This window comes from Anastrepha obliqua, chromosome 4 (assembly GCF_027943255.1).
Source record: "Anastrepha obliqua isolate idAnaObli1 chromosome 4, idAnaObli1_1.0, whole genome shotgun sequence".
Lineage (NCBI taxonomy): Eukaryota > Metazoa > Arthropoda > Insecta > Diptera > Tephritidae > Anastrepha > Anastrepha obliqua.
The window spans coordinates 61,784,800-61,854,671 of record NC_072895.1 but is presented as its reverse complement, the minus strand read 5'-3'; the positions used below and the strand labels follow the sequence as shown (position 1 = coordinate 61,854,671).

The following is a 69,872-nucleotide window of genomic DNA, read 5'->3' as shown; positions in this document are numbered from 1 at the left end:
AAAAAATTAATTTAAGTGAGTTATAGAAAAGAAACTAAAAAGTTCGACCCAAATTGGGGGACATCATAATTCGTTTTAGAGGTATGGTTCCTTCGGCAAAATTTCTTATTTTGATCCCTAGAATATGATTTTCACAGAGCAATGACCGATTTTTTTGCCTCCCCACAAATCGGCCCGGCCTAATATATATATAATGCATTAACTATATTATTCTAGTAACTTTTCCTATAACGCCTTGAGAGAATTAAATATGGACGAGTGAGTTGGACCTAACTTTTTTACACTAAACAAATTTTGTTTTTTGGTTTACTATTATTTTTTTAGCACTGAAGGATGTTTTTATAACCTTTTACGTGCACATATGTAGTTATGTATCTAAAAATATATTTTTATTTAGTAGTATATAGTATCTTTTACTTTCTATAAAGGAACTATTGTAAGAAAACCTATAAATATTTACTTATTTTATGCATGCTTTTTTATTTACGAGAGGATTAGCTACTCTAATTGATTATTTCTAGTAGTGCATGTACCTATAACACTTTTTTTACAGTGCTAGCTCACTACAAGCAATAGTTATAGGTATGCGTAAAGAAATAATATGTATGAAAGTAGACTAATAGCGCAAAAAATTTGTTTAAGGTAACGTATATTCCCACATACAAAATTTCCCTGCTTATCATGCATGGATTTTGTGAAAACACCTTCGTGAGTCCCCTACACTGAGTATATATAAAATGTAAATATGTGCTTTCGTACAATTATGTATGTACGTTGGGAAATCCAGATTTATAAGCGCGCGCTATCAGTTCTATGGCGAAAATATTGAGTATAAAAGACAAATGAACACCGAATTTAGCATCAGTGCACAACAACCGCAACTGAAAACAAAGTCACCTTCAAATTAACAGCAAATCTCATCCGAAAAATTCAAACCAATATGAAGACAATTGTACTTTTTGCTGGACTGATCTACGCTTTTTGCCTATTCACGGCCGCCAGTACCAAGCCTGCGGCGGAAGGAGCTGCTCTGGAAGCAATAGACGTGAATCCTCTATTGGAACAGTTGGCCGTGGAAAACTCGGAGCCTGTGGTGCATTTGAATCGCCAAAAGCGTTTCACTTGTGACGTGCTCAAAAGCCCTCCAGCGTGTTCCGCCCATTGCGTTGCACTGGGCAAATGGCGTGGCGGTTTTTGCCGTCGGGGTACATGCATTTGTCGGCAGTGAAAACTTGCAGCTTAATGAAAACCATTTTTATTATTATACATTTTTTTTAAACTATTCGCAAATTTATTTCTTTAAAATATTAATATTCCTTTTTTTCAAAAATAAACTGTATTATTGCATATACCTATGTATGTGTGTATGTATTAATTTTGCATTTGATTTACTTAGGTTTTATTATAAAAAAGAAAAGCAAAGTTTTTCAAAGCTATGGAACATGCCTTTAGTTATGATGGACTGCCTCAAGGACGCAGATACCTGTTGTGTCAGCAGACAAACACGTGGCTCCACTCTGATGAAAAGCTGAAACGAAAAATATATTGCTCTTGTTGTTTTTGCTCTACTGCTGCTACCTGTTTAATGTGCTCTAGACTGCCTTCTGAAAATAAGGCTACGGCGAGGCATTAAAATTACGTACTACATATACCTACATATATTGTTGTTTTTTAGGCTTGAGGTTTCACATATAGATTTTTTCAGATGAAAAGTTAACTAAAACAAATTTGAGCAATTCGAAGTGTAGTGAAACTGACGCTGTTATAGAAGTGCGCATGAGTTACATATAATATATACAAATGTATATAAATATGTGGATAATGATCCCGCTCTATCCTCCAATAATGGCAATTTTTGTGTTCTGGGTGACTGCAATCTTAGTAATGCAGGCGATAGTACTGCATTATGTCCAAATAATATTAATGGTATACCATGTGTGAAAATTTCTCAAATGATCTTTCTCGAATTCTAGATCTTATTTTCGTTAATGGTGTTCTAATTTTTCTTCACTTGAATGCCTATATAGTACTCTATGTTTACTCCTCTACACCCTATACAACTTATCCTTCCTATAAATTTTATGAATGTCATGACTTTTATCTTTACAATAAGACTACTAGTTCTTGTTTTACAAATTTTGATTTTAATACACAATAAGATATTGAAATATAAAGATATCTATATATATAAAAAGAAGTTACATTTCCTTGGTAATCTTATAACTCAAGAACGGGCTCACCTATCCAAACCAAATTTTTAGGCTTTGTTTGGACTATTCAGTAGATGGTTTGTGTTTTGAAATTTTAAGAATCGGATACCAGGGTCTCGAGAAATAGGCCAAAACGTGAACCCGGGTAACCCCAGGATGTGTTTGTACAATATGGGTAGCAAATGGAAGCTGCTGATGATTCTATAGTATAGAGTATTTTTGATGCCGCTCCGTGACTAGGGTCTCGAGATATCGGCCAAAATGTGGACCTGGATAACCCTAGGATGTGTTTGAACCACATGAGTATCCATTGTAAGTTGTTGATTAATGCTAATGAAAAGAAGACTTTTCTTTTCGCTGGGTAACTAAGGACTCCAGATATAGACCAATTGGGAACTCGCCTTCAGGTTAAGAGATTGCATTCTTATGTACTACAACCAGTTAAAATGTTTTTAAAAATTCAGATCCGTTATCTACATATATTTCTCGAACTTTACAGATTCAAGGTCAAATATACCATAGAGCTGGGTCTTTGCTACCATTCCCAGATGGTGACCATCAATTTTTGCAAATATATTTTATTGGTGATGAGAATCGTGAATTAGATCAGCGCTGTGCAATTTCGACGAATACGAGAAGATCAATCGTGTATGAATTGCAAACAATGTTCCATCAAAACAATGAATTGGTGAAATTGTTCAAAGTGGCACTCGATCTGATGCCCACCGATGGCCACAAAATCATAATAAAAGCGGATACAACACCAATTGGGAGCACGCCAGACGATTCAATGTACCACCGATTGATGAAGTAGCTATTGTTGTGGTTGGTGAACAGTTTCAGCCACGAGATATTGTTTTGTATCGTAGAAATGAGCAATTACAACGTATTTCAGAACTCCATCGCTGTTATGATGCATTGCAATACCCCATTTTGTTTTGGAGAGGGGACGATGGCTATCATATCAACATACCAATGATAAAGCCAACAACTGGTACATACACATTTTATTTTTGTTTAAATATGATTTTTAAATAATTTTCATACGCTAATTAATTTTTGCATCGCAGGTCAAAAATCAACGAAAACCGTCAGTGCGATGAATTTTTATTCGTATCGATTGATGATTCGCCCTCAAGAAAACAATTTTATTTTGCGATGCAATCAACTTTCGCATCAATTTTTTATCGAACTGCAAGTCATTTTGGACGCAAATATAATAAAAAATTGAATGCTCCAGGAGGAACTGGAAAAACATTTTTAACTTTATTTATTTCAGCAGAATTTATTTAGCGTAAAAAATTGAAATGGAAATTAAAGAATCAAAGTTTAATTATAAGTTTTTATCGGCTCTTTTACCTTACCTGTATATGTATATGTAGGTAACCACCACAATCAAATTTTAAAAAAGTACAGAAAACGCTATTGTGACTAATTCAACTGTTTAAACATTTTACGAGTTCTATAAAGAAAACTTAATATGAAAAATTTCTTGCGATATAAAAAAACATTTTATGTATGGTGGTGCGAAGCCCACTGGGTAATACTAGTATATTTATAAAAAATATTGAAATTTTTGAAAATATGTAAAATAAAAAGTGGGTAACAAAAACAAATTTGTAAAAAAACAAACAAATTAAATAAAAAAAAATTGCAAAATATCACAAATTGAAGGGATCACAATTCAATTATCTCCTTCTCCTGACTTGGAAAGTTGAAAACTCATTGTCCCTGACATTTACTCAAAACCAAATATTTAACACAGTAATACAATATAAATATTTTATTGGCTCTAAACACCTTGCACTAATAAATATAATTAATATAATAATAAATAATATTTACTTTTTAACATTAAAAGGCATAATAACTACCTACCAAAAAATACAGAAATCAAATCTATACAACTAAGTACCAAATCGTCTAAGTTGCATATAAATCCTAACTTAAATTTTTAAAATATTTGCTTCTCAAGTTTTTAGGTTTTCTCAGTTCCCTCGTATGCTAAGATACTCTATAACTAGTCATTTTTATCACAGGTATATTTTTTACTGATATCATTTATTCTAAACTTGAAAATATCATAACAACTGGCAAGTTCCACCCCAGTAAATAAGGAATCCCAATCTAGAATATCACCTTCTAAATTAATTACAATATTTTTATAGTAGGTTTATATACATAAAGGGTGAGTTTTTAAGAGTTATAGAAAAAATTTTCTAAAAAACACACGTAAAATTCAGAAAAATTCATGAAATTTTTATTTAAGTCTATAGTACAGTCCATATAATTTAAAGTTTGAAGATTATTTCATGCAAATGTTGACCGCGACTGCGCTTCAAATGGTCCATCCGCTTAGTCCAATTTTGGCATACTCTTTCCAATGTTTCGGCCGGTATCTCACATATGCGTTAATTGAAGCAGGATTGTCTGAATAGACATGAGCTTTAACATAGCTCCACAAAAAATAATCTAAAGGCGTTATATCGCACGATTGGCAACCCAATTGACAGGCCTCGAACGTGAAATAAAATGTTCACCGAACTCGCCTCTCAATAAGTCCATTGTTACGCGTGCTGTGTGGCATGTGGCACCGTCTTGCTGAAACCACATGTCATGCAAGTCAAGCTCTTGCATTTTGGACAAAAAAAGGTTGGATATCATTTCACGGTAGCACTCGCCATTCACAGTTACGTTACGATTTGCAGCATCTTTGAAGAAGTACGGTCCAATGATACCTCCAGCCCATAAACCGCACCAAACTCTGATCTTTTCTGAATACATTAGTAGCTCTTGCAATTCTTCTGGCTGATCTTCACTACAAAATCGACAATTCTGCTTATTTACGTACCCATTGATCCAAAAATGAGCTTCGTCGCTGAACACAATTTTTCGATAAAAAAGTGGATTTTAAACTTTCTTAACAAAACACGTATTTTTATAATAAAATTCAATGATTTGCTAGCGTTGTTCGTTTGTAAGACGATTCATGGTTAAATTATAGATCAAACTGAAGATGTTTGGCAGTGAAACAAAACACGAAACGTGCGTCAGCTGTTTAAACCAACTGTTTAAAAAGATAATAGCTAAAAAATCACCCGTTACATATGTATATGTATGGTGTGGTCATGTGAAAACTGTAAAATTCCTAATTTTTGTTTAAAAAATTCCCAAGTAATGTTTCTTCCAGTGTTACATCACTGGCTAAAGTTACAAACAATTCACATTTTGGCAGCGCTCTCAAAAACTCTGATTGGTCTAAACAACGACTGATTCAAAGAGCGTAATAATACGTGTGAAATGAGCGGACGCAATTCTACTACCGAATCCTCTATGACAATATTTTTTACTGTCAGAATTTTGCTGCGAATGGCCAAACCTTGAATGCGTGATAATGCTTGGTTGTGTCGATAGTTTGACCCCAATACTTGTGGCTTAGAAAAGTTAGTGCTATTTGAATTGTTTATTCTTCTTGGGAGATATTATTTATATCATTATAAACTGAGAGCGGATATTAAAAATTCATGGTTGAGATGGCAAAAAAACATAAACAAAACACTCGCGATTTTCTCCAACAATACTCTATATACGAGCACCCCAAACTGTCGGGGAAAAGGTTTAAGTACCTTGATTTGGTCTTGATTTAAGTATGCAAAGCGTAATATGCTTCAGAGTATAAGTACGTGACTTTTGCACTGTTTACTAACACTTCACACAGCTAAATGTTTGAATGAAATTCGCAGTGCAAACACAGGACTACACTCTTACAACTCAACCCACAAAAAATACAATAAGGGTATTCATCTAAACGCTGAAAAACCTCGTGCCCCACATAAACCTGGTAAACTTACGAACTCGTAAAACAGCTGTCAAAATTATTATGAGGATAGGTTTATATAAAATGTGTACATGAGTTTAATCCACGATTTCAGTGCGTAAATTTAAGCGAATCCACAAAGAAACCTTGGAATTGCACAAATACTTCGCGAGGTGCGTTCATGTAACAGTGTGTGTAAATGCTTGAATATCAGCGTTTTGTAAGTTTGTAAGTTTCAAGGAATACCCTTTATATACATACGTATGCATATATGTACAAGCAATCAATATATTTGTTCACAAATGCTTTATTGTGCATACTCGTACATCCAATTACACCGGGAATCACAAAATCGAAGAGATGCGTTATCGCTACGAAAATAAGGCGACTGTTCTCCAGGCCTCGAGTGGCGTATAAAACTCAGATGGGCAACGATACAGAGAATCAGAACACAATTGATTTCGTAGCGACAGCCACTCAATATGAAGATCATCGCACTTTTGGCTTTCCTCATCTGTTCTTTCTGTATTCTCGGTACAATCGCCGCACTTGCTGACGAAACCGCCTTTACAGCGGCTGATGGTATAAGCTTACCCGCACAGTTAGCTACGGAAAGGGAGATGGCTGTTGAAAATTTGGTTCGTCAGAAACGTTTCACTTGCAATAGTTACGCCTGTTCAGCCCATTGCATAATACTTGGCAAGCGTCAAGGAGGTTATTGTAACCGTCAAAATGCCTGCGTTTGCCGCAAGTAAAAGTATTTCGTCGATGGAGGAAACGAAGACGAGCAACCACATTTAACAAAATGTGTACCAATTTTTTATTATGTGATATGGTTTGAAATCAAAATATATATATTAAAATGCAAATCTAATGCGTTTATGTGTCATATTTATTTTCGTTTTCAAGCGTATTTTCCAAAACTACAAAAAACATATACAAACTTCAACTCATTCTTACATAGAAAATACAATCATAAAAACTTATCAAAAAACAATGCATGACAAAAAAGAACTCGCGCATTTATATCAAGTAGAGTTAGGCAAATAATATTTAAGAAAAAAACAAAATAATTAATATTTAGTCGGCAAGCCTTTATTTTTTCTCGCAGCTTTCAGTCTTCTTGGCATGGATTCGACCAGCTTCTTGTATGTTAAAGGATCTATTTTCCCCCACCCTTCTTTAATAGAATCTTCTAGGTCTTTCTTGTTTCTTAACTACGTTGTTCAGTTGGTTTGCAAATGAGCTCACAGTTATCCAATTACATTGATATCTGGAGATTGTGGAGGTGTTTCAAGTAAGATACTTTAAACCAGTTGTACATAAGCCATAGGCGAACATCAAGTGAGTTATGCTTGGGATCGTTGTCATAATAGTACTGGAAATTGTCCTTAATTCCCAACTAGGCAGCACTTTGAACTAAATTTTCTGTAATAATTGTTAGCTACTTCCAGTACCAGCAGCGGACATACAACCTCATACCATTACCGACCCCATGTTTAACTGTCGGACGTAAATTTTTTCCAGCAACTGTCAATTAGGTCTTCTACACACATAAGATTGTCCATCTGACCTAAATATGTTAAACTTGCTTTCATCTGCAAATAAGACTTTTGCTTCCAGAACTCGATATCCTTATCCCCATGACGCTTTGCGAATTTTATTCTCTTGTGTCGGTTAATCTCGTTGATTAAAGGTTTTTTCGTGCAACTGTTCCATTATTATTGGGCGACTTCTGTTGCGAGCTTAGGGGCGCTCAAATTTGGATTTTTCTTAATTTGTTGTACTCTCTACCGTTCATCTGCATCCACAAACAGTTTTGGTCGTCCCAATTTCTTCTTATTTTTCACTGATTTTCTTTCTTTGAAACGTTTTGTCACGTCGTATACAGTCGAACGGGATCTATGCACTATTTCTGTGATTTCCCGAACGGTTTGACCCTTATCATGCAGACTAATAACACAGGCCTGCGAAATTTAACTTTTTTCAGTTTCTAGAATGGCTGTACTTGTTTCTTGTAGTTTTTTATGCGCTGAAAACGAATCTGACCTTCAAAATGCTCCATCACGTCAGGATTTTTGGTAAATGAAGCCTAAAAGGTCAAAAAATGGCCATTTTAGCCATTTTTGATAATTTTTTTTGGGATAGAAATTTTTTTTTTTCAATTTTCGACGAAAAGGTCGCATAGTACAACTCTTTAGCTTTAAAACCCATTTTTTTAAATTATTGTACGATTTTTTAAAAAAAAAGTTATGACATTTTGAAATTAACAGTTTCAGTTACGTATACGTTGGGTAAACGTCTATTGGCGTAACTGAAACTGTTAATTTCAAAATGTCATAACTTCTGACTTCAATTGAGCTTTGTCCCTGGTGTCTGCCCATGTTTATAATTTGGAATTTTATTCAATAAAATACGACTGAAATTTTACTTTCATTTATTACATGTGGTTCTTTCTTTGCACTGTTCTACCGAGAGAAAATTAATTGTGGGATTCCCCGTTTTAAAGTGCCAACTAATCGCAATATTGCCAGATGTCCGACTTCTTTTTTGACACCAATATTGAGAATACTGCGTGATAAATTTTTTATATCAAGGAGATAATACAATAGATTTGTAAATTATTATTACTATTTTTAGAATCCTATTTGAATACCATATAGAGAAATATAAAACTAAAAATATTTAACTTGCATTTCTTACAAAAGTTTTGAATTTGAAGCTGAATGAAGAACTCGGACATACAGAGTTCTTTATTGAGGCACTGTATATACATACATATTATCATCGGATATAAATGTAAATTTTTTTTTTCATACAAATGTATGATATATATTTCATGATACATATTTTATCGCTTTCGGTTTTAATCTTCCATTAAACAAATTTTAAATTGTTATTTTTGAAATCATCTGCAATTGTTTAACGAAGCCGTTAAAGTGGGCTTGTAATGTTATGGCTAGAGAACCATCGAATTTCGGCATCGGTTTCGGCCATCTTCGACTACAAAAGTTCAGTTCGGTTTCGATTCGGTACCAGCAAGAAACAAACCGAACTTCGTTTTTTGTTCAAAAATTGTATAAATAAAAACATTTTTTTGTAATTCAAAACAGTATTTGGGATTTATATGATAACGATATAATTTGCAAGATTATATATTAAAAAAACTATTTTTTTATTAAATTTTGTATTAACTACTTCTTTTCATAAACATCTGCAGCCAATACTAGAACTATTTTTCGTAAAAGATTGCTTTGAAATATCTACATATCTACCCCTCTATCGAGTACGGCTAGTGAGCAATTGCCGACTCCGTGCGGCAAATATTTTTTATGAGGAGCTTTTTCATGGCAGAAATAGGTACACTCGGAGTTTTGCCACTGCCCGCCGAGGGGCGACCGAGAGAAGAAATAGAAATAGAAAAAACCTTTTTTTCATTTTGGTGTCTAACGGAGATCGAAACCTACGTTCTCCGACTCGTAGTCCCGCACCAACCCATTCGGCTACGGCGGTTGCCCGATAAAATAATTACTGCATGAAAAATAAGTTCTTTTTTTTTTAACAAACATATGTAAGACTACATATGTGAAGAGCTGAAATAACTGTGATTTAAACTTACATATTTATATACCTTTTCGCTTTTTTATTAACACAAATCTGGATTTTTAAATAATCATTCCTTGTTTATTACTTGGGCGCTATTCGGTTGGGTTTGGCTTTGAAAATGAATGTTCGGTCAATCTCTAGTTATGCCCATTTGTGTAGCTGACTACGCATACAAATGCAGCTTTCTTAGAATTTCACTGGCGCAAATAAAGTGTAGCTTATATAGTGGTTTAATTTATATATCATATAGGGTTTTCCACACAAAGGTGTTATTTTGATATTCAAAGAAAAATACTATTTTTTTATATAAATGATTGGATGTTTATTTCATTATAAAGAGGAAGGTATGCTGTTAATACTGGAATAATAACATCAGGCAAATGACCACCACGACCACGCTTACAGATCAATATCCTTTTCATGAAATTTTCCATAACCAAATTGCAAAGTGGCTGCCCTATAACCTCGGTAGCCTCACGAGTTCCATCTTTGAGGTATTGAATCGACCGTGGGCTGTTGGCGTAGACCTTTTCTTTCACGTGGTCTCAAAGAAAAATGTCACAAGGTGTTAAATCACAAGATCTCGGTGATCACCTCTTGGAGAGATAACACGGTCCGGAAACTTTTCCTGTAAAAGATCAATGATTTCGTTGCTTGTGTGGCACGTAGCGCCGTCTTGTTGAAAATAAACGTTGCCCAGATCAATACCATCCAACTCCGGCCATAAAAAATCGTTAATCATCTCTCGCTAGCGCAATCCATTCACCAATAACACTTGTTATTGGAAAACCCTATATCCTAATATGTAATTGATTCGTTTTAAATAAAAAAAGCATTGTCGGAATTTATGGGGCATGATTTCATTCATTATTTTATTGAAGCATGTACACTTTATTAAAAACTAGGATCGAATTCCTTATTACTTTAAATGTAATAACAAATAATAAGGTTATGTTTTTGAAAAAATATGGCAGTATTTTAGTCTATTCAGGGGAAAATATCTTATAATAGATAGTCCCCGATGTACTTGACTGAAATTTGCTTTCCAGTTTATATAGCGTCTTTATCAGAATATTTTACTAGAAGAAATTTTCCTTGTATTTTATATCAGACCAAGCTTATCAGCTGTAGCTTATATAAATAGAGGTGGGATACAATAAATTTGCTTAAATTTTAAACTTTTATGGATTCGATGACAAAATTTAAAAGATTATATTGTACATTTCATTTTAGCTCCAAGATATGAACATATCACCCGTCGCTCTATCTTACGAATATCTTACTCGATAAGAGCTTGAATCGTCAACGAATTATTTGCAAACATTAAGCCTTCACACAAAAAAAGTCTATCGGCGTCAAATCGCAGCTTCAAAATAGCCAATTGGCATCGCCGATACGGCTAGCTACACGATTACTGAACTTGGCGCGCAAAAGATCGATTGTGGCATGCCTTCAATTTGCGGCCACAAAATCTCGTTTATCATGCGTCTGTAGTACTCACCGTTGACCGAAATGGCGTTCCCAGCAGCATTTTGAAAGAAAAATAGTACAATTATGCCCACATTTCAAAATTGGCACCAGACTATCAATCGTTGAGGAGACATTAGCTTATTAATGTTATTTTGACTTATTTTCAATAAACGCATTGTTCGGGCCAGTGTTGCCAATTTAGCGACTTTGTCGCTAGAATTGACGACTTTTGCTTGAGTCTTGGCGACAAAAAAAAGTTTTGACGACCAAAATTATTTAGCGACTTATCTGGCGACTTTTGGAGAGCAAATCAAAACCATTTTAGGCAACAGATACTTTTCTGTCAACTTGATTACCCGTGAATGCTCTTTACCTTCCATACTCTAGACTCTAGAGTAACAATTTACTGACTATAGATAAAATAACGCAATCCTTCGCCATTTTTTTTCATATGAAAATTTTCGAAATTCCGTACATACAACGATAACTACATTTATACAAATTAACAAGCAGTTTCAATTTTTAATTCCAGATGATCCGTTTTTGAGTAATCGATGCGACCATGGAGGAGGAAATACCCACGAGATTGTTTATAATTTTTGTTAGAAATTAATATTTTTCCATAAAAATTTAGAATGACAGTCTTTAATGGACATTTAATAAAATAAAAAAAATCCGATCAACAAATTCCTTCATTTTCCCCCTAAAAAAAAATCACTTATTTCTTTGGTTGTCACAGTGGTGTTCCCCCTTAAAGCGTAGCTTTTTTATGCCACTTTTTCTTTACTATGCTTAAGTATATTTTATAAATCCATTCAAGGCTTTAATTAATAATAATATAGTAAATTGTTATATGATTTGCCTGGTTTTATTATAAAAGCGTAATAGTTAATATTATTAATTTTATAAATTTTCAAATTTCCATTTGAATCCAGTACTGGATCAACTTCGTAAATAACTTTTTCAACATTGCTTGAATCACTCATGCTTTCCACTGATATTTTAAAGATACGAATGTTTTTCAGACACAAATTATATTAACAAAGCGTTAGAAAATTTAGTAGATTTATCGAATCATAATAAAAAAAACAGTATTTCACGAGATTGAAACTAACTTCCGTTGATCTCAAATTTCAGTAGAGTTGGTATTACTGGTTTAATTATTATTCATCTAAAAATTTTAAGTCCGCAGCTGGCCTTTTGTGCACCTCTCAGAATGAAATTTAGGATCCGCCCCTGATGGAGTTAGCGACTTTCTAGCGACTTTTGATATTGGCCCTAGCGACTCAGATTTATTGGCGTTGGCAACACTGGTTCGGGCTACACAACATTGACTTTGCAATATTTCAACGTTGTTATTCGATTCGCAACGTTGTTCAAACTTAAAGCAATTCTTTTCGTTTCTCAAAAATACGTTATTGACTTTCTATTCAGATTTCAAGTGGAAAAGAGCAGTCACTGTCGAATTAGCATATAATTAAAAAAAACCACTGTGTGGTTCACCCTGTGTAAATAATGAATAATATATGGTACATACAAGAAAATGTGAATAATTTTGAAAATTCAAAACAATTTTTTTTATATTAATTTTTATTTTATAATTTGAATTTTATGACCGTGCAATTTTCATGTTGTGTTTAAGATTTTAATAAGTTGAGCGCAATGCCGCCACCAGCTGCTCCAATCAACTGACTCGACGCCATAACTTGCTGACGTTCTTAACAAGTGGCCATATGAATATGTGTACATATGTACGAGTATATTAGGGTGACCGAGTGGAAAAACAAATAAATCGGCCTGTTTTCAAAAATGTTGTATTGTGGCTCAAAAACACCAAGGTTGAAAATCGTCTATGTAGACCTGTATAATTGGCGCGTACACCCTTTTTGGGCGTTTGGCCGAGCTCCTATTTGTGGTGTGCGTCTTGATGTTGTTCCACAAATGGAAGTACCTACAGTTTCAAGCCGGCTCCGAACGGCAGATACTTTTATCAGGACCTTTTTCAAGGCAGACATACACTCGGAGGTTTGCCATTGCCTGCCGAGGGGCAACCGCTATTAGAAAAATGTTTTTCTTAATTTTGGTATTTCACCGAGATTCGTACCGACGTTCTCTCTGTGAATTCCGAATGGTAGTCACGCACCAACCTTTTCGGCTACGGCGGCCGCCGGTATTTTGTCTTGCATAACATGAAATAGACAGAAAATCAAGTACCGACGATTAAATTTCTCAGTTAAATAGTTTGGTTTTCACCGGGAAAATGATTCACAGTGCCACCGCAACACCCGATTCTGTGATAGAGTGCATAACAGTGAGCTTACCCAAAAGAGAGTAACATCGCATTTTTCGTGCACCATAATTTTGAAAGCCCGGTCACCCTAATGTACAAATATTCATGTTAATGGCAAACAAACAAAATAGTTTCACTAAAGCAATATTTATCAAATACTTCTCCATTTATTATTAATGTTAATAGTCCACACAACTGGACGCCATTCGAGCGCTCTCGGATTTTTTAAAGAGGGCTATGCAATTCGAGTTCTAATAACACGCAAATAATTGTTTTTATTAATCATTTCAGTTTCTAATGTGAAATATTATATTAGGCATTACGATTAGGATAGGTCAGGTTAAGCAGTCGTACTCAATTTGTACTGAAACTAAATTTTGTAGGTAGCTGTTATTCGTAGAAAAAAAACCTAAAGTATCTTAAAGAGGCGTCTAACGAGTTTTGAATCCTTCACTTATATAGTGCCGGACAGTGGCAGAGAAGATGGTGTATAGTGACCTCTTTGTCTAAACCTAAAGGTCTACCGCACCACTTCTACAAAAATCGTTCCAAGCCAGCGTGCAAATAAATCAAGCTCTGAGCGTAGAGATTTGGTGTGTTGCTCCGCTGATTACCAGTTTACAGGTTGTAAGGCGATATCTGGATGCATGTAGTGCCTTGGCACCCATAAATTGCGCGTACGAAATAACTCAGCCAACTCATCAATATTTCAGCGTGAAATCAGCAATGTGTATTCCAAAGAATCGATAGCCGATCTGTCTATTGAAATGTAGACTCCATATCACGGAATATCAAATATCTCAATGGACTATTAAAAGAAATTGTTTTGATCAAGCGAAAAAAAAGTATTTACATACCGAGGTATTCGGAAATGATGTTTATGGTGTCATTCCTTTCTTCTCATCGAGGTTAGACAATCTATGAACATATCTATATATAAATGGATCCGCTCTCCCCAATCGCGTCGTAAGACAATGGCGGGAAAGTCTTAGCGATAACTTCTTCGTTCATAAATACTTTACTTTGATAAAGTTCAAACCAAATACCGAAAGTGTTCGATAATTAAAATATTAGTTTTTGCCAAAAAACACGTGCTACAAATGGCAACTTCCTTCTGTATAAGCATTTTGGGCATAAAAAATTCAATTTTTGATGTTTGGTTTGCTCAAAACCATCTGCTAAAATTTACTTACTTTGACTATTTTTGAAGAAAGACCCAATTTTTTTTTATTTTTAAACAAAATAACTATTTATTGCAATTAGTTTACTTTAAAATTTTAAGTAAATATATAAAAAACAGTATTTGATAATAAAAAAATTAGCAGTAAGAGGTTCAAAACCTTCTATACGATTAAAAACGCATTGGCTACTGCGTATTCTACATTTTAGTGAGCTACCATTTTCGTCATCTACTTATACTTTTATATGATGCATTAGGAAAATCAAAAAAAAAGTGGGGCACGGACCCAATTGGCGAATGTTGTAACTTATGATTGCTTTCACAAGGAGTAAAATAAACATAAAAAATTAATTTCTCGTACCCAAAAATTTCATACATACAAATTCTTCCAAAAATGTATATTAACATTACAAAAAAAAGGTACTGAGGACTAATAACTCAAATTAAAAATAAAGGCACTCGAAATATATTTTAGAGCTATGCTTCTGTAGACTTTTGTGTTCAACATTGTCAGTGGAATACTTCCGTCGACGAAGCAAAGTAGAGAAATAATTTAACTCGAACTAGTGTACATACTTGATAAAGTAGATTAAGATATGTTGAAAAAAGATCATTAAGAAAAGGTTTCAAAAGTAAACAAATGCATTTTGTGGTTAAAAGAAGTTCATTTAATTTTCAATCTCGTACAATTTAAACGGAATAAGCGGAAAGTAGTTGGTTTTAATACTACTTACTTATTTATGTTAAAATAAAAAAATCGAGTAAGTCCATGTAAGTTCTTATAACAGAGGCATGCATTTGTATGTCTGTATTGTTTTTTTATTAAGGGGGCAGATACCTGTAAACAGCCATATTTTCCCTGATTATCATTAAAATTATTTAAAATGAAGAAGTCAATATATTTTTTTCAAAATTGGCATACAGTTTATTTATACATTAAAATAATATAATTTTTTTTAATCATTTAAAATGGCAGATGTACATTCAATTCTTCCAGGAAGGTCGCAGCGGAGCTTCTCAATCGGCGGGTATTGTAGGATCGACGTCAGTGACCTAAATACAAAACACCAACAATTGTTTTGTTTATTAGTGTCATAATTTCTATATGAATTAAACAAAAATAGAAAAAAAAAAAAATCACGGAATAAAATGCTTAAAAAAATGGTTTTTGAAGCGAATTTTCCTACTATTTTTGCTTCGAAAAAATTATTTTTTCGAAACATTTTCGAAAACTTGTAAATTCACATAAAAAGTAATATCATAAAAAAGATGTGTGCAAAATTTCAGGCAGATCGTTCAATAACTTTTCGAGGTACCGTGTACGGCAATTCGAAAAATATAGCTTTGAGAAAAACGCGTCTAAAGTCGGCAACGTAACTATGCCTCTCCCAGCGCTCGAACGCAAAGAATAGAGTCGCCACGGTTGACGATCTATAATATAAGAAATACTTAAATTTACGTTCTAAATTTTTTTTGACACATTCTTAAAGGATTATATTAACATTTTGTGAAAAAAAAAATTTTTTTTTCGAAATTTTACAAAAAGAAAAAAACCAAAAATGTTCAAATATACCTATGTTTTCTATTTTTGCAAAATGGAAATTTTTCAGTCCTCATTTCATATGCTTCGTAAGAAATTACTAATCCCGAAAATCACAGGCTTTTGGGAACATTAAAAAGACTGCCAATCCCGGCATTCTTCTTGGATCTTTTTATTGACTTTTCAAAATAACCTAAAATGGAATAATCTTACATGGGCACTACTCCAAACTATTTGTAGCAAGGGTGCCCTTTGGAAATTTCTGAATTCATAAGTATGTAACATAAGCATATGACGTGTTGCTGTTTTTTGTTTGTTCCATTCAGTTGTTAGTTACAGGGTGTTAACAATGAAAGTCAAAAAAGAGAAAATTCGGTACATTTTACAGGTTTTCGTTGATAAGGGCGAAAATGCAACCCAGGCCGCTGAAATTGTGAGTGGTATTTATAGTGCCGATACTGTAACAGTTAATTACGTGCAATTTTGGTTTCGTCGATTCCGTTTAGGCATTTTTATTGTTAAACAAAATGTCGAAAATGTCGATAAAATCACAGAAATAATCGAAGCTTAGCGGCATGTTAGTAGTCGTAGCATCGCTCAGGAGCTAAAGATCGACCATAAAACAGTTCTAAACGATTTGCGCAAAAATAATAGATTTATTTTCCCCCAAACTAATATATTGTAGATTCTCAGCTGAATAACTTCAACTGAGCTTGAATCAAAAACAAGCTCATCATGAGGCACTTGACTTTGTCCTAAAAATTATGTATAATTAACTATTCCAAAAATATTTAATTTTATTTGTCCTTTTACCGAATTTTAAAGTTGAGCTTTTCGAATCTGACTAATCTTTTCTTGCTGGGTATTCAATTTTTATGTATGAGTCCAAGTATTACCATAGTACGAGTTTATGCTAGAGATGAATGCCATGACAGCACCCCAAAATAAAGAATTCAACAAATATTTTTAAGCCTAATAATAGTGTCTGGTATTTTTTTGAAAATTTTTCTAGATTTATTTTTTCTTATTTTCTTATTTCTCAATAATGTGAAACAATTTTGAATACCATTTAATGAAATCTAATTGGTGCACAGCCCAGCTATTTGATATCCACGTATTTTTCGAGACGGTTGACAAACCGTTGGCCTGCGGCATATCTTTGTTATGTATGTACATATCTGTGAGTTTTATGGTTGTTTACAAAAAAAAAAGAAAATTTGGCATTTGCCAATGAAAAATAATTATGGCAAACTAATGCAGTGAAATAATCAAAGCAACAAGCCACGTCGAACAGCAAAACAATGTATAAAAATAATAAAATGGATTTTCACAATTTCCTCATGACAGCCGGTGGTGGCAGCGACGGCAGAAATAGCATTACAATAAGAACACCTGCTGCACAAATATTTTTTCATTTCGAAATCTCTGTAAACTATTATCCGCGAGGGAGTGGAAAATGCAAAATAAAAGTGTAGTAAATTATATTTACTTAATCTTCATTTGTTGCTTGCCTAGAAAACTAAGCATAAGTATTTTGAGCATTGTCGTCAATTGTTCTGAAATTGGCTTATTTGTAGACTTGATTATAAAGTGAAGAAAACTGGAAAATTTTTCAAAGAAAATTAATCATTTTGAGAGTTATTCAATGTTGAAAATGTTGGAATAATTTTTGCACGCCATTTTTTTTAATTTTTTGTTTTGGGTTTCAGTCTCAAATATATTTAAAAAAACAAAACCTTTTCTGAATTTTTTTTTTGTGGATAATAATTTGAAAAAATTATTTTGTGGAAAATAATTTGAAAAAATTATTTTGTGGAAAATAATTTGAAAAAAAATTTTTTGTGAAAAAATGTATATTTTTTAACAATTTTTTTTTTTTGTCCTAATTTTTTCTTATTTTTTTTCATTCACAGCTGAGGCTATACTCAGTAATTCCTGAAAGATTCATAGTGTGGTTCCATTAACTTTACCAGTTATATTTTTTGTTTGTTTATTCTTTGAGAAGAACAAAAGAGTTACTAAAAAAACATCTCTCTGCACATATTATCGACCCTAATAGGAGCATTGGGCGATTTCTGTAGTTATATTCAAATTCAGCGAGGCCGTGCAAAAAAGTACTCCAGCGAAGCTCTCTTTCATCGTTCACATCCATCACACCTATAACCAAGGCTGGTAATAAAAATGATCTTACGTATTACAGGCCTAATATCTTGGATATCAAATTTGTTAAAACTTATTATCAAATAAAAGTTGTATTCTGCCAGAACAGTTGTATTCTCAGACAAATCCAATAACCAGAATTGTTTCATGGCTGGGTAGTCAACTGTCACTAGTCTTACTGTTTTCACAGAATTTTATATGTCTGGTGCCCCTAAGGGCAGTATTCTGGGTCCATTACTATTCATATATCTGAATATTTTAAATTTGTAAATTAATTTCAAGCTTCATGTAAGCTCCAGTCAGATCTCAATAACGGCGCGGCTTGGTGTGGTAAATATCGCCTTCATCTAAATTTTTTCAGATATCGTCTAGGCAGTTATTTGCTACCTCATATTTAATTTAGTATTCGCCCCGTTGTGAATAAATTTTCGCTGTATTCATATGGAGGCCGCATCACCTTTGCCAACAGAGTATCATTTCACTCTGCTTAATCTTCGATAACATCAATGGTGTGGTTGACTTTCCTCTTCTTTTAAAAACTGCGGAATAATAATTTATTCTTCCTTTGACGGGTTTAGACAGTTTATGCCTCTTATGCTATGCTTATACCTGTAAAATTTCGAAAAAAAATTTTTGTTTACATAAAATGTTAATATAATCCTTTAAGAATATGTCAAAAACATTTTAGAACGTAAATTTAAGTGAGTCTTATATTATAGATCGTCAACCATGACGACTCTATTAGAGCACTGGGAAAGGTATAGTTATGTATTCAAACTTTAGACGCGTTTTTCTCAAAACTATATTTTTTAAATTGGCGTACACGATAACTCAAAAAGTTATTGACCGATCTCCCTGCACACATCTTGTTTATGATATTACTTTCAATGTGAATTTACAAATTTTCGAAAATTTTTCGAAGCAAAATTTGCCTCAAAATTATTATTATTTTTTTTTTTAAGCATTTTATTCCGCGATTTTTTTTTCATTTTTGTTTAATTCATATAGAAATTATGACATTAATGAAAAACATTTTTTGGTTTTTTCTATTCAGGTCACTGACGCCGATGCTACAATATCCGCCAATTGAGAAACACCGCTGCGACCTTCCTGGAAAAATTGAGTGTATGTACATCTGTCATTTTAAATGATTAAAAAAAGTTATATTGTATTATTTTATTGTATAAATAAACTGTATGCCAATTTTGAAAAAATTATATTAACTTCTTCATTTTAAATAATTTTAATGAAAATCAGGGAAAATATGGCCGTTTACAGGTATCTGTCCTCTTGAATGAATTTAATAAAATTTAAAATTCTCTGCCTTTTGAATTTTCATCTGCTAAACAAACTTTCAAATTGTGACTGAATAGTCCGTAAGAAATCATGTATTCCTAGATTTACTCACAATAAATAAACAAATGAATCAGACAATGGGTAATTTGACGAAGAATAGCAATTCGGAGTACCCTTAATAAATAAAACCCAAGCAAACTCGCTAACACCACATATATAAGCTGAGTAAAAATATTCTTCATTGATTCATTTTCTTTTCTCCTCTTTTATCTACAACAAAACCTTAAATTAATGTATCCATTTCAAAAGCAACGATTAATTTCCCTCTACATTAATATACCAGCGTTTTGATAGTCAGCCAATTTCCGATTTGATTAATACCAATTGGCATGTAAATTAGTTTATTGCTTCCTCTCAATTCTTCAGTCACTTTCCGCTCTCAATTTATACAATTATATACAATCACATTAATATAAATGCAAATACCTACACAAATGCAAATAAAAGTGCTTGTCACCACCAACGCCTCCTTGTTGGCGTTTTAGTGTAAGGTGGCCGAGTACTCGATGCAGCCATTCATTTTAACACATACATATGTATGTATGCATGTGTGGATGCATCTAATACAGGTAGATATTTTCATTTATTTATTTTCTCATGCGAAAAAAGCGAAAATATTTTGACAAAATAAGTCGGCACCGTGCAATGTTAATGTACAAGTAGAATGAGATTTGTGGGTCATTTAATAAAATTAGCAAAACTGTCCACATGCCATGCAATAATGTGTAGCATTAATAAATGTATGCATACATACATATTTGTGTATAAGTGTCAATAACAACACATCTTTCTTAATGTTGAGAAACGTATTGTTTTTCGCCTAGCTGCCGTTCGTCGCGGATGCGTCGGTGTTCCCACTGCCAAAATTAAATCGCAGGTACGATTACATGTAAACATGCACACATTTATTTATGTACTAATCGATCCGGGTAGCACGAGGCTTCGCCAAGAACAGTAAAGAGAGTTGAATAAGTTAAGCAAAGTTAAGCAAGACCAAATGATATATTTTCAAATACTTTGCATTCATATTTAATTTTTTAATTGATTTTGAAATTAAACTCAATAGAGAGGAAATTAACTGACTACGTTTCATTTAATTCACATGTTAATTGATTTTATTTATTAATACATTTTAAATTCTTGCTGACTGTATTGGGTATTTTCCTCCATATAAAAAAATTTCGAGCATTTGGATACAATCGCATGGATGGCAGCAAAAAAACAATTTAAAAAATCCATCGGCCTGTCCAATATATCCAATATTTTTTTAAATTCCTGTTAATTTTGTATATAAACTTGTTTGTATAATTTATATTTTACATAAAGTTTTAAGCTACTTGAAATTTACACTACACCAAAATTCAGTGAGCTATAAAACTGCGCAAACAATGATTAAAAAGTTTGAATTTTTGAAGGATATTTTTTTAAAATAATTTACACAAAAAGTTGAAACTTGCAACTACATATATACATATATATATGTATGTATATACAGTGATGAACAAAAGTATTGGCACAGCAAGATACTTTCACTTTAACATTACTTTTCGTCCACTTGTGAAGTGATTTTTAATAGCAAAAAAAACGGGCTAGACAGAAGAACATATTACCAATCATATTTCCTTCAACTCATTTTATTATCTTTTATATTTAATTAACACTAATTATAATATTAAAAAAAGTACTTATTATAACGAAACAAAATTATTGGCACACTTCATTAAAATATAAAAAAACAATAACAAAATAGTAAAATATATAGTAAACAAGTTAATATTTTGTAGCCAAGCCCTTTTGCTGGATGACTGCCTCCAGCCGTCTTGGCATCGATGAAACCAATTTTTGGGTGGTTTCTGCCCCAATATTCTGCCATTCCTCCACCAGTGCCACCTTCAACTCTGCTTTTGTTGAAATAGCACGCTTCTTAACGCGCCTATCTAGCTCTTCCCACAAATGTTCAATTGGATTTAGATCAGGCGACTGAGGCGGATGCGGCAATGTATGTTTGATGTGGTGCGCAAGCCACATACGCACATCATGAGCAGTATGCTTGGGGTCATTGTCGTGTTGAAATGAAAATGAACCGGACAATTTCAGCTTTTCGGCACTTTTTTTCACGTTCCTCTTCAGGATTTCCATATAATACTTTTTATCCATTATGCCGTCAATGAATTCCAGCTCACCAACCCCTGCAGCGGACATGCAGCCCCACACAATGACTCCTCCACCACCATGTTTTACAGTCGCAGCAAGGTTCTGTTTTTGCAGTTCGGTGTTAGGCTTTCTCCACACAGTTTGGCGGCCATCCGATTGAAAGATATTGAATTTGCTTTCATCCGAGAAGAGTACATTGTCCCAAAAGTCACTTGGCTTGCTTAAGTACTCCTTCGCATAGGCTAAACGCTTCTTTTGGTTCACTTTAGAAATGAGAGGTTTGCGTCTAGCCACGCGCGAATTGTAGTTCTCCTCATGCAATACCCTCCGGACCGTTATTGGATGAATATCCTTTCCCATCTCTTCCTTAACTTCTGCTGCGATTTGTGTGGAGGATATTCTTGGGTTTTTTTTTACCTTCTTGACTATTTGGCAGCGTTCGCGGTCGTTTAAAGCCTTAGGCCTGCCCGTACGTTTCACGCTTTTCAAAGATGAAGCGCTCTTGAAACGTTGAACAATGCTTCGTATGGTGTAGCGACTTCTGTCCATCATTTCACCAATCTCAGAGTATGATTTGCCCTGATTATGCAAATATAATATTATTTTGCGCTGAGATTCGGTGGTTTCACTTTTTTTGCTGCTCATTTTACAAAAATTTAAGCAAAGTTTGCTGTAATTGAAGGCACTATGATGTTTGTAGTTTGAATTTTGACAAAAACTTAATTGCTTGTGTGAACATAACGGGACTTTTGAAAGAGGGTTGCTAGATCAATAAAATTTAGACGAAAAAGCCTGATAAAACTTAAGTGTGCCAATAATTTTGTTTCGTTATAATAAGTACTTTTTTTAATATTATAATTAGTGTTAATTAAATATAAAAGATAATAAAATGAGTTCAAGGAAATATGATTGGTAATATGTTCTTCTATCAAGCCCGTTTTTTTTGCGATTAAAAATCACTTCATAAGTGGACAAAAAGTAATGTTAAAGTGAAAGTAGCTTGCTGTGCCAATACTTTTGTTCATCATTGTATATATTTATATATTTCTATATACGCGGATTTTTAATGCCCCAAACACGTAGATTTCGCTTATTGTCGCGACTGCTTAATTGGAAATGAGTCTCCTCGCTCATAATGGCTTTCGATGCAAAATCGTCCTCTTAGTTGTTGAGATTGAGGATGACTTGACAGTAATTCACATGCCACTAACAGCCCGCAGGCATTAACTGATGCACTGCTGGTACTTTGTAGGGGAACGCGATGTTCTCGATCGATCGACTAGTCTGGTAGCGGTCTCGCCCTACATAGTCTCGCATGGTTCTAGTAAGTTCGAGTCGAGCAGCTAAGCGCTGGAATGTTAGCCAAGATACTGAGACACGATTAAGAAATGACGTCGATATTCACGCTGCGCTAGTATCAGCGACCGATTATTTGTAATCGGCAAAATTACTCTACGCTCTTGCACACTCTAGCGTACTGCTGCTGTCTGATTCACAAGTGTCAAATATGAATGACGTACGATGCCATTCGCACCCTTTTTGTGTGTTTGGCCGAGCTCCTCTTCCTATTTGTGTCGTGCATCTTGATATTTGCCCACCAATGGAGGGACCTACAGTTTTAAGCCGACTCCAAATTCCAAATATTTTTTATGAGAAGTTTTTCATGGCAGAAATGCACTCGGAGGTTTGTGAGTGCCTGCTGCGGGGCGGCCGTTATTAGAAAAAACTGTTTCTGGATTTTGGCGTTTCAACGAAAATTCGAGATTCGAGATCTCATCTCATCAGTGTTTTTCCATATACCATCCCCTGCATGCTGTACTCGACTTCTACCGCAAAAAATTCAAAAGTTTATACTAAACGATAATCGAACAGAACCATGCAATTTTTATTTGTAAGTATGTATGGATATATTTACATATGGACACATGTATGTTTGTATACCTGTTGCGGATATTTTTATAAAAATTTCATTTTCATTTATACATATGTATGTAAGTAGAAGCGTCTAAAAGTTGATAGAATTGTGGTGCAGCCAAGTTGGCGATAGATGGGGAAAAACGTGAGCTGTTTACATTATTGCCAATCGCACAAGGAAAAACTTATTCTCTGTACATTGACTGCTACACGCTGTGATGCTTCACCCTTGTATTTTAATGCTTTATATTTTTTACGATATAGCGATACATACGTGCCACATTTGTTGTAGCCTTAATGATGGCGGAGTTGACGGTGTGGTTGGTATTATTAAAGTATACAAACAACGACTGGGGCACTGACATATTCAATGGGGGCGCATTCATTGATGACGTCGAAAGCAAGCAAATACAATTTTTTCATACAATCAATGAAGGAAGCAGGGCACTGCTCTGAATCACAAGTACTTGTGCATAAGTATTAATATAAAATATACATATGTGCATACATACGTACAAAAAACATTACTTAAAGTGGCAGCAAAAAGCTGCAGACATAAATACTCAGAAGCGGAGAAGGAAAAGTACAATATAAACAAATTTGAAATGAGTGCTAAGTTGAGTTTGCCTGAGGCGAGTAACCACTGAAGCTGGCGCAGCGTTTGAGGGATACATGTGGCCATACATATGTATGCACGTGTAGGACAAAGAGCGCAGAAACATACCGCGCAGGGATGAGTGGTGCAAGCAAATGAGTAGCGGCAACATACTTGTCTTTCTGTTAACTGTTTGTTTGCCTGTTGAGTGGTGCCTACAGTTAGTTGTTTGTTGGCACGCTCGAAGAGCAGCCGAGTGAGGTGAGCTGACCTGTTGGCCATGCTGTTGCTCATGTACTCGCCAACATACGTTGCTTTTGAGCGCGTAAACACGAATGAAAAGGAACACAATTTTAGCGAAGAGAAATTAGAATATTAGCATATTCGACAGTTAGAGTACAAAGTCCTAATAACTCAGTTGATGGCTTCTCACTTCACCTAGCACTTCAGCAACTCATTTTAAAGAATACTCGTTTAATTAGAATTTTTGTTGTGCAAAAAGGGAGTCACATCCGAAGAGTGTTAACGATGGACCCGCAAACAAAGAAACAACAGCCAAATAATGCGGTGGCACAGACTAGCACAATCAAAACATGTAAATAAGACTGATTACTTGTCGCCTGCTCTGATCAGCGCGCCGCAACCAGGCAGCCAAACCACACACGCATACACACACAGGCGCGGCACACAGGGGCAAGCGAGCCAGCAAGTAGGCAGAAAAGGCAGCCAGGCAGCAGGCAACTAGGCAGCTAGGCAGCTATATGGCCACTCGCCAGTCACCAGGAACGTGGTCGCATCAGTGTGCGAATGACTGATTGACCGATCGGACGAATTATTGTCGTTGTAACAAGCAAGCAAGCGGGTCGCTTGCCGTACCCCTATACCCGGAAAGTGCTATCCCCAACCACTATAAAGCTGCTAAAGTGTTGACAGTGTGACTAGAGTTAAAATGTAAAAAACTTAGTAATCTATACTGTGGAAATAATAAATCTCTAGTAATTGAGAGTTCTTAAAACAAAGTGATTAACTACGAAGTAAAATTTAAGAGCAAATCTGAGAGTTTTTAAAACCAAAAAACATCAAATAACAAAAATGTGACACACATCATTTCACGCAAATCCAAAAGAAAGTGTGCTGCTCTTAATATCAGTGATGAATTTTTGAAAACAAAAAACAAAGAAATAAAATATTTAATTCGAAGAAAAAAGCATCTGCCTGTACAATTAAGAGGAGTTAAAATAAGCAACGCATTTTATGTGCGAAAAAGCAGGTAATGTTCAACACCGAGCTTCTAAAAAAAGATATACAGCATTTATTTATTTATAACGCGCTCAAAATATATATATATATATACATATATATGCACATTATCTAGTTGCAAGTGTAGTTGCATAATTCATTTTAGCTGCAGGTTGTGAATATAGCAGCTAATACTTTCACGATCAATGTGACAATGAACACGAAACCCCAAAAATACAAATACCAACAAAATGTCACAAGAGAAGCAAAGGCATTAAAGAAATTTAAACAAACGAAATTAACGCTATGAGAATGCCTATGAAGCAGAAATCCGGTATATCTATAACAGCAGTATGTAGCTTATCCCACTGGGCGTATGAGTACCTTATTGAGCTTGGCTGTCAGTGTAAATACAGTACCTTTTTGATTGCAGTGACTAGTGAAAACTAAAGCAATTTATACAGAGGTTTCACAAAACCCGCGATTAGTTTTTTACTTTGAATTCGCAAGAAATTATGAGAACACTAATTTCTATAAACCGAATGAAATATTTATTATTATTTGATGCATTATGATAAAGGATATATGTATGTAATTATATACATATGTACATATTTTTTATTTTTCAATTTTTTTTATATAGTTCACAGTCCAACGAAAATCATATAATTCAAATATTTAAACTTTGTGCAAAATAACAAAGAAATTAAAGAATTGTCATTGAATTAAAATTTCAAATTTTAGAAAAAAATGTAGTACACCTTTCGTAGCCCATTGAATTTTAGTACAATAAAGAGCCAGTGAGCCAATGGCTCAAAATTCGAGTTGATTTTTGCGAAACTTGCTGCCGAGTTTATGCATTTTCTTTTATGTAACGAATGTTAGATTTTTTATATGAAGGAAATGCGCAATACTGCCGCCAAAAAAAAAAAAACAAAAAAAACAACAATTCAAAAGTCAATTTGAAACAATCTCAAACTTACAGTTTATTATGCCCAAATTCACTGAGCTATAAAACTGTGTACTAAAAAGTTGTTTAAAAATTTTGATAAAAAAGCTTGAAAATTTTACGAATTTTTTTTTAACTTTTAAAATTGTTTGCAAAGTTTGCAACGTGAAGTTGATATGGCTTTAGTTGTAGTTTTACCATATTTTTATAAAAACAACAAAAGAAACAAAAAACAAAACTTAAATAAAAAATGAATAGCTACTTAAAGCTTTTCAATATGTTGCGGCGATAATATTGTGAACACAGGTGTATCTGCGTTTGAGAAATCAGAGTAAAATGATTACATTCAAAATAAGAAAACGAGTTTAAGCTATTCCAAAAAGTGAGTTACTGTAATAACGAAGGTGCCACTCTCATATTTTCAAAACCTAGAATGATAAAATTTTCGATATCGCGAAATATCTATTATGACTATAAACCAGAGTCGTAATAATCTAGAGTTCACTGTAACTATATAAGATAAACTCTTACATTCAAAAACGTGACCATTTGCTCGGGTTTAGCTTAAAGATATGGGTGGGTGGACTTTAGAGAGGAAAAGTAATGATATTTGAAATATGTAGAAAGAAGTGTGGAAATTTTAACCTACTTGTATAGGATGTAGGCGCCAATCATGTATATATACATATACTACCGTGGGCAAAAAGTAAGGTGAATTTATTTGTTAAAGTTCGCGGGATTAAAATTTCGCTCTAGTTATTTTTTTCATGAGTTGGCAGCACTGTTAATAACATCTGGGCCAACTTTCATGTGAATGTCATTATCAGTAATATATTTACGCTTGTGTTTACCAAACGACCAAGAGTGCATTTTTCGATTTTTACAATGTCTAATTTGATTGAGCAGAGAAGTGCCATCAAATTTTGTTGGCGGAATGAAATTTCGGTTGCGGAAACGTTTAGCATGCAAAAGGCATTTGGTGATTCGACCATGTCGCAGAAAAATGTTTATAAGTGGTACAAAGGCTTCAAAGAGGGTCGAGAACGTGTTGATGACTTGGAGCGCTCCGGACGACCATCGACGTCAACAGATGGCCAACACGTCAATAAAGTGAAGGAGTTAGTGCTCAAAAATCGTCGGTTGACTGTTAAAGACCTTACTGATATGATCGGAATATCAGAAGGATCTGTGAAAATCATTTTGAAAGGCAATTTGGGCCTACGAAAAGTCAAATCTCGTTTGGTACCGAAAACTCTCAATTTCTTGGAAAAAAGTCGTCGCGTTGATGTGTGTGAAACAATGCTTTCAGACTATCAGGACAAGCTCAAATGCATCATTACGGGAGATGAGACTTGGATTTATGCTTACGACCCTGAAACAACCGACCAATCAAGCGAATATCGTGCTAAAGGCGAGGCCAGGCCGAAAACAGCACGTCAAAGTCGTTCAAAAATAAAGGTCATGATGACAGTTTTTTTCGATTTTCGTGGTGTGGTGCACTATGAATTCCTTCCACCTGGCCAAACTGTTAATAAGGAATATTATTTGAGCGTTGTGCTTCATTTACGTGAATCAATTCGTCTAAAAATACCAGAATTATGGGCCAGCAACTCTTGGTTTTTGCATCACGATAATGCACCGTCTCACACTGCACTCGTTCTTCGTGACCATTTCGCCAAAAATTCCACGCATATCGTTCCGCAACCACCGTATTCGCCTGATTTGGCTCCGTGTGACTTCTGGCTGTTCCCAAAATAGATGAATCGAAGAAGGAGCTGATGGCTATACCGGAAATGGACTATTTGGCATATTTCGGGGATTGGAAAAATCGTTGGCATAAGTGTGTTTCATCGAAAGGGGATTATTTTGAAGGGGATGAAATTGATTTACAAGAATAAATAAAGATTTTTCTTTACAACCAAATTCACCTTACTTTTTGCCCACAGTAGTATATAAGTCCTCTTCTATTCGCCACTTCCCTGCTCGCTATCTTTATGCTCGATTAACTTAACGAAAAATTTGCATGCGAAAGCAACAACAAAGTTATCGAGCAAGATTCGACGCTAGCGAGTATAGTCATAACTCATTAGACTGGTCTTACAAACTCATGAAATTTAAGGCAGCTCTGTGCCCGCGTTGCCAATATATGTTCGATTATAACAGTGGCTTCATATTTTCGCCACTTGCTAACGAACGTCACACACACTAAAAAATGATCTCCTACATTGCGGCAATGCTTAAAATTTTCCAATCTAGTAAGACGGGATAAAATTTGAGTTTTCATTTTGTCCACTTTTTTACCCCAAAGAACCGTCCTTAAATACCAGATGACACTAGGCCAACGATACTAATCCAATTAATTTAATTTAATTTAAATTTATTTGTATTTTATGTACATTAACATAACATTTCATATAAACTTTAATTGCTCTTCGTCCTCCATCTCAATCGTGCAATGAAATTTGCTTGTACTGAAGCTTCAGAAATTTTTGATCTATGCTTGACAGCACAAGTGTACTCTTGTGGCCGGGAAGCTGCTTATCTTCTTCAGTATATGATTCACAAGCCTGTTGATAATGGTAAAGATGGATCAACTTGATTAAATTTGTAGCTGGTATAGAAAATTAATATTTTTAAACAAAAATGTGAGTTCAAAGTGGATGTTCCAGCTGCTCTAAGGCTTTTGGTGACCAGGGGGTTACTTTGATTTATAAAATCCTAGAGTATACACTAAATGAATCTCCCACGCATTTTCATAGCTCCGAATCGGAGAAGTTTGTTAAGACCGTTAAAAATTGCAGATAAGCTTTTGTGCAAGGCGAATAAAATAATAAGCAGATTAGAATAGATACTCTTGCTCTAACCGTAGCCGAATGGGTTGGTGCATGACTACCATTCGTACATGTTCCATGCATGAAAGAAATTGTTTTTTCTAATAGCGGCCGCACATCGGCAGACAATGGCAAATCTCCGAGTGTATTTCTGCCATGAAAATTGGCACGTACACCCTTTTTGAGAGTTTGGCCGAGCTTAATGTTGTTCAACAAATGGAGGGACCTACAGAGTCAAGCCGACTCCAAACGGCAGATATTTTTTTTATGAGAACTTTTTCTTCATTTTGGTGTTTCACCGAGATTCGAACCGACGTTCTCTCTGTATTCCAAATGGTAGTAACGCACCAACCCACGGCGGCCGCTGCTATGAAAATGCTCCTCCTCCCGCCGTTCGAAGTCGGCTTAAAACTGTAGGTCCTTCCATTTGTGGAACAACCTCAAGACGCACACCGCAAATGGGAGGAGAAGCTCGGCCAAATACCTATCAGTTTAATTTATTTATTTTATTATTTTTTTTGCTCTGACAGGTGATCTACAAAACAGTCAAGCTACTGAAGTTAGTTTTTCTCCGCCGCTATGGTAGGGACTTTAAAGATCCGTATACAAGAAAAATGTGTGTTTATTTCTTTGGTGCGATCAAAATTGAAATATGCTTCTTTAATCTGACATCCAATTAACTTATTTCTATCGAATTTCAACTTATTTCTATCGAATTAAAAAAGTGCAGTAGAGTTTCATTCGTTTTTCTCTCAAGCCGCTTAATTCCTCGTATCCTTTACCATTCTAACCTGTCCATCGTTTAGGAATGAAGTCACTTGAAGTGGCAAGAACCATTTAATTGCTGTTGTTTGTCTATGATGTCATTTCTGGTCCCTATAATTTCCCGGAACTACTAAGCTTATAATATTCAATGTTCCACAAGGAACACTGCGCTATCAGTTCCCAGTTCGCGTCAAACTAAGTAAAGCTAACTATAAATGTTTGGACCCTAATGCGGGAGCTCTCATCAGATTCAATAGAACAGCCTGGACTTGGATTTTGTTCTCCCGATGTTTTAGCTCAATACTTGGATCTTTAGAAGACGAAGAGTCTTAAACTTCGTGAATTTGTGTATAAGCATTTGATGATGTTGTTCTTGTTGTTGCAGCATATAACATTCATCTTAATATTATGGTAAATGCTACTGCAGCTACACTCCATGATCGAATATTAATTCGGGTTGTTTCATTGACGTAGAATCGACTTTCGTGAGAGACCCACATTTATTGCTCTATCACTTCGACAAATTTTGGTAATTACGTCAACACATTTCAAATACTGTTGTTGTTGTAACAGCATAAAACACGAACCATGCATTTTTGGGGATGGCCGCTTGAGTAGTAGTCATATGCTGGGTTAAATCCCAGTAGTTCTGGTATCATGCAGCCGACTGACTGTGTGACATTTTTGCGATTGCCGTTATTTTTCCTTTCTTATTCATTCGCACACCAAATATTTTGTAAGCTAATTAAAAGAATGAAAATAGAAAACAAGAATTCTTCAAGAATTTGAACAAAGTTTGTGTCGCAACGAATTTCACAAATTCCAAAATAACAATAAAATTACAAAAATATACTCATGCACAATACGAATGTATGTAAATTCGTTTAGCACATGGGAAAATATTTTTAAAGGTCATTAGTGCTGTCAATTTTACACTGAAGAAGTATATACAAATCTACAGTCTGTTACAAAAGAGGATAATATTTATTTAGACATTTCTTGCTCAGTAGTATGCTGCTTTATTAATATCAAAGGCTTGGAAAATACTTAGGTTTTTCCGAATTTAGTTATTGAATGAGCTGCCGCGAATTGCAGACTTAATCCCAAATATTTTCGAAGATATGATATTGGGTGATTTTGACGAGCAATGCAAAGTGATAGCCCCACTTCGCCCCTTCGTTTGCAGAAAGTACTCAGTCGTTTTAAGTTTCACACACTTAAAGGCCTACAACTTGTTTCAGGGCAGAATTAAAGGCGCAAAATTAAAGTCAGGTTCATTTATTAACTTACGAGTTTGGGTCTCTTGTGCTGCGTACAACCTAAAAACTAACTAAAATCGGAAGATGTACGCAAACTCGCTGACATCTGTCTGCTTTGATCAAGGAGCTGATGCGTAAACAATAATGGTTTCCTAGATACTCGTATGCAAAAAGGTTTACAATACTATGAGTACTACCCTCGATAATGTGGTTGCAATCTTATGTGATTAACTGTAGGTATATACATACATATGTACTTGCTTGCATTTATGTATGTGACTTCATATGCGAGTTTGCGAAAATCTGCTAATTTATTATTTTATTTATTCGTTTTTGCATATATTTTAAACAAATATGCATAAATAACGAAAATTAACAAAGAATATTCTAAAGACAGAAATACTTTTTACAAGCTGACAGATAGCGTTGCAATTGGCAAACGTTTAGAGAAATCATTTCTATTGTCTTTGCCGGCCAGTGGAATATCAAAGTATTGCAGCTCGTCAAATAAGCCACAACAAGCTGTCAAATGCGTTAAATTTCTAGACAAAGAATGTATATTTTGAGTAGACAAAACAACAAAGAAAAATCTTAAGTGAGAAGAAAGTAGCAACAAAAATTTAGTACATACTGTACAATAACGTCAGTAAAAAATGCTTTGGAAAATTCAATTTTGACGGTAATAAATTACGCGGGAGAGGAAAATAGAAGAACAACTTTATATTTGTATGTGTAATGTGCATAAGTATGTATGTATATACTTAGTATAGGTATTTATGTACCCTGCAGGGAAAAATTAATGTTGTGACCTATAATACAGCCAATTCACTTTTCTGCTTAACCAGTTCGCGTTCTATCTTTTTTTTCGTATAAACAATGACCTAAGAAATGTCCGGGTACTCCCACGAAATGTCAGTTACTCGGCCATGCATCAGCAAAATACCAGTTAATACTAGGCAAAACGAATTTAATATATTTCCAAAATTCGCAGTTTTGTACCAGTTAAAATACAAAAAAAAAACATCAATTCCATTCCAACATTTTAAAATATTCTATTTCATATTAAAAGTGTGTGCAGAACTTCTTTTATCGTAAGGGGTTAAGGGTAGTCAGAGGCCTGAAAAAATGATGATTTTCAATAGCTTTTTTTTTGCTAGTCAATTGCTTCACTTTACAAAAATAAAAACATAGCATTAAAATATCAAGTTACGACTTGACTTTAGCAAAATAAAAAAAAATTAATAATTTCAAAAGTTATCGCTGTTTGTAGCCCGTTTGGAGTCCCTTGCGGTGATCATCAAAAGTCCTTGAAGATTCATCTAAAATGAATCGGACAAGAGAAATTAGTTTTATTAATAGATAATGGATATTGTGCCTGATCGAAGCTTTTTTTTTACATTAACAATATGGCGGCGTCAGGAAATATTTTTCAGATTTTCGAGAAAAATTAAGTGTTTAAAAAAATCAAAAAGTTTTTTTGTTTTTTCAAAAGCAGTATAAATTTTATTGAAATTTACAAAGCGGTTTTTAAGTTACAGTGATCACGAGTTCAAGAAACATAGTTTTGAGAAAAACGCAATTAAAGTTTTGCGAACGCTCCGGAGCGCCCGAGCGACCTTTGTTAATTGTTGAATAACTCGAAAAATATTTATCGAATGCACTTCAAATTTTCACACAATTTGTTTAACAGGTATTATGAGTGAATGGATTGCGCTATCGAGAGCTGATTAACGATTTTTTATGACCGGAATTGGATGGTATTGATCTCGACAACGAAGACGCGCCGTCTTACGTGCCATACAAGCAACGAAACCATTGTCCTTTTACGGTAAGTTTCCGGACCGTGTTATCTCTCGAAGAGGTGATCACACTTGGCCACCGAGATCTTGTGATTTAACACCTTGTGACTTTTTTATTTGGGACCACGTGAAAGGGAAGGTCTACGCCAACAGCCCAGGGTCGATTCAAGACCTCAAAGATGGAATTCGTGAGGCTATCGAGGACTTAGGGCACCAACTTTGCAATTCGGTTATGGAAAATTTCATGAATGGGATATTGTCCTGTAAGCGTGGTCGTGGTGGTCAGTTGCCTGATGTTATTTTCCAATTTATTTTTTAATTTTGAATTCCTGTACCACCATAAAACTAAAAGAAACTTCATTCTGGCACCGAAATTGCTAAACATTCAAACTTAAACTATAGGTAAATCTTAAAAAAAATTAAAACAAGTTCTTTAAAAAAACTAACAGTGAAGAAGCTATTCACTTCAGAAACATAAATAAAATTAATGCAAATTACATTACGGACTCCTATTTTATGTGTCAGGGTACTGCGATAGCCTTTTTTAGAAAAATTATTTCTTATTCCACTGCGCGATTTTTTAATTCCAAATCTGGTTCACCGGCGGAATTAAAGATGTATTATAGATTATGAAACAAAATTACTATTATTATTATTAGTTGCTTTCCCGCCTGCCACGGGCGCATAGTGTCTAAACAAAACAAAATACATAACTGCATTTATCTTGATATTACGTAAACGTTCATTACCCAAACAAACCGCAGATAAATTTGTAACTTCCTTGACGCTCGTTTTCCGTGGGTCTCATCTATATTGTACTCCGATATATTATCGGTGCTAAACATGTTTTTACAACTTTTGTTGATAAAATGCCGAAGTAGGCTCCTTATTGTCAAAGACACCTTTTCATGCACCACTTTTTCATTCAACTGAAGAGTTCAGAGGAAAACAAGATTTTATAAATACTGGCAATATAGGCCTGGTGCATTAGTGCTAATTTAGAGTTTGCCGTTTGTTGGAAAAAAGTGTTTCCGAACATCTCGAAACGTCCAAATTTTCTTCTTGCAAAATCGAAAGTAGGTCCTCAAATGTTGTTCGTGGCTATGTTTAAGGGAGGGGTCTAGGGTTTGAGCATTTTTTTAATGAATTTTTGAGACTTTGCTTTAGAGATATGAATAGTCAAAATGTATTTAAACTTTTTGTACATTATAAAGCATCATTTCAACAATATTGTACTAAATTTTTGTAAGAAAATATCGGGAAATAAGCCGGTGAGGTAACTTTTCCGAAAACGCCTTTTCCAAAAGGTGATTTGCGGTGACTATCGTATCTAGTTGTAGAATCACCTGAAATAAAAAAAAACAGAATTATTTGGTTAAATCATCACCAAGGCCTCCCCCCCACTGGCTCCGATTTTTTTTTTCATTTTTACGTTGCCAGCGCGTTTTTGAAGCAAAAAGTGCGATTTTCACTGATTTTTTCGCTGTATAAGTGGAAACCGCCCTTAATGTAAAACAAAAAAGTGAAAAATCTCTCAGTGGGGGGGAGGTATTTTATATATAGAAGTTGTATACCAAATTTGAAAAGGATCGGTTAAATATTGTTGAAGTTCTAATAGTCACGGACTTTGAAAAAGTGGTTTCGAGAAAAACGTAACGCTCCGCTCCAAACGCTCGCAGCTGTCGCAGAGGAGTGGGGACAAAAACGTCTATAACTCTAAAAGTTTTGCTCCGATTGAGCTGAAATTTTGGGACAATATTTTTGAGATGATTTACTATAAGAAAAAGCTATTATATTTCCAAAAAATCGATTTTTTGAAAGTCAAACCCTAGACCCCTCCCTTAACGTACTAATCTAAGATTTTCTTTCCAAATGAGCATTCCACGATATGAGCAGATAAATTCTCATTCCCTTCAGAAGGCTTAGCACTTCCTGTATTGGGATTGGAACGATTGACATCATCGTACTCTGACGAAAAATAAGAAGAGTCCTTGCCAGCATTTGAACATGCGCCAATCTGTGCTACTTGAACTGAAGACTGCAGCATCTCAGAATTTCTATGGAAAATTGGATTGGTTAAACTATTTAAATATATGCACCTTCCTTTGCTTTTTATAAGTCTTCTCAAATTTCTCTTGCTACTAACTTTTTACAACTTTGAAACCAACTTTAAAAACAAAGTGTTACGTCGCAGTAATCCTTGTAATAGGACTAATTTGGATGTGTGATACGATCGTCCAATAAATCTATTCAACAAAATCAACTAATTTGCAGACAAATTAATCATTTTACTACTGATATTATTCTAGTCAATTGTGAACTAGTATAATTTGTTCTATTACATACCATATGAGTATCTGAACCATTAGGTGCGCAACTAAGCTCCCGCTGCTTGTCAATAGATGCCGCCAGCAGTGTGTGCTAGTCGATTCTAACATAACCTAAATGTCATAAACCAAGCTTAGACATATGGTAAATAAACTGCTTCGACACATTAGTGATTTTTTTTTGGTATCATAAACTTTTGGTTTTGTGAAAATATCTGATTTTGTGCCGAATAATCGTCATTTGCGGGAAGTGTTGATTTTCCTCTTTCATTCGAAAAAACGGAGGCTGAAGCGCCTCGAGAGCTACAAAAAGTTTATGGAGATACAGCTTTAAGTGAAACAACGTGCCGAGATTGGTTCCGTCGCTTAAAAGACGGTGATTTTAATGTTGACGACCGTCCGCGTGAAGGGAGGCCAAAAACCTTCGAAGACGATGAATTGGAGGCATTGCTCAATAAGGATCCGTGTCAAACGCAAGAAGAGCTTGCTTCAGTATTAGGAGTTACCCGCCTATCCATTTCCAAGCGATTGCAAGCTTTGGGAATGATTCAGAAACCGTGGACTTGGATTCCTTATGAGTTAAAACCAAGGGTTGTTGAACGTCGTTTTTTCGCTTGTGAACAACTGCTCCAGCGGCAAAAAAGGAAGGGTTTTCTTCATAGCATCGTGACGGGTGATGAAAAATGGATTCATTACAGCAATCCAAAGAAAAGAAAGTCATGGAGACTGCCCGGTCATGCTTCTACGTCGTCGCCTCGACCGAATATTCAAGCTGTGAAGGTTATGTTATGTATTTGGTGGGACCAAGTTGGTGTTATTTATTATGAACTGTTAAAACCAAGCGAAATTATCACTAGGGTTCGGTATCGACTTCAATTGATGCGATTGAGCCGAGCACTGCGCGAGAAGCGGCCGCAATATGCGAAGAGGCATGACAACGCTCGGCCTCACGTTGCCAAACCCGTTAAAACCTACCTGGAAACACTGAAATGGGAAATCCTACCCCAGCCGCCTAACTCTCCAGATATTGTGCCGTCCGATTATCACCTGTTCCGATCGATGGCACATGGTCTAGCTGACCAGCAGTTCCATTCATATGAATCACATCAAAAAATGGCTTGATCCGTGGATAGCCTCAAAAGATGAACAGTTTTACCCCGACGGTATTCGAGATCTACCAGAAAGATGGGAAAAAGTAGTAGCCAGCGACGGGCAATACTTTCCATGATTCACTTGTAAGCATTTTTCAAAATAAAGTTGTATTTTCATAAAAAAAAAGCGGGAACTTGGTTGCGCTTGTTTTCATACTAGTTTGGCTTTTCCCTGCTGGGTACATACACATCTACTTAAGTATGCCAAAATATGTCAATCGGTCTTCGCTAAACGATGTTGACAACGCGCCACACACGCCATGCCCACCAGGTTCGCCTCAATATGTGAATGTTATGTTGAAAAATCACCTTTTTGACTAATGTTGTTGTTGATGATGAAATATGTTGCCCCATTTGCGATTTTTTTGTATTTGAAAGGGACTAAAAATAAACTTTGACTGACAAAGTAAATCTGAAGAATTTTTCTAAATTGCGTAATAGAATTATTTTTATTATACTAGTATTTGTGAAGAAATCAAGAAAAGTTCACCATTCGTATTCATTTGTAAAATAACATTCTAAAATCTGCAGGCTCTTGATTTATCTTCCGAACTTACGACATAAAATACACCCAGCAAAAGCTATTTTTAGTGATTTCTTCAAAATCACAAAAACCTTGCATAGTTGGAAAAGAAAATCTCAAGTTCGAGTTTATTTTACAGCACTACTCTGCAATGGATTGGCCTCTAAGAAATGTATCTGCTGCTCTGGATTTGATCAATCCAAGTGTGTTGAAGATAACAGTGAATCATTACAGTAGAGGATTTTAGAGGTTTCAAAGAAAATCACACCGAAATGCGCTTTACGGACAAACTGGGTCCAAGACCAGATACTTAGGCGACGCTACTACCGAAAAACCGAACAACACGAGAATGAAATTATCTGGAAGCCGGATTTTTTTTATTGTGATCGGATTGCATTTCAATAGACCGAGGCACACTTAACAAATCTCACACCCTTTTCAGCTTTAACTGGGGTGGGTTTTAGTGGGTGAGTCGAAAGGCAAGTCCCACACAATGCTTTGTGCCACCTCAACAAAAAAACAAACCTTTTCACACTGCACAGCTACACAACTCAAAATTTTTTAGGTTGCTCGTTGTTAATATGTCTACTAATACGTAAAATTCTACCCCATTTTTGCTATTGTAGTTCTAGTTCAGGGAGTGGTATCTGAAGTAGTTGTCAGACTAGTTCGAAAGTAAGTAGAATTTTGGCAGTTGCAAAATTATCAATTTCAGGTGCATGCAAAACACCGTAGCTGAATGGGTTGGTGCGTGACTACCATTCAGAAATGCGTAGGTTCGAATTTCCATGCACGAAACACCAAAATTATAGAAAAAGTTTTTTCTAATAACGGTAGCCCTCGGTAGACAATGACAAACCTCCGAGTGTATTCCTGCCATGAAAAAGCTTCGTATAAAAACATGTATCTTTCATTCGGAGTCAGCTTCAAACTGTAGGGCCCTTCCATTTGTGAAACAACATCAAGACGCGCACCACAAATAGGAGGAGAGCTCGGCGAAACACCCAAAAGTGGTCTAAGCGCCAATTATGTATACTTATTTATATATATAAGAATGCTTCAAACAATAACGAGACATGAAAAGATTAGATGAATATAAAATATATATACTGATGGAACTAAGAATTTGCTTCTTTTGCCTATTAATTAACATTGAACTACTTCGGCTGCAAGAGAAAATTATGGTAAGGTAGTTCAGAACTGGTAAGTTTTTCTGCATGGTATCGTCTAATAGAAAGCATAGATGGGTATATGAAAATATTTACCAGGAAAAAGAGACTCAAACAGATGGTGGAACGTTTTAATTACCTCCATGCTTGCTAATTAACTGAGAAAATATTTAAATGTTGCGTACCCTGCAATACATATAAAAATCACACAAGCAAAAAATTAAAAAAAAATCATAAAACCGTCAAATTGAAAAATTTGCTATAAACACAATATTAAAAAATCATTAAAGAACATTTGAGAAACGCGAATTCATTTTGAGGGGCATACCTATTCGAAAATTTCTAACAGCGAACCTCCCATTTTTTTGTTTTGTTTTTATTTTATCTAAAATTTATGCGCTAGCCACAGCAACTTTGACTTTTTCATTTTATTCATACCTATTCGAAAATTTCTAACAGCGAACCTCCCATTTTTTTGTTTTGTTTTTATTTTATCTAAAATTTATGCGCTAACCACAGCAACTTTGACTTTTTTATTTTATTCATAGCATTCGAGATGAGTAAAATATAATTATCAGCAGCTCTTTAAACTGAGAACCTATTCACTTAAAACAAATGGGGGAAAAATGGGAAAATCTCAAAAAAGACAAGAGCACAAATATACAAAAGTAAAAAATACTTAAAGGCCAACACATGCATGTATACAAAAGCACTTGAGAAGGCATTAACAGAAGCCAAGTAGCTCGAGGAAGTAGCAAGCAGAAGAGTAAAAAAAGCGCCAAAACAAAATAAAGCAATGTGCTTGTATACTCACTCAACCATACATATTGGCATGCATGCATATGGGTGTTTGAAGCTATAGAATTTATAAAATGAAAAGCAAAATTTACAAAAACTTACATAGCTCTTAAAAGTTCTGTTAAGCATTGTTTTTTTGTAAAATGCCACAGGGCAACGACAACTTCGCAAATACTTCATAAAGTACCAGTGAGAGCTGGGAGCACAACTGTTAAGAGCACAATAACATGTGTGTGAACTTTCAAAGAGCACCAACAAATAAAATTACTCTGCGTTAATTGAACTGAAGTGAAGCTCATCCTGGCTACCCAATCGTATATGTATTTACTAAGAATGCATCGCCTTTAGGGACTATATACGAGCATTTCAAAATGCATATTTTTTTCAGGGCGATGTCCTAAGAAAATCAAGGTGACGCACAAAGGAATGTGTTAACTGAAAATCCCCACCTCCAATTAAGGAAGCAAATGTGAAAAATTCGTTGAAATGCGTTCTAAAATGCATGCTAATATGTGCTTAATTTCCAATTAGTTCGCAAGACAAACTCTACTCGTTGTTTAAGGAATGAGTTCTTGCGTGCAACAAGTTAATATACGAGCATGTACTATACTTATACTTATACATTCTAAAAGTCACACATGTTGAAATCTTCTAGTTTGTAAGATTGTTAGATTACCAAAATGGCCAGTACGTTCATAAACGTTATGGTATAGGAGCTCGGTTACTTCACTAAGTGCTATGTCGTGCATGCACATTACTTAGATACATACCGCACGAGTATATAAGAATACATACATACATGCATTTCATATGTAGAATGAGGAAGTAATATTTTTGCTGTTAAAGCGAATTTTGAACCCCAACTTGTTCGATCTCTTTCCTTTTTCCACAAAGCACCTGATGAATCATAGACAGCGATAGTTCGGAGCTAGTAACAAATTCGTTCAATGAGTTCTGGTGTGACTGGTATCCCTTTATAATATTATAGTTCTCAGTCACTTTAAATTCGATAGATTTTGTCTAGAAGAAAGAAAAATGTAGCCTGGCTGGCATAGCTACAGACGTCCAAACAATCTATTCAGGAGATCCTAGGTTCAATTCTTGAGGCAGACAAACACTTGACATCATTTTCTGTTTTAGTTCAGAAATTTGCAATTAAAATTTTAAATTATGCCTCTTTTGAAGAGGGCGTGCGAAATATTGACTATTTATAATGGCAAACACGGGATGACGGCCTGACGGCCTGACTGAAGTATAGGTGAGTAATAGTTCGTCTTGCGTGGTGGCTATTCAAAAGTTTACTGCTTCCACTGTCGTATTCATCAAGAATTCGAAACCCAAAGTACGCATAAGACAACTAGTGGTAGTGGTAGAATAGGTTTTTTTTAATAGCGGTCGCCCCTCGGCAAACAATGGCTAATCTCCGAGTGTATTTCCGCCATGAAAGCGCTTCTTATAGAAAAACAAACACCCTCGGACGTTCATAATCGACGTGTAATTATACGTCTCTCCATTTGTAAACTAAGATTCACACCAAAAATCAGAGGAGTGCCAAACAAACACCCAACAGGAAATATGTTCCCAACAGAAAGAGTAATTGAGTGCATTTATGAGAGTCTAGATAATAATATAGGTGAAACTCTGCCACCAAAAATGGTCATTACTACGTTTAGATTCTATGCGTTTGCAGGTTAATAATAATATGGAACGTAGGCAATATGTCTGCTAGAAAAGTGGCAGAAGCGATAGGCAGCACCTTAGAGATATTCGATAGAAATATTATAAGTTTTAACAAGCGGAATAAGGGCTTTTGAAATACCGGCATTGTGAAGTCTGTGGTCATTCTTCTAAAATCTCACGCTCAAACAAAGAGGAACATAATGCGGTATGACAGTGTGAGCGTCAATAAGTTATCAATTTCTATATGAAAGTATTCCCTGTGTAGTCTATAAGGAACTAGAAAATAAGCAGAATTATCGCGATTAGGGCTCGTAAGCGGCAAGCGTTGTTGACAGATGGACCAACACGGATACCTGCAAAATAACTAAGCAACGTGGCCCAATTTCAACAAATCCAGAACTGACGAGTTGTTAAGAAAGGCACGAGCAGACATATTGCTGAAGTGCGTCAACAATAACCGGTCACTGGCTTTTGGGAGACCATGCCAGGAAGATGGAGTGGCAGTACAACAATAGATGTAGAAGCTGCAATCAAGAAGAAACAGTTTCTCACTTTCTTGTTTCAGCAAGTTTGTGCTATGTGCCACACAAATCGTCCAACAATACAATGATATCGTATGAAGTTCCATAAAAGTGTAATCAGCCGCTTTGATCTTTGCAATTATACTCGGCAAAACTGCGATTGGATACCGTTAAAGATCGATGTTTTGTTCGATCTTTTAGAAAGGATTCAGGCATGTAAACACACAACTGTTTAACCTACTGTTGAGGCGGCAATTTGAAATAAATGATATGCCACAATAAATCGAAAGGTTTGTTCTTTTTATAATAAAAAAAAAACAAAATAATTAAAAAATATGGAACGATGTTTTTTACAATATTTTCAGTAAGAAACCAGGCGGTGGCGCACCATTTATTTTTTTTGCTATTTTGTTTTTATTTATTATGAATAAAGATTCCAAAAAACATAATTATTGCAAGAGTAGAGAATAGGCTAGGCTAGAAAAATGAATGTGCGTCCAGATCCCGAAGTTATGGTCACACCCACCGTCTAAATTCCAATAAAACCCTCTTTACCTCAATACGCATTAATTTTATTATATATTTCATAGCGAACAAAAACCTGTTTATACAATTCAAAATATGGTATTAGCTTTCACGAAAAGAACATCTGCTGCTTTTTTGTGTATATGCAGCAATACTTTCATTGCGGCACCACGGTATGTTTTACAAGTCACGTCAGCCGAATGCGTTGCCGCAACGGTCGTTAAGGGCAAATTGTAGCAGCCCTATTATTGACAAATTTTAGCAATTTATTATTTTTTTTTTTTCATTTTAATAATTTTTTACGAAAACATAGTTGATTCTCATAGTTCTGAACACAAATTTAAAGAAAATTTGATCAAAGCTTCAAACTTTTTAATCGGAATTTGCCGGGTATGCATGAATTTTGGTATTAAGTGCGAGTTTGAATTGACTCAAAGATCACACTGATTTTATAATTTTTTTTCTGGCGAAATATGCATTTATTAAAAATTACGCCAAAATATGATTTAAGAAATATAGCCCAAATTATATACATATATTTTTTTTAAACGTAAAACAAAAAACATGCCGGAGCATATTTTGGGTCACTCTTATTTATGTGCATACTTCGGTTTGTTCGTCCCCCATAAATATCCTTCGAATACATATATGCATCATATATGACAGAGAAATTCTTCAATAATTTTTTGAAAACTAGACAAATAATTCTTAAAACTAGTCAATATTTTCACCTTCAGGCATCGAAGTAATTATTATTTTTAGTTTCTTCAAAAAAAAGCACATACATATGTTGTCAAAGCAACATGTGTGCACGCATACATACTGTAGGTACGCATATTTTTGCTCTTTTCTCCATTTATGATAGCAAACAGCTAACGCTGATGAGTGATCTATTTGTAAGATTTTCGTTTTCGGATTTAATTTCAAGGTATAACAGAAATACACGTGCCCACAATCACACTCGGCACCCCTTAAAACAAATCGCATAATATTTCCCCTATTTGCTTTCGAATTCTAGCAGTGAAAATTTGAAAATTCATTTATTTCAATGCGTTTTATTTACTTACACATACGAACATATACATATATGTAGCTAAACACGCACGAACACATATTTGCAAACAGCAACAACAACTACATGGTAGTAAAAAATAATAATGTAGGTCGCAAAAGACTGATGGCGACAGCAGAAAACATTCTTATAAATTAGTAAAATATTAAGTCGCACGCAATTTTGGCAGTCAAGTGTTTTGGCAGATCTAAATACGTGCACATATGCACAAAAATCTTTCTGCAAATTGTCATTAAAATTTCGACCAAATTGACGACCACTTGTGCCTCTTAATCCAACTATTTTCCTCGCTTTTACAAGCACACCTTAGCACGCCCACGCACACATACTTGGCAATGCAGCGCATAGCATAATTCAACGTCAATGTACCGTAGATGACAGTAGCATCACGGATTTTTTGACAAGCTGTGGGACTTTTAGAACATTAAAATAAAAAAAATGTTACGTATTTTGGATAAATACTACGTTAAAGCTTTGACAACTCAGAAATAATATAACAAATAAAAATTAATATAAATAAATCTTATATATAAAATAAAGTCAACTTTTTGTGTGTGTTCGCTAACCGGCCGTGTCTTTGCACCGAATTAAACCAAACTTACACACATTGTTAAGAAGGTATTGAAGATGGTTTCCGTATAGTTTGGATATCTATTGGTGGATAGGGTTCGAGATATAGGTCAAAACGTGGACCAGGGTAACCTTCGGATGTGTATGTACAATTTGGGTATCAAATGAAAGCTGTTGATAAGTGCTTTAATACGGGGTAATTTTCATATCTATTGATGACTAGGGTCTCGAAATATATGCCAAACCGTGGACCCGCCGTGCCCTTGCACCGAATTAAACCAAACTTACACACATTGTTAAGTAGGTATTGAAGATGGTTTCCGTATAGTTTGGATACCTATTGGTAGATAGGGTCTCGAGATATAGTTCAAAACGTGGACCCGGGTAACCTTCGGATGTGTATGTACAATATGGGTATCAAATGGAAGCTGTTCGTGAATGCTTTAGTTCAGAGTATTTTTCATGCCGCTCCGTGACACACATTGTTAAGTAAGTATTGAAAATGGGTTTCATAAAGTTTGGTAGTAATTCGGAACACTGGCAACCCGTACAGCGTTCTTTTGAACCAGCCATAATGTCGTTTACTTTTTTAACGCTTGGGGCAGAACTGAACTGTCAAATTGACAGTGTGTCAATATTTCTTTCTGATTTGGATGCCATAAGGAGAAGACGTAAGTGCAAAGTGTAAAATTTTTTTGTGAATTTTTTTGGAGTGGATTTTGGAACAGTGAATAATTTCTTAAGAAATTTGAGAATTTAATGTGAAATCCGAATGTTCAAATGAAATTATGTGCTCGTGGAAAAAAAAAATGTTTCGTTTTTTTTTTTGAAAAATTTAAATGGATAATGGTTAAAAAAGCTCCAATGCTTAATAAAACATATAAATTGAAACGAAAAATTCATGGATGATCAGGAAAAAAGACGAGTGTTTCTTAGTTATTCATTTGCGTTGATTTGAAATTTAAAAACAATCTTCTTTTTTCCTGATTTTCAATTTATATTTTATATTTACTCAAAAACAAATAGAAAAACAAAAAATATTGTTTATCCCTAAGCGCTTAAATAAAGAATAAAGGAATAAATAATATGAAAACCATATCTTTTCCGTTCTAAACCATATCTATTCTATTTTACTGTGCCCAGCGAAGCGGGCCGGGATTGCTAGTTAAATATAAAAAAAACATTAAGAAGAAATTAAAGGAAAACAATCTCTTCCAAGTAGTATATGTAAGTGGCCAACGAAATGTTTATGATGTAACATGGAACAACAATAGCCAATGTAACAGGTCAGCTAGAGGTGACAGTTAGAAAAATAATTTAACTCTAGTAACTTTTGATTTTAACCAAAGCCACCATAATACATCGCGCTAGACTTACCAAAGCTGTGCTAAAAATTTCGAAATTTTCTTAATTTTTTCATGTGAAATAATATAAAAACAGTGTAAAATAAAATCACATACTTGGAGTTTTAAAGAGTTTATATTTTTTTTTTTTTTAACAGATACACCTCCTGAAATTATTTTAAAAGTCCCACATATTGTTTTTCTTCAAGTTTTGACTTTTTCTTTACTAATTTTTAAATTTCAATTATTTTACTATTAAAATTTTATAACCCAAGTTTCATACTTTGTACAACATTTATAAAAATTCGAGAAATTTTCCTCAAAATTTCAAACTTTCAACCAGAATTCTTCAAAAAAACTAGGCTACGAAGTTTTATAGCTCATTAAATTGTAATATAACAAAGTGCACATTTAACGTCGCTAAAAAGTGTTAGTTAATTTTTTCCCCGGAAGGTGTTGTGCATTAGTAGTCATAAAATTTACGAGATTTACTTATAATAAAGTTAGTAAATGGAATTTTCAGTCAACACCAGTTCTGAACGGCGTGCCTCCAAGAAGAGCAATTTTCATTGGCTCTACCCTACAAATGGGATTCAACAACGATGGTTTTAATGTTCATGTTAAATTAAAGTAACAACCAAAAGGTGATCAGATTGTAGGTACTTTTTCCAATAAAGTTTTTTGACAGATCACGCGTGACTACTGTCAAACTAAGTACATAATTTTTTCTCAGTATTCTGTGACATTTCATCATGGAAAGACTTACGCCTCAACAACGTTAACAAACCGAACAATTGTATTACGAAAATCGACGCTCAGGCCAACTTATGGTGGACATCACCGTCCTATGGAACACACTATTCGACAAACCATCGGCAAAATTGAGAATAATTTTACATGATACTCGACCGATTAGACCACGTACAGCCCGAAGAGAAAAGAATATTGGGGTCGTAAATGAGAATTTTCCGAAGGCCCGGAAGAATCAATTCGGCGCCGATCTCAACAACTTGGCCTATCTTATGGCACTACTTGAGCGATTTTACGGAAAGACCTTGATTGGAAAACGTATATAATACAGCTAGTCCAAGATTTAAAGCCGGCCGATCTTCCAAAGCGTCATAATTTCAGTCGTTGGGCTCTTGAAAATTTGCTGAAGGTCCACATTTTGCAACCCGAATTTTATTCAGCCCATGGCTTAATGGCTACGTCAATAAGCAAAATTGCCATATTTGGGTCTAAGAGCAAGCCGAAGCCATTCAAGAACAACCATATCAGCCACTGATGGTGCGGCTTGCTGTGGCCTATGAACTAAAGGAATCATCGGCCTATATTTCTTCAAAACCGAGACTGGCGCCAATGCAACAGTGAATGGCGATCACTATCGCGTCATGATAAACGATTTTTGGTGCCAGGAATTAAAACCCATGATCTCCACAATATTTAGTTCCAACAAGACGACACTACTCTCCATACAGCGTCGTCATTTCGACTCGGAAGGGCGGATTGGCCACGAAGATCAGTTAGTATCACACTTTTTAACCCTTATTTCTGCGGTATTTACTGTCTAAATGCTTTGTGGATAAACCATCTTCGATTGAGGCATTGGAAACCTACATTACTAAAATTATTCACGAGATATCGACCGAAGTCCTCCAGCGAGGCATTCAAAATTCGTGTTTTGCAGATGCCAGAATTACGGCAGTTGCGGCCAACATTTGAAAGGGATTATTTAAAAAAAAAATAAATGTCATGAATGGTTCTACACAAAAATAATAAAGATTGCGCAATCAATTTGAATTTTCGTTGCTTTATTTCAATTTAAAATCCAGAACCTCTAAATTAATCACCCTTTATTACATATTCCGTAGCCGAATGGGTTAGTGTGTGACTACCATTCGGAATTCAGAGAGAACGTAGGTTCGAATCTCGGTGAAAGACGCGGTCGCCCCTCGGCAGGCAATGGCAAACCTCCAAGTGTATTTCTGCCATGAAAAAGCTCCTCATAAAAAAATATCCGGCTTTCGGTTTCGGCTTGAAACTGTAGGTCCCTCCATTTGTGGAACAACATCAAGACGCACACCCCAAACAGGAGGAGGAGCTCGGCCAAACACCCAAAAAGGGCGTATTTCATGGAGCCTCCAAACGGCAGATGATTTTTCGTTGCAGAAATACATCCACTCGGAGGTTTGCCATTGACTGCTATTCGAAAATATTTGGGTATCATTTGGTGTTTCGCGTCCGAGCCCGGTCCCTACCGAATGGTAGTGACGCATCAACCCACTCAGCTACGACGCTCAGCCGAAGAATCGAATTAGTTGTTTATATTTGCCCATCCGTACGTTGATCTGCTCACACATTAACTCGTAAAAATTAAGGGGGGGGTAACGTTAATTCATGGGAAAAAAGGCACATTTTTATGATTTTTTTTTTTGATGACACAGTTAAAATTTATTCATCAAATCTTTTACTACATAAAACTATAACATTTGAAGTATATTTTGTGAAATTTTCATCCAAAAATATTTAAAAATACGGCAATGGCAGAAATTATTCGGACGCATCTCAAAAAAAGTAGTTTTGCGGTGCCCCTCATAACTCGGTGTTAAATCATCTGAAATCGAAAAACCAAAGTTATTTCGTTAGATAATCGTTTTCTCCGGGTAACGCCGAGAGGGTTTTTTGAAATTAAAAATTTTTCGATTTTTGGGAACACGTTAAAGTCAAAAACACGATTTTCGCGTAAAAAATCGGTGAATTAGTTACCGTAAAAACAAAAGTATGAACAAATTCGAAAAAAACTCTTCGGCGTTACCTTGAAAACATCTACAGAAAAAGTGTTCAAAATTTCAAAAGGATCGGTGCAGTAGTTTCAAAGTTATGAGGGGCACCGACTTTGAAAACGTAAGTTGTGGGAAAAACGCTTTAACGCTAACGCTAAACGCGGTTGAGCCAGGTAGGTAGCAACACTTACATGGCTGTATCTTTGTAAGTTTTGCTCCGATTCATCTAAAATTTTCACAGAATATTCTTGAAAGGTTCTTCATTTAAAAAATCAAATTAAAAAAAATGCAAAAAAAAAATTTAAAAACATGTTACTGCTGGCATGAAGAAAGTTGGCATTTGAATTGGGCGAGGTCGGTCAACAATAGCGTTCAACTTCCCTATAACGGTGATATACAAAAATTACCATATTTGTGTAACTAACGAATAAAATGCACCAAATATGAAATAAATGAAAGGAATGCAATAAAATGAAACTTTCGAAAACGGACTACTTTCACGAAAATAAATAAATCAAATTTATTTAAATTAAAAACCTGCAAAGGGTATATAAATTTCAGTTTCGCCGGAAACTTAGACTTTGTATAATTGTTTTATTTAAATTTAAACAAAATTGGTTGTATGCTACTTATCAAGCTTGCCGTCAAAAACAATTAGAGCAATATAATGTTAATGCTTCCTATTTTTAGATAAAAATAAATAGCTCATTCGTTTTACGATCTTCCTAAATTTTCTTTAAAATATTTTTTCTTTTAATTGTTTTACAGTTTTCAAAATTGGCGCCTACACTGCTTATGGATGATACAAGACGCTCACACGCTCACTAAAAACCAACGCAAAGCAGGAGCAGCGAGCATAATAACGGCGTTAGAAGACAGCAGGAAAGCACTGCTGCAATTATAAATTCCTTAGTAACGCCGCGACATTAGCTAGCAGCAAAATGATAAGTGGCGTCTCCAGCTCGACATTGGGTCGGGAGGAGGAGCGCAAGCCGCTAATGGCCGCGTACATGTTCCAACGACGCGTACTACTCGGTTGCAGCGTGCTGATGGTGGTCTCGTTAGTTATGTGGATCGTGGCCATTTCTACGGATCATTGGGTTATTATTACGGGTGGAAAAGGTAAGCAAATTGCCCACGAATGTTTAGGTATAAAGTAAGTAGGTACATTGATTTAGAAAGCTATTTTCAGTTGACTATGCAAACTTGGGTTTTACCATGCCAACAAAAACGAATGCTACTTATTTATTTTAATAACAACAAATATGAGCATACACCCACAAAGCAATTACGCTGACAAAATTGTATAAACAGGGTGGTCAATCCAATGTTAAGCATTTGAACTATCGATTTTTATTAATTTGACAGCTACACAAAATTACATGCGAGATGTGTTAAAAATTTAGTTTACGGTTATGCTATGTGCCAAGGCAAATTTATTACAGGTGACAGCAAACACATATAAGTAAAACCCTACATGTATTTGTTGTTGCGTTTGGTGCAAGCATCACGTCAAAATCAGCAAGCAAATGTAAACATACGAATGTAAACATACCAATACATACAAACAAAGCATATCATTTTGACGTAAGCCATCCCTACGGCGAAAAATTCAGCTGGGTGAATGCTGTCACCTTATTAAATCCACCTTGGCTATGTGCCCATGGCAAGTAATGCGCTCTCTCATTCATAATTCATTTGCTAATTAACTTTCGAATAAGGCCGTTCGCCATAAAAAATTTTGAGAGCGAACTCCTCATTCGTAAGTTTCCATTACCAATTACGAACCAATCGTTCTCTTCCGTAATTTTTATCGGAAACTTACCTAAACAAGCTGTCAAACAAAAACGAAAGGGTAAATAAAGAGAATGATAACCAAAAAAAGTAAAATTTTAATAATGGAAGCAAAAAACAAGTATTGTGAAAAAAATTATTATTTTAAGGAGGTTACTGAACACCTCGAGAATTGCGGAAGAAACCATATTGTTATCTGAGGAACTGTTCCGCCTCCTTGAGGTGCAGTTACAGCTATTGAAGTAGCTATTCTTCTAAGAACTATTGTCATTTGCTGGTACTTTTTCTTATTGCTGAATAATGGAAGAAATAAATTAACACAAATTTCGCTATAAAATAAAGTAAAATCTTAGTTTTAACTTAATTTTTTCTCCATCACCGATATACGCAGCAAATAATAGTAATAAAAAACAAAGAACAATAACACGAAAGAGAATCCACAACGCTCGGTTCTACGTTGCCGGAACGAAGCGGGCTTATCTATATCCGATCAAGGACTGTCCATCCAACAACATTTCCCATGCTGGTATGGAGAATGTTTATGCTGCCACAGCAAGAACAAAAACAAGGAGAGCTGCCAAAGTGAATTACGAATGCGCCGCGAATTACTTAGAAAGTGAATTGCATGCTTTGGGAACCGCATGAGACATTTATAAAATAGGTCGCTTTCCGCTTGAACTAAGTTGGGAAATATATACAATAAATATTAGAATCGAATATAAAAAATCGACAATCGAATAATATCCCGAAATCGTGACTTCCTGTGACGTAGATGCTGTGATTTTACTCAATTCGATTATTTTTTATGGAACGCCCTTAAGGATAGATATTATGCAAACCATCCAGTGGTCATTGAGGAATCAAAATATAAAGTCGTGAGCCTTTGGTGAGAAAACTGCCGAAATTAACGAAATGTGCTGAAAAAATGGGGTGACAGAATTGGCTACTGTAAGATCCGACGTGGAAATCATTTCAGTGAAATTGTCTTTCATATTCAATGGCAAGGCTTGCTCTTTCCAATAAAAAATTATTGATTAAAATTTTATGTATAAGTATAACTGAATTAAATTACATAAATTCTTCTACACTAGATGACCCACCCTGCATATTTTATAATATATGCTACGCGGCAGCGCTTGTCTTACTTGTAATATTGTTAATATTTTCGCGTTTGTATCTTTGAAAATTTTTCTAAAATTTCGGAAGCGTGTTTGACAATTACACAAACGTCTAAAACAGTAAACGGGACTATACAAAGCTGAATTAGCAATTTTACGATGAGCTGTTAACGCTACAAAATTTTTATAGTTTATTTGGACAGATGTATACATATACATATACATACATGCATGCATACGTATAGCAAAATCGTTTTATGGCAGCGTCCACTACGTCCACCGAAGCATTGACTTCCGCCTTTAGCCTTTGTACTTGACTACTCGCTTTAACGTTTCTATAGCATTTATATTTGCTAAGCACATCTAATTTGTTTGAAAAAATACTTTTTCAATTTGTTGTCTAATTTAATTTACAATGGCGCAATCATTTTTTCGCAATAGTCTCACTAAATTATTTTGACGAGCAGATATTTGAAAAATTTCGGATCGAAAAATGTTTTCAGTAAAATTATACTTAAAATTATTTTGAAATAATGGATAAGACACGGCGAAACAAAAAGCGTATAAACACTTTTGTATGTACATATTTTGGATAAAAATAATTCTGTTTTCGTGTATTGATTGCAAATCATTTGGTTGAAGCATCGTTGGATGATAAATTTATGTTGTTATTCAGTCAGCGTCTCCAGCCACTACTATTAGTGACCAATTATTCACTGCAATGTCCGTTTAGTGCTGTTAGAATATCGGCATAAATCATTAAGCATGAATTCTTGTGAAATTGCATGATCAATATTTTTGAATACAACTTTTTCGTATTTTTTTAAAAAATGTTCTGCATTAATAGTATTAAAGTAATCTTTAATATATTATATAATATGTAATAAATATATACCTTTGCCCTTTCACCCCTTGTGCATGATAGATAAATTCCCACTGCATCGACTTCAATTTGCCTATCAACAGGGAAAATCCACTGAGACTGCAATACACAGCCTGGTAACAGTTATTAAAAAGGCTATTGAGTCCAAACAGATAGCTCTATGTGCATTTATTGACATATCAGGAGCTTTTGATAACACCTCCTATGAGGCAATCTATAATGCCCTATATCTAAAGGAGGTACCTGAACCCATTACTAGATGGATAATATTCATGCTGAAATCTAGGACGATCAGCACCGAAATAGGAGGAACAATCGAACCTATTAAAGCCACAAGAGGTTGCCCTCAAGGTGGCGTACTTTCTCCTCTTCTGTGGACTCTAGTCATAGATGAACTTCTCCACAAACTGAATAACCTAGGATTTTACACTCAGGGTTACGCTGATGACCTAGTAGTTTATGTATTAGGCTGGCATGAGGAAACCATTTCGGATCGCATGCAGCAAGCCCTTACAATAATAAACAAATGGTGCACGGAAAAAGGGCTCGCCATCAACCCATCCAAAACAACACTTGTACCGTTTACTAGGAGAAGGAACATAAATCTCAAATGTCCGACCCTTAATAGAACAACACTTGAACTCTCGACAGAAGCGAACTATCTTGGCGTTAGTCTTGACAAAACGCTTACGTGGAACTCCCATATTGAGAGAGTTACTTCAAAAGCCACAAGGGCATTCTTTGCCTGTACAAGGCTTTTTGGTAAGACATGGGGACTAAGCCCTAGAATGACCTTCTGGACATTCACCACAGTTGTAAAACGCATAGTCACTTATGCATCCTTAGCATGGTGGCCCAAGGTCAAGCAAAGAAAGGCGGCAAACGAATTAAGCAAACTGCATCGCCTGGTATGTGTTGGTATTACAGGAGCTATGAAAACATGTCCCACGGATGCATTGGGTGTGCTCCTGAACATTCCACCGCTTCCAATTCTAATTGAAAGGGAAGCTCGCTCGAGTGCCTTAAGACTAAAAGGTAGTGGGGATATGAAAGGACATTTAAAGATCTTAGAAGACTTCCTACATAGTCCCATTCTTCATAGGGATGATATACTATCACCCAAAGCAATACTCTTCAGGAACTTCCAAGTTATAATCAATGAACGAACAGACTGGAGAACTAACTCTATCACTCTCAAACCTGGCTCCCAGCTATGGTTTACTGATGGGTCCAAATTGGAAAATGGTAGAACAGGGGCAGGAATCAATGGGCCCAAATTCAAAAAATCGATTCCTATGGGATCCTACCCAACAATATTCCAGGCAGAAATACATGCCATTGAAATATGTGTGAGAGAATGCCTTAGAAGGAAAATGAGAGGTACTCACATCTACATACTTTCAGATAGCCAAGCGGCTTTAAAAGCCCTTCTATCAACAACCATCACCTCTAAATTGGTAAACGATTGCCTAAACCTCCTAAACACGTTAGGAAACCTCAACACAGTAACACTATGTTGGATTCCTGGACATGAAGGACATGAGGGAAATGAAATGGCTGACGACCTTGCAAAACAAGGAGCAAATATGCAACTTACTGGTCCCGAGCCTTTCTGTGGACTGACAAAAGGCCACATTAATGAATTCCTTAAGAAATGGGAGGAAAGAAAACTTGCCGCACACTGGCTAAACTGTGCCGGTCAGCGTCAAGCCAAACTACTCCTAAGTCCCAACAAAGGAATATCTGACAAACTTCTCTCACTAAACAGAGTAGATCTGCGTCTTTTAACCGGATACCTTACAGGTCACTGCAGCCTGAGGTACCATCTAAACAATATTGGTCTATCCGAGACCAATGTCTGCCGCTTTTGCGAAATGGACATAGAAAGCTCAGAACATGTGCTTTGTGAATGCCCTGCGTTGGGCAGTCGAAGACTTCACCACCTTGGTGTTATCGTTGTATCTCCATGCAATCTTTGGAACAACAAACCCAAAACTGTACTAAAATTTCTAAAAAGCTTAAAACTCTAGGGTTACAAAATAGGCCTTTCACAATAGATCAGCTCTGGTCGCAGTGCGTAATGGCCTTCTAATAGTAATAATAATAATAATGATAGATAATATGGAATCCTTTTAACTTATAAATATTGCCTAATGCTTTTCACAATTACTTATGATTAAAAATATTTACAAAGTTTCCAATAAAGCAGTCACTAGTAGCGATAGTACTTAAAAGTCAATAATTATACACTAGCAATGTTACTTATTAGTCACAAATAGTGAATAATGATGCTGTCTGAAAGCCGGCATTTGTCGAGAATATTCCAGTCACGAACCTGAATGTCAGTCAATTGGATGTTCGAACTATTTACTATATTATAATCAAACGGCATGTTGATTTGTTGAAAGTATTTCCCTTAAGCCTAGTTTTTTTTTCAAACAGCCGTTAAATTCGAATTCCGAAGATACTTTAAGCTTGCGTGTCAATTCACTTTGGTTCTATGTTTTGGACTAGAGGGTGTGATTTTAGTTTATTGAAGAGCCAGAAGTCACACGGAGCAATGTAGAGTGGCTGTGGTATTACGAGTGTTAACAGAAAAACATTTTATTTTTCAGCAGAATCTCCTTTTGGCTTCTTACAGTTCACCAGTCCTAATTTGCATGCACTCCAAAAACACAGTTTCTCAAAGCTCTCAAAGTAGGCGTTTGTGCGATCAACAACCTCAATTTGGTATCATCAGACAGTCGCTGCAGATTATTCTGCACAAAGATTTAATTTTTTTTTTAAACCAAAAGTACATGCAAACTGCAAGTATTAAAACCCACAGATTTGCCAATCCAATCGAAAATTTGCAAGGGGATTCTTGAAAGTGTAGAAGAGGAGGAAACCATTTTGACGTAAACGGACACGTAAATTAATAAAATCTAATCCCAAAATTTGCCATGAAACGGATTTGCAAGTTTGCAGCAAAAAAAAAGCAGTCGCACTGTAATGGCATACCGTTAATTGAAAATATTAAAGGAATTTTAATATTACCAAGTCGAATTAAGCCGAAAGACAACGCCTTTCAACTGTGTGTGGTTTTAACAGGATTGTTCACATGCCTGTTAAGGCAGAATTGCTGCAAAAATTTAAGGTGAAACTATTTCATGAAACTCCATACTTCTGACTGCACCTGATTTTTTACTGTGTGGGTGTTGCAAACTGAAAATAAATACAACGATTTAACGCAATTGATTCCATCATTAATTTTGTCGGTTTCCTCTTCAACTCTGCAGGTAGTGATGAATAAATTTGTGAAAATATAGCACTCAAAGGTCACTGAGACTATTTGAATTTGAATTCATTTCAAAAAAACTAAATGAAATTGAATTATTTTTGAAATGAAGTTAAAAGAATAAATTATAGGAGTTACTCAAACAAATCATTTGAGTTTGATGCAGAAAAATTCATCAACAAAGACACGAACTGCGCATTTTGGAAGTGGTAGACGTCAAATTTTTCTCTAGGTTTACCAAAGAATAGTTTGACTGGTCTGAGAACTCACATGGAGAATTTTTCAATAACCGAATTTTTGGGCGAGAGTCTTTTAGCGCTGGAGTTACTTTGACTTTCTTTTATTCCATACTTAAAAATGCATTTGGCAATGAATTTTTTCCTTCATCCATATTTCACTTTAATATCAACAGCTTAAGACATCTGAGCGAATCCATGTCAAGTTATCCAACTATTTTGGATATTATCATACATTTTTCTGTAAATTCGTTTATATGTAGGGTTGAGTATAATAAAAAGAAAACTGAAAAAATTGTACAAAAAAGTTAATATTTTTGATATTTATTCTGCGCTGATATTTGGTATAGAAATGTTTAAAGAGAAATATCTTGGTTCTTTTTTTTTATTTTTTAGAAACAGAAATACTTGAAAAAAACCTTTTATAAAAACTTAAATTGTGGAAAATAAAAATTGGACTGATGGAATGGCCTAAAAATTTTGTTTTCTGAAAGTTTTTTTCTTCAAAATTTTTGTGAAATTTTTTTTGTGTGGCATTTTTGAAAAATCACTCCCTGCAAATTTTTTTTCTTATTTTTTCAATAATAGCTAAGGCAACGCTCAGTAATCCCTGAAAGTTTCATTGTGGGACCTCCAAAATACTTCGAGATGTAATCAAATATGTTACGTTCAGCGAACCAATGAAAAATCAGTACAAAATGCTGCTACAGCGAAGAGCTAGCATACGTACTCGTATGTATGTAAATATATGTTTCTAAATGCTCGACAACCGCAGCTGCCTGTACATTAGGCCGGGTCGATTTGTGGGGAGGCAAAAAAATCGCCCATTGCTCTGTGAAAATCATATTCTAGGGATCAAAATAAGAAACTTTGCCGAAGGAACCATACCTCTAAAACGAATTCTGATGTCCCCCAATTTGGGTTGAACTTTTAGTGTCTTTTGTGGGGAGCCAAAAAAATCGCCCATTGCTCTGTGAAAATCATATTCTAGGGATCAAAATAAGAAACTTTGTCGAAGGAACCATACCTCTAAAACGAATTCTGATGTCCCCCAATTTGGGTCGAACTTTTTAGTTTCTTTTCTATAACTCACTTAAATTAATTTTTTCATTTACATATCGAGCCATAACCGCCGAAAAAATGTATCCCACAAACTCGAAATTTTACAGGGGAAGGTTTTTTTTAAATTAAATCAGTTTGAATAAAGCCATTATTTTAAAATTTATAATGTAAATATTTTTTTGTGTAATACATTTAATTTTAATAAGTTTAAATAGATATTTGCATCATAAGGGTTGTTTTTGTGGGATACATTTTTTTTGCTTTCCTTCTGGCAACCTATTATTAAAAAAGTGTGTGGGTTACACAAACATTTATTTTAAGGAAGTGACTTCCCGTTTTTTTTTTATTTAATTTTTTTACTTAGTCCTTAAAATTAAATTACATTTGATTAAAAAAAAAAAAAATGTATACATTTCTTAGTATATTCGATAAAACAAAAATAAAGTAATAGCCCTATTCCGAATAAACGATTCAATTGTACTATGTATCGAATCAACAGGCATCATGGTGTGTCCAGGCAACAAGTATGTGATTTTTATATTGTATTAGTCACAAAATTAGAATTTTCAACAAAATAAGTTAATGTCGCACACATAGCTCTGTTTTTGTTCTGTCCTACGCAGCTATCGCAATAAAGATGGACTATCGACTGGGTTTTTCTTTCATCGACTAATTTAAGGTATTGGAAAACAGTTGTGCAGTTGTTTCATTACACCCTCGTTTACCATCCTTTTCTCCCCATAAAAAACAAAACCCATCTCTTGTACCACTCTCATAAAAACTTTCATTGTAGAATGAATATTTTTTAGAATAGAACAAAGTAATACTTTTTCCATAGGGAGTATTTAAGACCTTTTGCAAGTCGAAACTTGTACATAAATAAGCCGCATTCTCATTGCATAGCTTTTGGTCCTCCAAAAATATTTGCTTACATTTCTCTTTGTCCTTTAGATGAATTTGATACTCTTCTGATGAATGCAATTGCTTTTTGGATTCTGTGTCTAAATTATTGTAATTCTCGCATAAGATACATTTATCTTTTTTAATATAGGTAAATGAAAGCCTAAATTGAAACTGTTTCTAAAAATATTACGGAATACTCTTAACGATAAGTGACTATTTACTTTATTAATAGTTTTCAAATGTTCTACATAATGCTGATATACAGTTTTTATGTTTCGAAATTCTTGAGGTAGATATAATTTTGTACTTTTATTCCTGCAATAATGTGAAGGAACCGCTGGTAATTGTACTATAAAGGATTTTACTAGCGATATGTTTGCTTCCTCAGATTTGTTGTGTGCAGTTGGCTTTTTTATATTTTCAAGGCAAGTTTTATACGAACTTCTATTTTTTATTACGGATATTAAAATCGTTTGTGAAATGTTCAACGTTTTCAATAAAAATTGTTGAGAAACTTTATAACTGCTATTATTGATATTGATAAAATAATTAAAGCTGCACTTTTTCCTGTCACTTTCTCCATATCGCCTTTTAATATCGACTTGTTTAACACAAGAAGACAGCCAATCTTTCTGTCTAATTTTGTTGCCGATTCCCCAAAAATGTTCATTTATTCTTACTCTTTCATCTTCAGAAATTTTATCATGACACGAATTTGGACATTTTTTCTTTAAGCACGGGTTGGACAAAACACTCGTATTTTTTTTCTTAACTTTTTGCAGCCTTTTAGGTATTCTCTTTTGCTTTCTGTAGCCCCTTTTCCCAACACACGTTTCCTCCTCGACTTCTTTTAAACTTTCCAAACCATTTAAATCAACGAAAGATTCATCTGAATCGCTATACGGTACCAGGGAGAGCTGTAAAAATATCCAATAATTCAAAACAAAAACATATTTTGCAAAAATAACAAATTCATACCTTCGACATATTGTTCTAAAGCTTTATCTTTAATTAAAGTCTCAAAAAATTGTGTTTTTTTTATTTTGTTCCCTTGTGTTTCATTTATTTTAAAAGAGAATTTAATTGTATCCCACACAAGCGTTCAAAGAAAATGTAAACAAGTCACCATATGCATTTACATTAAAATTGTTTTTGTTATAAAATCTTAACGGTTTAATCTACAGCCATGAAATTTTGATAGATGATGCAAATGATGTTAAACTATCGATTTCGATAACAAAACAAAAATCGATTATGGTGTGGGATACATTATTTTGGCGGTAATGGCTCGATATGTTCTGACTAAATAAATTTCTTAAGAGAAAACATAGATATTATTATAAATAAATAATAAATATTATTATAAATAAATAAAAATAAAGAAAAAACATAGCCATTTAGCTGATTTTTTCATGTAAAGGCCAAAAATGGTGATATTTTTAAATTGGGGGATATCAGAACTCGTTTTAGAGGTATGGTTCCTTCGGCAAAGTTTCTTATTTTGATCCCTAGATTACGATTTTCACAGAGCAATAAGCGATTTTTAAATCGACCCGCCCTAGTACTCGTATAATACGGACATTTGCAAATCGATCGAAGTGTCGCGATGTACATTGGTGAGCAAAAAATCTGAAGGGAGTGTTTTACAAAAAATGTTATTTCACAAGAATTTTGAACAAAAAAATAATTGTTTTCCTGTAAAATCAACAAATCAAATATTTATAAACATTTTAAAGGGAACCGAAGATCTTTCACTTGAAAAAAGCATACCTAAACTTTCAACATTGAATAAATCTCAAATTATAAATAGAGTTCTCACAATTTACTCAGTTTACTTCTTATTATACTCAAGCCTATAACTATACCAATTTTCGATAAATAACTCCTCTCATCATACTTTATGCTGTTACATACAACCGTTAAGTGAACCCCATTATAATACTCGTACCCCTGTGCACAAGTGGGCGCGGGTATAGGAATTGTTTGTTTTATTGTTGAGCGAATGTAGTAAATAATTTAGTTCAAACACTTTTCTTTTTCATTTCATTTTAGGCATATTCATACCGGAGACGCGTCGTTTCTTCATGTACTCACACTCCGGCTTGTGGCGTCATTGTCGCTACACCACAACGCCCAATGCACTACCTACCGCCAATGTGGTGCGCAACTTCACCTCAATAGCTTATGTAAATCCCAGTACGCTCCTTGATGCCAAACTAAACGCATCAAATCTGAACTTCGTACGTGAATTCAGCGAAGAAATTGTGGAAATGCCAATGAAAAGTTTCACAGAGTCAGCTAAGCGACGTATGTTTGCTCATTGGGTACGTAATGACGAGCTCGAATTTCAGACATTCAAAAAAGCATTTCAAAATCTGGTGTTAAATACAAATGCAACACGTGCTGAAATAATACCAGCGCTAGCTAAACCCATTGCAATTGATCCACTTAATGTGCGAGATATTGAAGCCCGACAAACATTTGGTTCGGCATTGCAAAAGGTGATGGTTAATTCGACGTCGTACTATTTTGTCATACCAGAAGCTGCCCAATTGGCGATATTTCAGGGTTGGAATGAGAGGCAATATGTGCCAAAGCTTTTTTGGCCTTTTGTGCGTGATTTGGGCGTACCGGCGTTTGTGTTGAATGATCATCAGGTGATATTACAGTTGGTGCCACCACTGCCACCAAGTAGCGGCCGGGAAGCTAATGGTTATATTTATCAATCAACGGGTAAACGTTAATGATTCGATTGAAATTGTTCTAAAATACTCAAAGTTATACTTTTCTAGAGCGTTGCAAGTATATCGACATGTTTCCAAATTCGAATGCGCTGCGCAGTGACCCCGGCATTGATGTTGAGTTAATGGGTAAGTGCGAGTATACACCTATGTATGTTGCAAAGTTATTCGCGGCAGTAAAATAAGTATTTTTGCAGATTATATACGAACACAGGCTTCTTTCGCCTGTATTACCGTCTTTGTTATGGGTCTCGGCTCGATTTTCTCATTTTACACTTTCAAGAATCCGCGTTACATGTTTAAGCGGCTGGCAGGTGGTATTCACTTGGTGTCGGCATCCTCCGCCGTGGTAGTCATACAAGTGCTAATTTCATCCGTAGATTACACCAGGACACACTTGTTCTATGCTTATCCCGATGGGGCGAAACTTACGTAAGTACTTTTAATAAAAACTTTAAAATAAGCGATGGAATTGCACTCATTTCACAATCGGGCAATTAACAGTATCAATTCCGGTTCCGGCTGCACGTGCAACTAACTTGGCTTTACCTTTTACTGTTTTGCTACCAAAATGTTCAAAAAGTAATTATACAAGTATTTTGCCATCTTCGTTTAAAGATTAAAAAAGTCCGTAAAGTAATTCTTTGATTGAAATTTGAGAGAATGGAATAAAAAATTGAAATATTAAATTGTGAAGACAAAATCTACAGCTACTGTTTTAGGCTGATTTTTATTAACTTTTATACAGGGTGGGCCATATAGCGTTTGCTTTTTGAACCACCTATTTTTTTGAGAATGGTAACACAAATGGCATGTCAAATGTGTTCATAATTTACTTAAAGGTTTGACGTTTACGAAATGGGACGCTATACGCTTGAACAAAATTGGGAAATATTGAAAACCTATTTCCAAAGTGGTGACTCTTCTTCTTCTTTTCTGATTTTCACACCGCTGGCTACGTCAATAAGCAAAAGTGTCGGATTTGGGGCTCAGAAAATCCACACGTTGCAAATGCATCCACAACGAGTCACTGTTTGGTGCGGTTTTTGGTCTGGCGGCATCATCGGGCCATTTTTTTCGAAAATGAGCGAGGAGCCGCGGTTACAGTAAATGTCAAACGTTACCGTGACATGCTCAACGAGTTGTTTCCAAAAATTGAAGAGGATGACATGGACGACATTTGGTTTCAACAGGATGGTGCAACTTGTCACACTGCCAAAGTTACACTCGAACTTTTGGCTACCGTTTTTGAATTCCGATATCAATTAGCCGCCTCGGAGCTGTGGCTTAAGCCCGTTGGACTATTATTTGTGGACAAATGCTATGCGAACCATCCAGAGACGATTGATGCTTTAAAACTTGAAATCGAAGTTGCCATTCATGAAATTGGAGCCCAAACAATCCAAGATGTGCTTAAAAATTGGGTTGATCGAATGGCCTACTGTAAAGCCAGTCGTGGCAGTCATTTGAACGATATTATTTTTCATTCATAAATGACAATGTTCAATCTTCAAAATAAAAAAAAAGTTTGAAAAAATATTAATTAGTTTTTTTTTTATAGCCGATTCAAAAAGCAAATTTTACATGGCCCACCCTATACAACTGTATTCATGGTTATAGATGGCAAGAGTACCACAGGTACACTACACGTAGTACTTACGTTGATATTCATGGTTATAGAAAGCAAAAGGTTTTGATAACATTTTGTCACTTGGCCATAATCTAAGTTGCAATCTTTATTCTAATTTGTTTTACACTTCTTTCGATATTTATAAGTATGTATAGGGTGTTTTTTTAGAGGTTAGGTTTTCAAGATGAAATAAAATGTATATAATTTAATGTTATGGCCAAGAATTTAGCTTTATTATAAAGATAAGGGTTTGCCATTATGTTTTAAAAATGATTTCGGGCAAGTGGCCGCCGCGGCTGGCTCGAATAAATTCCAGCCGAGAGGCCCAATTTTCAACCACTTTTTGCAGCAATTGGGGCCGTATGTCAGCAATAACGCGCCGAATATTCTCTTCCAAGACGTCAATCGTCTCGGGCTTATCTGCGTAGACAAGCGACTTCACATAGCCCCACAAGAAATAGTCCAGCGGTGTTATATCGTACGATCTTGGAGGCCACGCCACAGGTCCACGGCGCGAGATAATGCGCTCACCAAAAGTTTCCTTCAATAAATCGATTGTTGCGTTGCTGTATGGCATGTAGCGCCGTCTTGTTGGAACCAAAGGTCGTCCACATCAACATCGTCCAATTCAGGCACGAAAAAGTCATTAATCATGGCTCTATAGCGCTCTCCATTGACTGTAACATTATGGCCGGCTTCATTTTTAAAGAAATATGGACCAATGATTCCCTCTGCCCATAGAGCACACCAAACAGTGACTTTTTGAGGATGTAACGGCGTCTCAGCAATGGCTTGTGGATTATGTTCACTTCAAATGCGACAATTTTGCTTATTGACATACCCATTCAACCAAAAGTAAGCTTCATCGCTGAACAAAAACCATTATTTCGAACCGCGCGAACCGAACCATTATTTTCGATTTGCAAACGTTGTTCAGATGTAAGTCTATTCATTATGAAATGGCAAACCAAACTAAGCATAAATCAAGTGACAGCTGTCAAAAAGACCATCTACGAAAAAAGTAGTGCCAACTTGAAAACCTAACCTCTAAAAAAACACCCTTTATATGTTACATATAATGTATATGTTTATGCAAGTTTTCAATCAATTCATTTGTTGTTTTTTTTTTCAGATACGGCTATGGAGTCTACTTGGCTTGGTTTACTTTTGTAGTGAACCTTGTGTGCGGTTTGCTATTCATGTGGTACTCAGGCAAGAAGAAGGGTGCCAAGGCACCGAACGATGAAGTAGCTATGGCTGATGAGCCCACAATAATGGGAAGATAATAACCTCAACGAACTAGCTTTATCTGGCATATAGAAATGAATAATGCCCACCGATCATCTGTGTACCTTAAGATTCTCACATTATGCTCCAAAACTGGACAATTTTCTGGCGAAGCATTAGGGAAATTGCCTCTTCATACCAATGCTTCCTTTTACTGAGACTAAAGAAGTATTCTTCGAATAAATCAAATTAAAACATCTCAAACTTTTATACTCAAACAACAGCGGCTATCGTTGTTTAGAAATTGAAATTAGTCAGAACTTTTTGGGAGTAATTAGTTATATGCTAATGTACATTTTCTAGTTCCTATGTGACTGGTTTTGTAAGAATATTGAATGAAAAGAAGCAATTTTTTACATACTTATGAAAGTATGTAGAACATATATTTAAATGAGCAATCAAATTGAAATTAAAAAGTCACTATTTTTTAAAAAATAAATGTATGTACAATTTTGTAAAATATGCTTGTATGTGCACACACTTAAAGCACGTAAGTATGTGCTTATATGTTTGTATGTGTGTTTAAACTTGTTCACTGTTGAATTAAATTATTAAGCAAATTATTGCAACTGAAAAAAAAAAAATATTGTATAAGAAATTTATAAATGCACATGTACAACTTAATTGAAGGCAGAAGTTTTGTTCAGATGCAAACTTCACGATTTAAAACTATTCTAAGCGGCTGTACGAACATAAGTTTCTCTTATTGCCTTTTTCTATTTATAATAAACAATTTATTCATAATGGAGTTATATTTTTGTTTTTAATAAATATAATTCAACGCCCAAGAATGCAGAAAAGTGTCGTTTCGCAACACAAATTACTAGAAACAGACATTTAAAACCAAAAGTGTGGGTAACAGTAGCACGCATAATTCATTGAAAATTAAGTTCAATCAATTAGACAAATTTGTATTTAAATGTTCCAAGATGGCGGCTTTCCACTTACTGAATAAGGGTCGGGTTTGATATAATGTAACATGAGCAATTTTAGACAAAGTATAATAACTTATTAATGAAACTTGGTGGAGATGTTATGAAGTGGCTCAGAAACAACTTTTATATCTCCCAATTATTCCGGAAATAATAGTTTTGTAATTATCTGACTTTAAAGTGCGCTCGGGAACTTCCCTTTAGTTTGGCACATTAAAATTCACTTAAATTTACAAAATATACACTGACACGCGTGTTTTTACTTATTTTTACATGTGTAATCGAAGTATTTGAATGAAAATTGAATGGTTATGCATTTACCGATATCACAACTTTCCTATTTTAAAGGAGAATAACAACTCATTGGAATTGACAACAGTATAGTGTTGCCGGATACCTGCAAATGAAAATAAAAATATGAACAAAAATAAAGAATTTCAGTTCAGTGTTGATAATAGGGATGAGGGATGGGAGTTAATGTGCATCCTTACTGCACACACACATATGACGATTTCATTTTTGGTTTAATGGTTTTAAAGTGGAAAGGAGTTCTAGCTCCTTGCTAGTCACCTATTCGCGATTGTTGCCAGTCGGTTCGCAAAACTTCGCTATTGTAACAATAAATTTTTAAATTTCTCTGTATTGGAAGAGTATGGCAAGGATCTCTGTAAACTCAACGCAGGGTGACATTTTTACAGCCTATTGTGGGGAATATGATGCACTCTATTTAGGAGAAAATGTATTATTAATTTTCATGTTACAAATGTGCATACTCAGATATATGTATATATTTTTACGACTATGTAAAGATTTTTTATTACTTTAAATTATTTTTGTGTTAAAACTTTTCTGACTCCCAGAATGCAGAAGCAACTCTGTGCTGACACGTCCGCATTTGCTACAATGAGCAAAATGACAGCTGAATTTCGTAGTTGGAGGAATGCAGTGGATGTGAAACGTGTTCTTTGCGTGTCATGTTGCAATTTGTGTGTTTTTAAGAATAAATTCGGGAAAAAACTATACAAAACTCTTTCGAAAAGGTGAGCAGTGAATAAAACATACATTTTTTAAACATATTATGGCAAATAGTGAAATAATAGCGCAGCTTGATAGTGCAACAAAGATTGTGTGGGTAATCACCATGTGATACTTGTGCCAGACATGCAGCTGTGACCCACAAACTAAAAAGTAACGAGATGAAAGCAATCTGAAGCTTTTAGAGCGATGCACTATAGTGGGTGAAGGCGGAATACTTTTGTATATATAAAAATATAGTTTTGCTCTCAAAAACTAAATTTGTGAACATGACGCAATAATGAAAACTGCAGTCGAAAATCAACCGGCCCCCCTCCCCCCAAAAAATGATTTTGTAGAGCTAGTTGCCGCATTGAATGACGTGCATGAGTGTATTTTTTTGTGTTGTAACTTGTTGCTGAACTTTTTTGCTGTTAAATATTTTAATATTTTTTGTACCCGTGCGGTTATTTTTGTAGCCGAACCGATAACACGAAGAATGGTAGCTGATAAGGAGAATGTAGCGACCGCTAGCGGCGCAGTTGAAGGCGATACGACTTCGAAGAAGGCAGCAAAGAAGCAAGCGAAGGAGGCATTAAAAGCTGCAAAGGTTAGACTAATAAAATATTTATCGAATGTCAGTGTTCACTGTATCAACATATCATAGAAAGCTGAGCAAAAAGCCGCAAATTTGGCTAACAACGAAGAAGCTGGCGATGCAGTTGATGTCTCAGCTGATCGATATGGTTCCGCAGGGCTTATCCAATCAAAAGAAAAATTTGAGGAACGCAAATTTGTGCGCGTTAACGAGTTGAGTCAGCATGTAAGTAAGGATGAACTGGTGTGGGTTCGTGGACGTGTGCACACATCGCGCTCGAAAGGCAAACAATGTTTCTTAGTTCTACGTCAGCAGAGCAGTACGGTGCAATGCATTTTGGCTGTAGGTGATCGTATTTCCAAGCAAATGGTGAAATTTGCTGGCAAGTAAGTTTAACGATAAGTTGAAAAAGTTATGTAAAAAAGCTCTTATTCTGCTAAACTAAATTTTGCAGCGTGAACAGAGAAGGCATAATTGATGTCCAAGCTAAAGTTGTTTCAGTTCCCAATAAGATTGAGTCATGTACCGAACAAACAATTGAATTGTGTATCGAACAACTCTTCGTAGTGTCGCAGGCCAAACCGCAACTACCGTTACAAATTGAAGATGCTTCCCGCCCCGATAACCCTGATGTGCGTAGCAATTCACAGCATTCCATGCAGTTCAAACTAATTCTTTGTTTTTGTAGGAGCCAGAAGGCTTAAATATTCGTGTAAACCAAGATACACGTTTGGACAATCGCGTGTTGGATTTACGTACACCTGCAAATCAAGCTATTTTCCGTTTGGAAGCTGGAGTATGTCGTTTATTCCGTGATATTTTGACGACTAAGGGCTTCACGGAAATACATACACCGAAAATTATTTCTGCCGCCAGTGAAGGTGGCGCGAACGTGTTCACTGTCAGCTACTTCAAAGGTAATTAACTACTTCAAGGGTAATTAAGGATGATTTTTCATAATTAATTTGATTTTTCATAGACTCCGCATACTTGGCCCAATCGCCCCAGTTATATAAACAGATGGCTATTGCTGCTGACTTCGATAAAGTTTACACAGTAGGGGCAGTATTTCGTGCAGAAGACTCCAATACACATCGCCATTTGACTGAGTTTGTTGGACTCGATTTGGAGATGGCTTTCAAATACCACTACCACGAAGTGCTGTATACCATTGCCAATACATTCACGGAAATCTTTAAAGGTCTACGCGACAATTACAGTGCCGAAATTGCGGCAGTAAACCAACAATATAAAGTGGAACCATTTAAGTTCCTCGAACCGCCACTAATTTTGGAATTCGCGGAAGGTGTGAGAATGTTGCGAGAAGCTGGTGTAGAAACGGGCGATGAGGAAGATTTGTCGACACCCAATGAAAAGTTTTTGGGTAGACTTGTAAAAGCCAAATACGATACTGACGTTTACGTTTTGGACAAATTTCCCCTTGCGGTACGTCCTTTCTATACAATGCCCGATCCAAACAATCCGACTTATTCCAACTCATATGATATGTTCATGCGCGGCGAGGAAATTCTTTCTGGTGCTCAACGTATACACGATCCCGATTTTCTAATTGAACGCGCAAAACATCACGGCATCGGTGAGTTTTATGAACGCATAAAAAGTGCAGTGTTTCTAATAACTATTCTGTGTATTACTTTTGCTACAGATATAACAACGATTGCTTCGTATGTTGAATCGTTCCGTTTCGGCTGTCCACCTCATGCAGGTGGTGGCATCGGCATGGAGCGTGTTGTCATGCTTTACCTTGGACTTGATAATATACGTAAGACTTCAATGTTCCCACGTGACCCTAAGAGATTAACGCCATAATGCGTATGATTTTGGCTAAACGAACAAGCTCCAGAAAACGAGAAAATTATCTACATCGATTTTTGCAAATGGATTTTAATTGGCTCTTTTGTTTGCTCAGTATCCTTTTAATTGATTTTTTCTTTAGTTCATACAACCAAATTTTTTTTATCGATCATAATTGCTAAAGGTTGTTTCTTTTTTTATTATCACGTAACTATTTACTTAATTAGGCAGTTATGCCTGCAGTTGTACAACAACTAGTTTATAGTAGTATAAAAAATGCAATTATACCTGGCGTAATGGCTGAAATAAAGAAGACGCCTTCAATTAAGTTGTGTTTTGCTATTTATCTGAAGAAGTTGCGTGAACATTAGTCAAAAACGCAGATTGGTTTTCTCTCAGAAGCGCTTGTAAAAAAAAACATAATTTAATGCAGAAGAAGAAAGGTGTTTTTTTCAAAACAATCTTTTATAACGCCTATGAATATACACACATGCATATTAGGCCGGGTCGATTTGTGAGGAAGCAAAAAAATCGCCCATTGCTCTGTGAAAATCATATTCTAGGGATCAAAATAAGAAATTTTTCCGAAGGAACCATACCTCTAAAACGATTTCTGATGTCCCCCAATTTGGGTCGAACTTTTTACTTTCTTTTCTCATGTAAAGGCCAAATATGGTGATATTTTGAAATGATTGTATGTGGAACCCCCCAGGGGCGTGCCACTGGCATGGGTGGATCGGACGTCCAAAGTTAGTGGGGGTCGGTCATACATTTGGACTCGATTGGAGCACTCTAAATGGGTCAAAGTGGGATTTTTCGTTCGACCCAAATTGGAGGATATCAGAATTCGTTTCAGAGGTATGGTTCCTTCGGCAAAGTTTCTTATTTTGATCCCTAGAATACGATTTTCACAGAGCAATGAGCGATTTTTAAATCGACCCGCCCTAATGCATATATAACTTTCGAATGATATCCATGAAGAGTTGGATATGAATATGGAAATATGGAGGGCCAGACATTTGTCCAAGCACTGAGGCAATAATGGCCATTGCACTTAAGACCAAGGTATAGGTAGAACCGTAGAACCGACTGTCGTGGGAACGATGAGAGGATTGTCGATTATGTCTATAGTGGCCATATATCGTCGCCATGGATTGTACCATGTAATTAGTTCTATCAGGACTCGTAGTTCAATCCTTCTCTCAGTCAGGGATCAAATCAATCAGATCAGGATTTTCGCTACTACCTTGTCCGATCTTTTCAAAAAACTCTTGGTGGTTTTGCAAGCTTCAGTACTGCAGCAACGGTTTTCATGAGATTTTTTACTGAGAGTTGTGATGTAGACAACTGTTCCTGCTATACTTAGCCCGCCCTCAAATATGCTTCGGTCCAATTAGGTACTCCAAGAAACCGTAATTCTTCAATTCACCAGCTTGACCACCCTAATGTCCCGGCACTCATGCAAACTTGCCGCCTTGTAACAGAGTTAAGCCTTAGCTTACACTCCTGAACAATTTTTTAAGAGGTGAAAACGGCTTCTAAAGACCCATGAAAGGTTAATTTTGTTCCCTTTCTGGAGTTATTTTTTTGCAATAACTGAAAAAAAGAAAAAATATATTATAGAAAATGGAAAATAAATGAAACTTTTTTTGTGTTCAGCAACCCCAAATTAGTTTTAAAAAACACTTTTTTAACGAGGTACTCCTTTTTATGGAAATTTGTGTATACTAGTGTAGCGGGCCACATTTTATTATTAATAATAATTAGCGCTTACACCTTTTGTTGAGTATTTGAACGAGCTCCTCCTCCTATTTGTGGTGTGCGACTTGATGTTTTCCCATTAATGGAGGACCCACAGTTGTATGCCGCCTCCGAACGGCAGATGATTCTTTGAGCTTTTACATGGCAGAAATACACTCAGGGGTTTGGTAGTCGCGCACCAATCATTCGGCAATTTATTAATCACATTTAATATAATTATCACTCAAGGCAAAGTATTACTTCCTCTTGAAAATTTGATCCCTGTATTTTTGATGTCCTTGAAAATTGTTTGTAAAAATGCAATTTTTTTTACAATTAAAATAGACTACTCTAGGTAATTTCTTATTAGAAAAGTAGTTAATATAAAAAAAATTCAAAAACCACCAAAAAAGACCTAAAGTTAATGCAAAAATCAGAATTTTTATTGGCATGCATTTGAATTACTTAACTTAAATTTTTTCTAAATTTGCATGTTGGGTTTAAGAAATAAGAGAAAAATATCGAACATTGTTATCTTATACATTTGTTTGTTCCATTTGTTTCTTTTTTTATTTATTTATTTATTTATTTATTTATTATTTTTTTTTGAAAAGTCATTGCACTGCTAAGATTATTTTCAATAATACTAAAATAATATTGAGATCAGTAATAAATTGTTTGCAAAAAACAAATCAAGCGTAATAGAATTCAAAATCGGAGAGATGCTAATTTGCATAATAAATAATGCGGGAATGCAGGCTTTGTAAAAATCAAGAGCCAACTTACAGCGCACTTCAAAATATGTATGTATGTATGTACATCAATGCAGCACCACTACATTAGAGGCTGCTCTGCCGATAAAGGGCACAAAGTGCGTTGCATACACAAAGGCGCTCGAATGAGCAATAAAATATTGAGAACAAATTTCAATTTACATATATTTCAGTAACGCAATAAGAGAATTTCATTTATTCAAAAATTAGGTACATAAAACACTTTTTTTGTTTTTGGAAAAAAACAAAGTGAAATAAGCACTAGGCTGTTCAATAAGTTTGCGGTTCGATAAGAACAATACAATGTTATGGTTTGAAATACACTTTATTATAAGCATCAATGCAATTGTTCCAACGAGATTCCAATTTATGAATTCCATCCCTGAAGTGAGAATCTGGGAGGGTTGCAAAATACGCTTCCACAGCTGTTATGGATTCATCATTTGATGAAGAACGCTTTCCACGCATGAATT

At 35.2% G+C, this 69,872-nt stretch overlaps 4 protein-coding genes across 4 annotated transcripts; all 4 read left to right on the top strand.

Annotated features, from left to right (window-relative positions):
• The first annotated feature begins 852 nt into the window (after positions 1-852).
• Positions 853-1,375, top strand: LOC129243719 (defensin coprisin-like). The gene has a single exon (XM_054880964.1). The coding sequence runs from the start codon at positions 941-943 to the stop codon at positions 1,226-1,228; it is 288 nt and encodes a 95-aa protein (XP_054736939.1). The 5' UTR covers positions 853-940; the 3' UTR covers positions 1,229-1,375.
• A 5,111-nt stretch (positions 1,376-6,486) lies between these two features.
• LOC129243722 (defensin-B-like) lies at positions 6,487-6,901 on the top strand. The gene has a single exon (XM_054880967.1). The coding sequence runs from the start codon at positions 6,510-6,512 to the stop codon at positions 6,780-6,782; it is 273 nt and encodes a 90-aa protein (XP_054736942.1). The 5' UTR covers positions 6,487-6,509; the 3' UTR covers positions 6,783-6,901.
• A 17,642-nt stretch (positions 6,902-24,543) lies between these two features.
• On the top strand, positions 24,544-63,275 carry LOC129243718 (uncharacterized). Its single transcript, XM_054880963.1, has 6 exons — positions 24,544-25,562; positions 48,365-48,718; positions 58,922-59,602; positions 59,662-59,739; positions 59,808-60,042; positions 62,373-63,275. Exons 2-6 carry the CDS (start codon positions 48,538-48,540, stop codon positions 62,524-62,526), a joined length of 1,329 nt encoding a protein of 442 aa, XP_054736938.1. The 5' UTR covers positions 24,544-25,562; positions 48,365-48,537; the 3' UTR covers positions 62,527-63,275.
• Positions 63,276-64,386: 1,111 nt separating this feature from the next.
• Positions 64,387-67,214, top strand: LOC129245482 (aspartate--tRNA ligase, cytoplasmic). Its single transcript, XM_054883662.1, has 7 exons — positions 64,387-64,499; positions 64,953-65,083; positions 65,141-65,457; positions 65,526-65,703; positions 65,760-65,988; positions 66,051-66,668; positions 66,738-67,214. The coding sequence occupies exons 2-7, from the start codon at positions 64,973-64,975 to the stop codon at positions 66,899-66,901; spliced, it is 1,617 nt and encodes a 538-aa protein (XP_054739637.1). The 5' UTR covers positions 64,387-64,499; positions 64,953-64,972; the 3' UTR covers positions 66,902-67,214.
• The last annotated feature ends 2,658 nt before the right edge of the window (positions 67,215-69,872 follow it).

What these genes read in the sequence shown, in the direction of transcription:
- LOC129243722 (XM_054880967.1), top strand. Translation starts at nt 6,510, where the DNA reads ATGAAGATCATCGCACTTTTGGCTTTCCTCATCTGTTCTTTCTGTATT.
- LOC129243719 (XM_054880964.1), top strand. Translation starts at nt 941, where the DNA reads ATGAAGACAATTGTACTTTTTGCTGGACTGATCTACGCTTTTTGCCTA.
- LOC129245482 (XM_054883662.1), top strand. Translation starts at nt 64,973, where the DNA reads ATGGTAGCTGATAAGGAGAATGTAGCGACCGCTAGCGGCGCAGTTGAA. An exon ending in AGGCATTAAAAGCTGCAAAG is followed by an intron (nt 65,084 to 65,140) that starts GTTAGACTAATA and finishes AACATATCATAG; the next exon opens with AAAGCTGAGCAAAAAGCCGC. An exon ending in ATGGTGAAATTTGCTGGCAA is followed by an intron (nt 65,458 to 65,525) that starts GTAAGTTTAACG and finishes TAAATTTTGCAG; the next exon opens with CGTGAACAGAGAAGGCATAA.
- LOC129243718 (XM_054880963.1), top strand. Translation starts at nt 48,538, where the DNA reads ATGATAAGTGGCGTCTCCAGCTCGACATTGGGTCGGGAGGAGGAGCGC. An exon ending in TATTATTACGGGTGGAAAAG is followed by an intron (nt 48,719 to 58,921) that starts GTAAGCAAATTG and finishes ATTTCATTTTAG; the next exon opens with GCATATTCATACCGGAGACG. An exon ending in CCCGATGGGGCGAAACTTAC is followed by an intron (nt 60,043 to 62,372) that starts GTAAGTACTTTT and finishes TTTTTTTTTCAG; the next exon opens with ATACGGCTATGGAGTCTACT.